The following is a 71,735-nucleotide window of genomic DNA, read 5'->3' as shown; positions in this document are numbered from 1 at the left end:
AGCCTATACAGCTTGGAGTTAGACAACATGCATGAAGAGGATGATGTGGACCAAATACTCATTTGCCTAATAATTCTGCACTCCCTGTAATTGGTTAGCTCCACAGGAATCTGTGCTCGGACGAATTCTATTTATCTTACACATACTGTCAGGTCTGACGGTGCCCCGACCGGCGACCTGTGTGTATGTGTGTGTTTGTTCTCCTCTCTCTCGCTCTGTCTTTCCTCTCCGGCCCCGCTGCGATTGTTACGCGGTCGCGTAGCAACGGGAGATCTCCGACCCGGAAGTGCTGCCACTCTGAGCTGTCCCACCTGCGACTGATTCCAACATCATCCACCGTCGTTGGCAGAGCTATTTAATGGTGTGGCTGGGTGACAGACAGCGCTGGAGTATTGCACCAAGCCTGGTAGTGACTCGAGCTCAGCAAGGGTAAAACAAGTGGTTGGTAGCGGAGGGAGGCTAACCGTGTCTGTTTTGCCTTTTCTCGGGAAGCGGATGAGACGGAGAGACGGAAGGAGAGACGTCACTGATTCACGGGAGTTGTGTGGACACCCGAGGGCAGACGGGGAGAGGAGCACTGAAGGGACTTGCACTGTGGATAACTGTGGATTGGCTTCACTGTAAATAAAGACACTGTTCAACTTTAACGAGAGGTCCGCGTCTGGGTTCACTAACTCACCACCCTTAACACATACTTTCCTTAGGCAGTATCATGAAAAGTAGTTATCATGTAAAGTAGAGTGAAGTACATGAAAAGTGACACTTTTTTTTAAATCTTCTAGTATAAAGCATGGGACAGTTTAAGAAAACTAAAAATTCATTCATATTTTTTTTTACATTTTTATAAAATACCAAAGCTTTCATTTAAATTTACAGAAGCATAAAGTATAATTCCCACTGACATTTATTATGTCAGTGGGGCGATCGTGGCTCAAGAGTTGGCAGTTCAGTTTGTAATCGGAAGGCTCCCGGTTTGAGCCCTGGCTCCGACAGGGCACAGTGGTGCCAGTGTCCGGCAGCCTCGGCTCTGTCAGTGAGCCCCAGGGCAGCTGTGGCTTGCCATCACCAGTGTGTGAATGGGTAGATGACTGAATGTAGTGTAAAGTGCTTTGGGGTCCTTAGGGACTAAGTAAAGCGCTATACAAATACAGGTCATTTACCATTTATTAGAGCTGAATTATAATGTGATGAAAATAAGACAGCAAGTTACTTTTCACCACTTATATATACAAAACATTTCGTTTGTATTGCATACCATTTCCAAAATCAAATCTGCAAATAAAGCACTCAAAAACGATGCTTTTATGTACTCCATGGTACATATTGTCAATGTAGGGCATTAATACTTGGTAAGTTTTTTAACACTAGAGTTATATGACCTGTTTTCATACATAAATGCCAGGCAACGGTCCAAATATGTGTCATTTCAAATTCTTTCTTACATGTAGCACAGTTCACTTAACCATGATGTGATTAAGTGGTTGTGACTTTTGCCTTGTTTTCAGATCAAATAGGTCTGCAGGTGTCAATAAACCACAAAGCAGCTGCAGTTCTTGCATTATGTCAGAACTATGAAAGCTGCATTGGTTAAACAAGGTTGTCAAATTAATATAACAGTAGTAATGACAAATAAATATGTGTCCAGAGGCCTCTGAACTCAGATGTCAGAACCTTTTGAGTTAGCGTTTTTCAGAAAAAACAAAACAAGGAAATACAAGATCTGTCTGGGTTCTTGGCAAGGTGGAGCCATGTTAGTATCACAGGCACAGTTATTGTGCTTGCGATACTTATTTTAGTTAAAAAAAATGTATGGCTTAAGCTGGGCATACACTGTGCAATTTTTTCTGTCACGCGATTCAACTCCTGCTCAAACTGTACGATTGACTCGCAGGGGTTAGAAGTTCGTAGGTCACGATGCAGGGTCTCACACTATACGGCCCGATGCTCTGATGCAACCTGAGTGCTCACACTGTACGTCCATAAAATGAAGGTTATAACAGAAAATCTGTCGCTCGCTCTCCCTCTCTGTCTTTCACTCACACAGACACGCACACCACCATCAATGTTAAGATAAGATAAGATAGAACTTTATTAATCCCTCGGGTGGGTTCCTCTGGGAAATTCGACTTCCAAAAAGCACAGCAACGACCGAAGTTACAGTTACAGAATTGTTATATATATATATATACACACACACACACACACACACACATATATAAATACAGAGACAAATATAAATAAAATATACAAAGGGGATAAATAGAATAAATAGGAATAAAAAATAAAAATACAAGTGAATTGCACATTTCAAGTATTGAGTCTATTGCACTGTTGACTATTTACAAAAAGTATTGCACAAGGTATTGTACAGTGAGGTGAAGAGGCACTACAGCTTAGTTGTTCCCCCCTCCTTTGTCCTCCTGTTTCCCCTCCCTCTCCCCTCCAGAGAGGAGTTAAACAGTTTGATGGCGTGTGGGACAAAGGAGTTTTTAAGTCTGTTAGTTCTTGTCTTGGGGAGAAGCAACCTGTCACTGAACAGACTCTTCTGATTGTTTATGGCCGTGTGCAGAGGATGCCCAGCATTGTTCATAATGTCCAGCAGTTTCTTTAATGTCCTTTTCTCTGCCACTGTCACCATGTTGCTAAATTGCTAACGAAAAACATTGATAAAGCAGCTGTGATTGAGCAACAATGTAAATCCAACTATTTTCACGGTTGTTGTGGTTGTGATAATTTTGTGAGGCCATATCAAAAAGGCTCGGATGAGCTTTCCAAAGTTCTACAAGTTGTGCCTCCATCGCTTGTGTCCAGATCACACACATTCGGAGGCTGGAGCAAGCCGTCGACGAGAGCATTCGCTGCTTGGGAAGCTGGCGATTGAAGAGAGAGGAGGCGAGCGGCCATGTAAGTCCCCCGACGGGTCCCGACGGCGCGAGCGCACCGCGGCGGCGGCCCATCGCGACAGACACTAGGGCAATGCTTCATGGGCTGCCTCTGTCGACCAACACACCGAGCCCCCAACAGTTATGCCTACAATGCCAGCTAAGGTACCGAAATACAACGAGCTAACCCCGCTAGAGCCCTACCTCTCACAAATCTGGCTAGCCGCAAGGCATAGTGGCTGGAGCGACGAAGAGGCTGCTACACACCTAGCGCTAGCATTTGAAGGAGATGCACTGTAGGTACTCCTTGACCTAGCCCTGGCTGAAAGGGCTAGGTCAAGGAGCTTGCGCTCACCTCGTGACCTAACCAGCACTTGCCCCCCCCAAACCACCCTCAAATCAGAGACTGCGATGGGGAGGTCGCGGAAATATGCCAGCTGCAGCCCTCGGTGCCCCGGAGGCGTCCTTGTCGACCGACCAACCGCTGCTACCGGTGCGATGTGTCCGGCCACGTGGCGCGTGACTGCCCAGCACCCGCCCCGAAGACCAGAACTACGCAGCCTCAGGGAAACGGGGTGGGAGCGGTGTAGCGAGGGGACCACCGCTCCAGCTTCCTGCCCCCCTCCAAGGACGATGCACGGTGGTGGGTCAAGTCGGGCACCTCAAGGGACTCTACCTGACCTGCTGTGTTGAGGACCAGCCATGCCAGGCCCTGGTGGACACGGGGTCTACCATTTCCCTAATACGACCTGGTGTGCTCCCTGGAACGTCCGGGCCGCTTGTGAAGGGTTGGTCACCCACCGACACCCAGCTGATGACAGTGACGGGGGAGAGAACTGACATGCGGGGGAAGAAACCGTTGCGGATCCGAGTGAAGGATCTGGAGCTGGTGCACGACTTGTGGCTTGCTGACATTCAAGACCAGTGCATCATCGGCCTTGATCTGCTGACCCGCTGGGGGGGCTGCGTTGACACCGCAAAGCAGGTTATCACTCTTGGCACAGAGACTCTTGCCCTTCAGTGCGGTCAAAAGCAGGGAGCGGAGGGGACCAGAGACAGACAAGACAGGCATCAGGCAGCTGCCGCTCAGCAGATTTCGGGTGTCGGTGGCTCTGGGTCATTTCTACTCACCTCATCCCCAGCCTCTCAGTCTGACAAATCTCCCTCGGCCGAGACCACCGAGGCTGTTGATGACCAGTGGCAGCGCAGCAGCGTAGGTCTCAACGTTGACCAGTGCCAGCGGTTAAGGGGCCTCCTGGACGAGAATGTGGACACCTTTGCCGCCAGTGACAAAGATTGCAGGCAGACGGGGCTGGTCCAGCACACCATCGACACCGGCTCTGCTCAACCCATCCGTCTGCGCCCACACTGGCTGCCCCTCTCAAAATGGCAGGTGGCGGAGGAAAAGATCCGTGAGATGGCTGCGGCTGGGGTGATCGAGCCGTCCAACAGCCCATGGGTGCCACCCGTGGTCCTGGTGGGAAAGAAGGATGGCAGCCCGAGGTTCTGCGTGGATTTTCGCCGTCTCGATGCAGTCACCAAGAAGGACTCGTACCCGCTTCCACGGATCGACGAGGCCCTGGATTACATTACTGGCTCCAGCTGGTTCAGCTCCCTCGACCTACGCAGCGGTTACTGGCAGGTGGAGCTAGCCCCCGAAGCAAGGCCTAAGACTGCATTCACCATTGGACAGGGGCTGTGGCAGTTCAGGGTCATGCCATTTGGGCTCTGCAATATGCCAGCGACGTTTGAGAGGCTGATGGAGAGGGTGCTTGTGAACATCCCTCGTAGCTGCTGTGTTGTGTACCTGGATGACCTGTTGGTGCACTGTCTCACCTGAGCGAGGTCTTCAGTGCCATCCGACGAGCTGGGCTGCGGCTCAACCCTGCGAAGTGCCGGCTGTTGACAAGAGAGACCACGTTCTTGGGCCATGTGATCAGCGCCCAAGGTATCGCCACCGACCCCGCAAAGGCGGCTGCGGTCCGGGACTGGCCGACTCCCTCGAACATCAAAGAACTGCGGAACTTCCTGGGCCTAGCCTCCTACTACCGTCGGTTCATCAAGAGGTTCGCGACGATAGCCAGCCCCCTCCACCGCCTGACTGACAAGGGCCAGCCGTTTGGCTGGGGTGATGTCTGCGCTGCGGCTTTTGAACAGCTGAAGGAGGCCCTCACTAGAGCTCCAGTCCAGGCCGACCTCGACGCCCGGCAACCTTTCATTGTGGACACTGACGCTAGCAATGTAGGAGTCGGGGCGGTCCTTTCCCAGCAGGACGAGGCCGGAGAACAAGTGGTGGCATACTTCAGCCGTGCTCTGGGGAGAGCCGAGAGGAACTACTGCGTGACGCGGCGGGAGCTGCCGAAACTGCCCAGGAGGCACTGGGGGTGGCTACTGCTCAGGCCACAGCCAGCAGCAGCTGAAGCGGGAGCAGGAGGCCGACACAACGTTGGTTCAGGTGGGGCCCTGGCTGGAGACGGAGCAACGCCCAGACTGGACGGGGGCGTCGGGACAGGGGCCCGAAGTGAAGGCCTACTACTCCCAGTACAACAACCTGGAGACCCACGACGGCCTCCTGTACCGGAGATGGCAGGCTCCCGATCAGGGCAGAGATCTCCTGCAGCTGTTGGTGCCTTGGTTGCTGTGGTCGCAGGTGCTCGAGCTTGTCCACGGCTCGGTAGGGGCCTGCCACTATGGTAATGCCAAAACTCTCCGCCGTCTCAGTGGGCGGCTATACTGGCCTGGCTGTCGACGGGATGTGGAACTTCATGTGCACTGCTGTGACACCTGCACGGCACAGAAGATCCCAACTCAACGCTCCACTGCCCCCCTTTCAGCAGTACCTGGTGGGGGCCCAGATGGAGTGAGAGGGAGTGGATGTCCTAGGGCCTTTCCCCGTTACTGAGTCAGGGAACCGGTATGTGTTGGTGGCTATGGACTATTTCACAAAGTGGCCAGAGGCCTACGCGGTGCCGGACCAGAGTGCAACGACGACGGCGGAGAAACTGGTGGAGGAGATGCTCACCTGTTTTGGGGTCCCGGCTGAGCTCCACAGTGACCAGGGGCGTAACTTCGAAGGTCTTTGGGGAGATCTGTCGGCAGCTGGGGGTGGAGAAGACAAGAACCACACCGCTCCACCTGCAAAGCGACAGCTTGGTCGAGCGCTTTAACCGCACGCTGGCCACCCAGCTCGCTATTCTCACCAGCCGCCACCTGCGGGATTGGGACCGACACCTGCCCCTGGTCCTTTGGTCGTATCGGACTGCGGTTCAGGAGTCCAGCCAGTGCACACCTGCCGCTTTGATGTTTGGACAGGAGCTCCGGACACCTGTGGATCTGGTGTTCAGGTCCGGAGATTGACGGTGGGCCAGAGATGGATTACTACAGGAAGCTGAGGGAGCGGCTGCAGGTGGTTCATGACTACACCTGCCAGGCCCAGGCCAGTGCCGGAGTACGACAGAAAATAGCCTACGACACCAAGTGCCGAGGGGGGTTTTTGTGCCTGGCGACAAGGTTTGGGTGTACTGCCCAGTTCGCAAGAGAGGGGTGTCCCCCAAACTCTGCAGTCACTGGCAAGGGCCAGCGGAGGTCGTGGAGCGGCTAACAGAAGTGGTGTACCGTATCCGCATGCCGGGCCCGGGGCGCATGGTGGTGTTGCACCAGGACAGGCCCTCGCAGTACCGACCACTCGCTCCAGCAGACGCCGGGGCAGGGGATGCTGGTGGCACCTCATGTTCTGATCCGAGTGACTTTTCCCTCGCCGGTCGAGATCGGCCGGTGCGCCAGAAGAAGACACCTGGACATTTGCAGGACTTTGTGTGGGGTAATGGGGTTGTCGGGGACGACTGACTCCTTAGGTGGGGGCTATGCAGCGGGTCAGGGCTGTTCGGGGTTTTGTTTTTACAGTTATGTTCTGTTGTTATGCTGCCATGGTTACAGGTGACGCGCTCTCTCTACGACTGTGTGTTTCCTGGTGGGAGAGTGCCTTTTTTTGTTGTTGTTGTTGCGCTAGAGCTGCACCGAGCGGTGGTGTTAGTATGTGTGCTCGTTTGCCGAATGATAATAAACGGCTGTGCTCCCTGGCTAGCTGACGGGAAGCAAGACCAAACAAAACCTCTGTCTCCTCCTTGTCTGAGCTCGCCACAGTATGTTAAAAATACACAACAGCAGCAGTGTAGGTCAAAGTTTACAGTTTAACTGCTGTTTATGTTCAGTGCTGCTATATTGGATTACTAACCAGTCTCAGGGCAGACCATTTCTGACTTCCAACTTATTCAGGGATGCAACATTCTCACATTTGTACATCTTTGTACTCCTCCAGCTGTTAACCCTTTAAAGCTGGTCGGAGCGGACACGTTCCATTTTGCGTAACTATTTTTAAATCCCGGTAGCACTGCAACCACGTAAGCTAGCGCAATAATTTTTTTTGGACTCGAGTCAGACTCGAGTCATTAATTTTATGACTTTAGACTTGACTTGAAAAAATGTTCTAAGACTTGTGACTTGACTTGGACTTTTAGACCAATGACCTGGGACTTGAATTGGACTTGAACCGGTTTACTTGAAAAGACTTGATATTTCACCCCAAATATAAAATTTAACATACATATTATATAGAGATTGAAAATGTGACGTCATTCAGGGGTAAAACCGCAAAGGATTCTGGGAACTCGTGGCAAGAGGTACTAGCGCACGCAGGCTTTCAATTGAAATCAGTCACACAGCGATAAAAAGAAACACAAAAATGTCAAGAAGCTGTTGTATTATTAACTGCAATAGCCGGTCGCATGACAGCCACGGGAAGCCGACGGGTAAAGAGATCGGTTGTTATCGGATTACGTCGTTGAAGAGAAATTGTTCAAGCCATGTTTCCGAAGTAACAAAGACGCGACGGATGGCCTGGATTGCAGCCATTCAAAGACCAAATATAACGTCCCAGAACACTCCAGCTCACATGTTAGTCTGCTCCAAGCATTTACACGAAGGTCAGTGTTTTTTAGTACTTAATACGTCATTTTCATAACATAATTGGTGATATACAGTGGGGCAAAAAAGTATTTAGTCAGCCACCGATTGTGCAAGTTCCCCCACTTAAAATGATGACAGAGGTCAGTAATTTGCACCAGAGGTACACTTCAACTGTGAGAGACAGAATGTGAAAAAAAAATCCATGAATCCACATGGTAGGATTTGTAAAGAATTTATTTGTAAATTAGGGTGGAAAATAAGTATTTGGTCACCTCAAACAAGGAAAATCTCTGGCTCTCACAGACCTGTAACGTCTTCTGTAAGAAGCTTTTCTGTCCCCCACTCGTTACCTGTATGAATGGCACCTGTTTGAACTCATCATCTGTATAAAAGACACCTGTCCACAGCCTCAAACAGTCAGACTCCAAACTCCGCCATGGCCAAGACCAAAGAGCTTTCGAAGGACACCAGGAAAAGTATTGTAGACCTGCACCAGACTGGGAAGAGTGAATCTACAATAGGCAAGCAGCTTGGTGTGAAAAAATCAACTGTGGGAGCAATCATCAGAAAATGGAAGACATACAAGACCACTGATAATCTCCCTCGATCTGGGGCTCCACGCAAGATCTCATCCCGTGGGGTCAAAATGATCATGAGAACGGTGAGCAAAGATCCCAGAACCACACGGGGGGACCTGGTGAATGACCTGCAGAGAGCTGGGACCAAAGTAACAAAGGTCACCATCAGTAACACACTACAACGGCAGGGAATCAAATCCCGCAGTGCCAGACGTGTTCCGCTGCTGAAGCCAGTGCATGTCCAGGCCCGTCTGAAGTTTGCCAGAGAGCACATGGATGATACAGCAGAGGATTGGGAGAATGTCATGTGGTCAGATGAAACCAAAGTAGAACTTTTTGGTATAAACTCAACTCGTCATGTTTGGAGGAAGAAGAATACTGAGTTGCATCCCAAGAACACCATACCTACTGTGAAGCATGGGGGTGGAAACATCATGCTATGGGGCTGTTTTTCTGCCAAGGGGACAGGACGACTGATCCGTGTTAAGGACAGAATGAATGGGGCCATGTATCGTGAGATTTTGAGCCAAAACCTCCTTCCATCAGTCAGAACTTTGAAGATGAAACGAGGCTGGGTCTTCCAACATGACAATGATCCAAAACACACCGCCCGGGCAACAAAGGAGTGGCTCCGTAAGAAGCATTTGAAAGTCCTGGAGTGGCCTAGCCAGTCTCCAGACCTCAACCCCATAGAAAATCTGTGGCGGGAGTTGAAAGTCCGTGTTGCTCGGCGACAGCCCCAAAACATCACTGCTCTCGAGAAGATCTGCATGGAAGAATGGGCCAAAATACCAGCTACTGTGTGTGCAAACCTGGTAAAGACCTATAGTAAACGTTTGACCTCTGTTATTGCCAACAAAGGTTATGTTACAAAGTATTGAGTTGTATTTTTGTTATTGACCAAATACTTATTTTCCACCCTGATTTACGAATAAATCCTTTACAAATCCTACCATGTGGATTCATGGATTTTTTTTTCACATTCTGTCTCTCACAGTTGAAGTGTACCTCTGGTGCAAATTACTGACCTCTGTCATCATTTTAGGTGGGGGAACTTGCACAATCGGTGGCTGACTAAATACTTTTTTGCCCCACTGTAGGTTACAAGCAAGTCTGGCGCTGAACAGAAATTGTCGTGCTATGCTCCTTTATTTATTGTGCATAAATAGTGAATTGTCCTGACACAATATTGCGTTTCGCTTCTGTTATTATGGTACATTGACAAAAACATATACTTTTATTCACAGGATAAAACAGGTTTTTTGTATCACTAATTGCCCAGTACGATTACAGCATACAGTATTATTGTCACTGCTACATTTCTGTAACGCGTACCAGAAATTATTTCCACTACTAATTAATTACCCTTGAGCTCAAAGGTTATATTAATAAACGGTTAACGAATGTGTATTTATGAAGACGATTTGTGAGACTGGTAAACTTATGATACATACGATGGTCTTTCATTCTACACGGTGCATTTCAAGGTCCTGTACCCATCCGGCGGTAAACTGTACCTGGGCTTGTTGCAGTGACCTGAAGTTACTAAACTTCATGAGTGTATGCACTCACTCCAAGAACCGTATAATTATAAATATGCATATAAATATGCTACGATGAGATAGCTGACTTCATCTAACTAGCAAATGTTGTCCAGGCTACGTTGGTGATGCAGTTTTTTTTAATATGTATGATATTTTTGTCATGTGATTTTAAAGCCGGTCCTACAACCGCATCCAAGAATAACATGCAGCTTATCTCAGAACTGTCGGTGAAAATTATTCTTGGAGCTAAGTTTAATTGAGCTGCATTTTAAAGAGGTGCAATTTCACAATTTGTGTATATTTTCTAAGTTCACTATTTTGTCATGTGTTGAGAAAAACACAGATTTAAAAATTACATGGTCTAATATTTACATTTAGCATATAACTGCAACATTCTTTTTTCGTTGTTTTTTTTTAAAGACTCGAAAGGACTTGAAATTCAAAATTTCAGACTTGTGACTTTACTCGGACTTTTACACCAGTGACTTGAGACTCGACTCTGACTTGCCTGACATTACTTGAGACTTGACTTGAGACTTGAGGATAAAGACTTGAGACTTACTTGAGACTTGCAAAACAATGACTTGGTCCCACCTCTGGCGTGAACTATCACGTGACCGCATGACCTGCCCTAAACCGGAAGTGACGTCATTTTGCGGAAATGTAGTTTTTTACCATCGTGGCCTTATGAGCCTATACTTGTGTTTTTAAAAGTTATGTTTGACTTTATGACTTTCTGTGTCGTTTCTGGGATGCTGAGGACTCATATTGCACTGCTGGAAATATTTTATTTTGATGCATATGCTGTTATTTTGCAAATTTGTACTATAATATATTTTTTCGTTTTTCCTGCAGTATATGAAAATTGGTGTATCTCAAAAATAAAACTATGAAGACACTTAAAATAAATTTCCTTTGGTGGGAAACTAGTTTGTGCAACTTTTTTGTATTTACAGTTTTGAGGGATAAGCCTCTTAAATTTCTCTAACTAGAAATATATGTTAAAAAATCAAAAACGATTTTCAATTTTTTTGTAGTTTATTGCACTTTTTTGCAATTTATGTAATTACTATGCACTTAATGCAGACATATTATTAAAATTTGGGCTATAATGGTTGTATTGATGTATAGCAACTTGAAATGCTCCAAAAAATGGCTCCACAGCATGTAAAAATATACTATAAGCTCTGGCGGACTTGGTTCTATGGTAGGTCTTAAAGGGTTAAAGGAGATATTTCAAAGTGAAGAAATACTTAAAGAAAAGGGCGATGGTAGAAAGTTTTACTCATTTAAAACTTGGACAGTTTTGTTGTTCTGACATTAAAGGTATTAGTTTGAAGCCATGGTGTTCTGGCTAGAGTGTAATCTTTAAAAAATGTGAATAAAAATAGACCAGTTTTGTATTTAAAACACTTGCGATGTGCAGAGACAACAATATTTAAAGAAATATTAGAGGGAAAGTACTTATTGACATTGGGAACTCTGTGTAGAACTAATAAGTGTGTTTTGAATGTTGACTAATGTTGCAGTTACTGGCACGTACATTATAATTAAAAGACATTTGAACTATTGCAATAACTCTGAAATGATGCATAGAAAAGAAAAGATGAATAAAAGGGAGACTGAAGGGGTTAAAAAGCAAACGTACATTTGAGAACACAAACTGACTTAAATAATCAGCAATAAATCATAAATATATCAGTCCAGTTTGGGCAAGGTGCTTTTTTAAGATAAGATAAGATAAGATAAGATAACCTTTATTAGTCCCACACGTGGGAAATTTGTTTTGTCACAGCAGGAAGTGGACAGTGCAAAAGTTATGACGCAAAAATTAGAATACAATAAGAATAAATACAGTACACAGCTGTACAGAATAGAATAAAATAATATACTATATACAGTAGAATAAAATAGAATAAAAATATACAATAAGATAAAAATAGAATACGAATGCTATATACAACTGAGTAAAAATACAACGATGCCAGAAAAGATTATTGCACTTAGTGTTATTGCACATGTGTGGATGTGTGTGTTTGTTCAGTTAAAGTCTTTGTTGTGGAGTCTGACAGCAGTGGGGAGGAAAGACCTGCGAAATCTCTCCGTCCCACACCGTGGGTGCCGCAGTCTCCCACTGAAGGAGCTGCTCAGTGCTGTCACAGTCTGCTGCATGGGGTGGGAGACGTTGTCCAACAGGGATGACAGCTTAGCCGCCATTCTCCTGTCACTCACCACCTCCACTGGGTCCAGAGGGCATCCTAGAACAGAGCTGGCCCTTCGGATCACCCTGTTCAGTCTCTTCCTGTCCCCAGCAGAGATGCTGCCGCCCCAGCAGACCACACCATAAAAGATAGCAGAAGCCACCACAGAGTCATAGAAGGTCTTCAGGAGTGGGCCCTCCACCCCAAACGACCTGAGTCTCCGCAGCAGGTACAACCTGCTCTGCCCTTTCCTGTAGAGGGCGTCTGAGTTATGAGTCCAGTCCAGTCTGTTGTTCAGATGAACACCAAGGTACCTGTAGCTGTCCACAGCCTCAATGTCCATACCCTGGATGTTCAGTGGTTGCAGTGGAGAATGCTTGTGCCTGGTCTCTACAGGGAAAGATAAAACAAATTCTCTTGCAGCTACTTCACTTCCCAGAGGGGTCCAAACTTTTAGGAGCAAGGGGGAATTTCTACATACCAGCTTTAATATCGTGTCATAGATTGTTTTTTGTAAATATCTATATTCTCCTCTGCTCTGTTTCACAGGAACATGCTTTCATCCTTCCAGGGGAAACATGGAGAAATTGTCTACAGGGTTGAAGCAAAGATCTCCAGGACTGGTGATGGCCTTTTAAAATACAAGAAAAACAAAAAACAAAATCTAAAAGTGTGTTGTAACTTTTAAAATGAAATGTATACATTTCATTTTAAAATATATTTCAGATAAAATTGAATAATATACCATATAAAAATAGTACAATATAAAAAACAGTTACCTGATACACCTTTCTTCTGCATTTCCATGAGGTATTATGTTAATCTAGTAAACTAAAAGAAGAGTGGCCCCTCCAAGGAAAACATTCAAATGTCTTCTTCCATTAACAGAGGAGTTTGTTCTCAAGGTAAAGTAGCAGCTGCTTGAGTTACCAAATATTGTTACATTTATTAATTTAGTTTGTTTTTGACAGGTGAAATCAGTTTTTGCCTAAATCTGCAACTGTTCTTCCAAGGACACGAGACTCAAATTGGGACTTAAGCAAAAAATATGGTACCAAAAGCCACAGTAAAACCAGTGAGAGTACTCTGTTCAAAATGATCTGGGAGATCATCCATCCAAACTCAGAGCAAATAGCCTCCTGCAAGTTAAAGATTCCTAACGATGCCATTCCCACTATCCATAACTGTAACACAATCTCAGTTCAGTATTACACCAAGGAATGAAAGTGATATTACATTACCTCATAGATGAAACTACCTTTGTTTGTAAATATGTTGCAGAGTTTAGCATGGTGGAGAAGAACAGTGGAGAAGGCTGCAAGCCGGATGAAGGACAGGTATGATGTTCGAGCTAGAGCAGCTCCATTGCTCCCAGGAGAGTGTTTTAGTCTATAAAACAAGAAGAGACAAGGTAAACTGGCAGCACATTGGGAGGAAAAGATCCAAATCATTGCCAGTCACCCAAGCCCTACAAATTCAGTTTACAGAATTTGGCCGGAAGGTAAGGATGGTCCTGTCAGAGTGGTTCATCGCAATCATCTGCGCTTCTGCACTTTTCTACCATCAGATAACTATGCAACAGGAGGTAGCATCCCAGAAACAGACTACAGCCACACATGATATAGCAACAGTCTCGGATCAGTGGTTGCTTTTATGGAGCACGGCACAGCCAGGATCAGTTCACTATCCCCCCTCTCACTAATCGGTCCCTACTGCTCAGGAGGGTCTTAGGAGATCTGCCCATGAGAACTTTGGGAAACCCCAATCTCGATATATTAAACAGAATGCCCGAGGATGGGCTATAAAAAAAAGTTGGGGTGTGTGTTCCAGAGTGTAGCATGATGGAAAAGAATGCAGAGAATCCTCCACTAAACATTGGGGTTGGCATTACTTTTTACTTTTTACTGCATTATAGAGTCCGACAGCTGCTGGAAAGAATGACCTGCGGTAGCGCTACTGCCTACACTGTGAGTGTAAAAGTCTACTGCTGAACGAGCTGCTCAGTACTTGTACAGTCTCATGCAGGGGGTGGGAGGTGTTGTCCAGGATGGGTGTTACACTGTAAAAAAAATATTGTAGAATTTACGGTGAATTACTGGCAGCTGTGGTTGCCAGAATTTCACCGTGAAAAATAAATTGTAAATGTAGAACACAAAACGGTATCCTATTTTGGTAACCTTAAATTTCACAGTAAATAATAATTATTTTTTTACAGTAAATGACTGAATTTAAACATAAATTCATGTGAAAACAACAGACATTCCGTTAACCTGATTACAGTCTTACTTTGTTAAATATAGTGAAACTGTATAAAATAATACAGTATCATACCTAAAAAGTTGAATATTACGGTAAATTACTGGCAGCTGTAGTTGCCAGAATTTCACCGTGGAAAATATAGTGATAATGTAGAATATATAACGGTATACTTTGATGATAAATGTAAACTTCACAATAAAGAATCATAAACCTGTTCATGGTAACTCATGTAAAAACAACAAACACTCCATTAACCTGATTACAGTTTTGCGTTGTAAAATACAGTGAAACTGAATAAAATAAATATTAAAAAGTTGAATATTACGGTAAAATACTGGCAGCTGTGGTTGCCAGAATTTCACCATGGAAAATATAGTGATAATGCAGAATACATAATGGTATACTTGTTGATAAATGTAAAATTCACAGTGAAGTTTGGTTTTTGTACAATTATTACATTGAAATAAAAAAACGAATATAAAGTAAACCAGTTAAAATACATTTTAATAAGCTTGTTTACTGTCTTCTATTGACAAAGCACAGAAGAGCTGTAAAATACAAAACATGCCTTTTTATTCAAAAGTGCATATTTACACAAAATTATTGGCAGCTCTTTCAGCCAGAATGTCATCTAAAAAAATTAAGGTCCAACAAATGAGGTAATAAACATAACAGGGCTAACTGGCATAAAACTTACATTCTTTGACTTTTTGTCATAATTTGCTAGAAACATTAATAAAAACCAGTAGAGACAATGATTAAATTAAACAGTTAACATCCATCCATCCATTCGCTGGAGCCTATCCCAGCTTTCATAGGGCGAGAGGCGGGGTACACCATGGACAAGTCGCCAGTCTGTCACAGGGCTAACACACAGGGACAGACAACCATTCGCACTCACATTTACACCTATGGGCAATTTGGATTAATCAATTAACCTATCCCCACAAACTGCATGTCTTTGGATGGTGGGAGGAAGCCGGAGTACCCGGAGGGAACCCACGCAAACACAGGGAGAACATGCAAACTCCACACAGAAAGACCCCGGCCTGATGGTGGAATTGAACTCAGGACCTTCTTGCTGTGCAGCAACAGTGCTAACTACAGTGTCACTGTGCTGCCCTAGACAGTTAATATTTAATAATCAAATTAATGACTAAAAAGGCACTGATCTAATTAATATCAAACTTAATACAACCAAAAACAAAGAAGTACATAATAAACAGTCAAACAAAATTGAAAACACTTGATACTTGCAGTGGTTGGCAAAGTTTCTTTTTATCCAGACCTGATAGTAGAGGGCTTTCAAAACAGTCTCTGATGGTGTCTGAGGAACTGGAAAGGGTTTTGGATTCAATGTGCTGGAGGACTTGCATGTTGTTCTTCAGATGCTCGGTGTAGATTAGCCTTCATTCCTTGCAGTCTGAAAGCAAATACAAAGCACAATAAAGCAAACTGCCCATTTCAAAAGTAAATATACAATCTTACATCTAATAGAGCTGACACAATTAATCGTATAATGATTTACAATTGTGATGCATTGCAATGCGGAAAAAAACCCATTCTTAATCCATTCAGAAGAAACTAATCGATTATTAAATACAGTCCCAATCAAAAGTTTAAGACCACTTGAAAAATGGCAAAAAAAATCATCTTTTGCATTTAACTTACATTTGACAAATTTAAATTGGGACAGGCTGTTTTACAGCTGATCAAATGTTTAGGACCACATACCTTTAAAAGGCTAAATCTGTGCAAAACTGTGGATTCATTGTCATTTTCTGTCAGCTAGTCAGACTGTCAGGATGTTCTGATGGCAAAAGCAAAACAAACTTTCCTTTTTGAACATGGTCGGCTTGCTGAACTGCATAAGTAGGGTCGCTCACAGTGCGCCATCGCTGCTGAGGTGGGATGCAGTTAAGATGGTCATTTCTTAAATAATCCTGGGGGTTATGGAACAAAAATGTGAAGTGGAAGATCTAAAAAAAAATCCTCAACCCGAATTAAGGCCATTAGTGGTGCCGACTGCACCCCCATAACCATCAAATGGCATCTGAGACTGAAGGGCTTCAAAAACCAATTCTCTGATGAGAAAAAAATATAACCTTTTTTTTTCTCCTGTAAAAAAATGCAGCCTTGATGGTCCTGATGGTTTCCAACCTTACTGGCATGACAAGCAGATCCCACCTGAGATGTTTTCTTCGCCCTACAGACGAGTGGGTGCCACAATGATTGGGGAGATGCTTTTTCCTTCAGTGGAATAATGAAGCTTCAGGAGGTGCAGGGGTGTCAAAAGGCTGCTGGCTATGTCCAGATGTTGCAGAGAGCATCCCTGATGACTGAGGGCCCTCATCTGTGTGGTAACGACTGGGTTTTTCAACAGGACAACGCTACAGTACCCAATGCTCGCATGTTCCCACTCACCTCATGGAAACGCTTGCATGAAGTGATCAACAAGGACAGCGGAACAATTAATTACTGAGTTCAAGTTTGGAACTTTCTGTTTTGGGGGTTTACCCATGTTTTTTGGAGGTGTGGTCCTAAACTTTTGATCAGCTGTAAAACAGCCGGTTTCAGTTTAAGCATTGTTTTTAATAAATTGCAAGCTCAAAAAATGTTTTGCCTCACTCCTATTTCTTCTTGTTGCATGTTGAAGCTCTACTTGGAACCTTGTTAAGATCCAACCATGCAAAATATGATTTTTTGCCATTTTTCAAATGGTCTAAAACTTTTGATCAGGACTGTACAACCTAAAAATAACAGCAATTTGTTTTCTTCAGCCACATACATCACAGTGGCCCAACAAGTGCAGTTTGTGTTCAGACAAGTTTTGAGCGATAAAAAAAAATAGCTTATATGTAACCTCCTTTATTTGTTGATGAAACGAAACAAACTGAAGTGAAGTTATCATGATGCATTGGGAAAAAAATGATATTTTTCAGCGCAAACTGTCTGTAGTTTTCTAATAAAATCTCTGTTACTGAGCCTCACAGGTTCTTCTCTTCACATGCCAGCAGTGGCTTCGCACATGCACGATCTGGATGCAGTCTGGATGCAGTGGGGTAAAAATCATCTGTTCCATCTTCCACTCCACCACGTCATCAATTATGAGAGGCAACAGCCTTAAAAGTTCCAGTTTTGTATTAACTGTGCTGAGAGTTTGTTTGAGGACTGATCTCACACGGCTTTGAAGAGGTATCAGAGTCAGAGTATTTAAACTGTTTAATGCTCCGATTCAGAATGGAGTAGGTGAACCATTCTTTTTTTTTCACAAAAAAATTTAAGAAACAGCATAACATGATATGACAAAATGCCATAAAAATCTTGTGTCCTAATCAAAATGGCAAATCTGGCTGACGGATGTGAAAATATTTTAAACAGTTGAAAACTGACTCAAACTTTACTCCTTCTATATCTGGTGTACCTTCAGTCTTGGGGTGTTCAACAGGAGAGTTGTACATCTCTATGGTGCATTCTGCTCCACACTGATTTAGATCACCACTCTGAAAAACAGATTGCGTCATTAAACAATATCTACAGAAATGTTGTGTACGACTAAAGCAGAAGCCACCAGTGCAAAATGAACCCAAATTATCTACAGCATGCAAAACACGGTTCCTTTAACTACAGTTTTATCTTTTTATTTCCATAACCTAAAGGATTAACAACTTCAAAGGCATCTTGGTATAGCAGTAGTTTGAAACATAATGGATTTTGGTTAAAAAAAAAAGAAAAAAAGTACTACTTTTGAATATCTTACCATCACTAATGTCACACAGTACATCTGATGAAGACTCAGCTGATTCCTCACCTGTTACACATATATACATATATATACATATATATGTATAGGTGACGGTTTAGACACGTGATGCATTTTCTCCCAAACGTGCATGGACTGTAACAATCAGGAAATCAGTTTCCTGTGACTGCTCTTGACCTTGCAAACTATGCCAGTTTATGAACATTATTTCATTATTTTTTTGTATTTCATTTTAATCAATTAATTTTAATTTCAGCAGGTGGTATCACATGCAAACAGATTGAACATGGACTGAACAGTGGTAAATCCATGATTTAAACCTCCCTATACCACAAAATATGTTTTTTTCATTGTAAATAGCTGTGTTATACTTGGTGAGACTCTAGAACTTAAAGAAATATACATATTTTTTTATTAGTAATTGTTTGTATGTACTGTTAACATATACTGTTTTATCAAACAGCCTGAGCTTGTTAATATTAAAAACATTTCACTGTAATTTTCACAATAATTCTAAAAATGTTTTGACATTTTGTTAAAATTAAAAGTACACTATGTTTTAGGTAATTAATATACAGTTGTAAATCGTAAATTCAAATGAAAAAAGCAGGAAAGATTGTCATTCATACAGAGTTATTATGTAAATTGTAGGGTGATTAATTGTAAATAATGTTACAGATTTTTCCTGTTGTTTTCAAAGACAATGTGCCATATTACAGTACATTCATATATTTTCAACATATTAACAGTGTAAAAATAAAAGCAAATCACCGTTTTTCAATTTACAGAAATGTAATGTCCATATTACAATCAATTACTCTTTTTGATTTAATGGTAATTTACCGTTGCCATTTTACAGTTATTAACTGTAATTTTTATGTACATTTCTTACAGTGTAGCTTAGACAACATCCTCTCCTCCCCAACCTGCTCGATGGACTTCAGTGGACAGTCCCGGACAGAGCCGGCCCTCCTGACCAGTTTGTTGAGTTTCCCCGTCCCTCTCTGCCATTCCCCCCACTCCAGCAAACCACAGCATACAAAATAGCAACGACAGTGTCATAAAATGTCACAGGTGGAGCTCTTAGACCCTTAAGAGCTCTGCTGGATGGGGAAGGGAAGGGCTACTAAATCAAACCTGTTAAAAAAACTGGTTCAATCTGTTAGCCCAAACCTGGTCTCCAGACTCTGGACCCCCTCCGCTCAAAGTGCTCCATCCAGTGATGGTCTTCAGTCTGTACGTGTCCTTTCCTCTCCTTATCTCTCTCCTTAGCTCCTTCTGGACTCTCCTCATTTCCTTTCTGTTTCCAGATCTGAAAGCCCTCTTTTTCTGCTCCAGCAGGGTCCTAAAATCTGGAGTCAGCCATGGCTTGTTGTTGGAGTAACACCGCACTCCTGGTTGGTACAGTGTTATCTATGCAGAAGTTGATATAGTCTGTTATGCAGGTGGTTAGTGTGTCGATATCCTCCCCATGTGGGCTGCATAGCACCTCCTAGTCTGTAGTTTGTAAGCAGTTTGAAAATAATCTTGTTTGAATTAGGATTATGGATCTGCTGGGATAAAAAAAAAAAAGACTGGATTGGAGACCCTCTGTGCCCAAGGAAAGGAAATTGGTCAAGATCTGGAGAGGTTTGAGCTCGAGAGAAAAAGCCCAGGAGCTGGTGTAGAGACCCACCCTCTAACAAAGCCAGGCCTGATAATGTGGGTGGAAATGCAGGATTGATAAGTTTTTGGCTGCTCGTTCTTCCAAGTGACCACCTTCTCTTGTTTGTAACCAGGCTAACGATCCTGACTGTGTAGGATTTGGGCCTTGGATTCCAGGCTGGAGTTGTCTTCAGCCAGTAGTCTGACTTGGAGGGGAAACAAGAAATCTTGTATACCCCATTGCAGTGTGAGTGTGGTGGTTACTTACCGGTCAGTATTAGAGCTTACTATCAAATCACTTTTTTTTTTTTTTATTGTCACATCACATGTGCAGGCACACTGGCACAGCACATGCGAGTGAAATTCTTGTGTGCGAGCCCCACAAGCAACAGAGATGTGCAAACACAACAACACAAACGAGCAAAATACAAGAATGGCCAACCTGAAACTAATAAATATATGTACAATATATAATAGTGTATGCATTTCTGGATGTGTATACTAAATATTTTCCTACATGTGTGTGTGTGTGTGTGTGTGTGTGTGTGTGTGTGTGTGTGTGTGTGTGTGTATACACATTTTTACAAATTAAATAGTAAAAAAATAAATAAATAAATAAAAATAAAAATAAAATAATAATAATAATAATAATAAAATATATAAAATATACAGAGTTGAATATGTGCAAAACAAGTGGCATTTATATACAGTGTGGAGTACTACGCTCTGTACTACGCTCTTGTACGGAGTGTACAAACATTTGCAGATAAATGATAGACACAGGAAATGTTTTAGCTTATTAATTAAAAAAAAATGGTATGCAAAAATAACTACAAAAATGCACAACATGAATTAAATTATCAATCAATTATGTCAATTATAGATTCTCAATAGCTTCATACATGGAACTTTGATTTAAAAAATATATTACTAAGCTTATTTGACCCATTGAAGTGTTTGTCTTGACTCAAAATCTTAATATCTTTACAGTACAAGAGAAAATAATAAATCTTTACATGTTTCTCAGGTGTCTTTGGAAATTAGCTTTGCCCAGAGGTGGTATTTCCACCTATTGTTGCTTCCAGATTTGCTGCCATTAAGCCTGGTGAGGCTGCGGGGTCTTCCCCACCTTGGACAGCTGGGGCTCAAAGTTATAGATACAGTGATATCACTTCCCTTGTCCTTGCCTATTGGATTTTATCCTGTACCCAGGATTTGACAGTTCCCCACTTCAGATCGCACTTGACATACAAGCACACAAGTGGTGACCAGTGGCCACAAGCTGCTCCACAAGGGTTCTGAGCTCCAGTTTTCATATCACCTTCAGAGTAATATGCAGGACCTGATGCTCTGCCTCAATTTAAGCAGGGGCCCTCCATTATAAGCCTCCATTTACCATCATTAAAATTAATTACTATAGAAGCTGAACTGGATCTGGTAAACAATTAAGCTAAATATAAACAGCAAGTGAAACCTCAAAAGTCACAGTTGAACAGGTTAGTGAAGGAGACAAGAAAGCTGGTCACCAGTTATTTGTTGTTGGTCATGCTCCCGTCTGGTTTGAGGTCAGTAGCCTTTCAGCAATTGTTACACAAAGTGACTCAAAGCTACATTTAAAAAAAAATTATTATTTTTTCCTTTTATTGAGTGTTTCAGGGCTAAAGTAAAAATTATTTTTACATGTTTGATTATAGAAAGTTCCATCATCTTCTGCCCTCTTTAGGTGGAGCTGGCCTGACAGGACCTGTTTTATTCCTACCGTTTACTTAGTTTGGTTTTATACATTAATTATTTTTCGTATTTTTGGCAAACTTTTATTTTGAAAAGTTCTTGCTTCCTATCTGCAGTTTTTCTGCTTTTTAAACGCCTTGGGCTTTTTCTAAAATGACCAGGAACTCTCTCCCTGATGGAAAAGGACCTCCCTCTTTCTTCTGCTTTTCACTCTTCTTTCTTTATGTATGGTACAAAGGTAGGTGGGAGAAATAAGAGGCATGGGTACTAATGGAGTGAAGCACGCTGTAATCAGGAGACTTTGAATTGGTTGAGGATGCATCTTGTGTGGGCTAATGGGCTATTGTACTCAGTGTTAAGAAAGACAAGCAGTAGAATCCATTTTGATTTGATTTTGCAGGCAATACTGTAAAGCAAAAGGATAGCCAAGTAAATGTATGCAAATATTAGGGCTAGTTTATTTGCTCATGTGTGATGACTCATTAAGGGAAAGGAGACTGTTATTTAGGTTCTTGAAAGCAACCAAACTTTTCTCCAGAATTGGACTTATAAGGAGAATTGACACAGTGAAAGGTCGGTGACTGATTAAAGAATCATTAGGAAGCAGCAATACAATGAAAATACACACACAGTACCCCAGTAAACACCAGTGAGTAAGAACACAGGCACAGAAAGAGAGAGGGCTAAGCAGAGCAAGGAAAAGCAGCTGTCAAACAAAGTAATGATGGTAATGACATTCACAATCAGAAAACAGAAGCCAGTTTTCAATTTCTTTGCTTGCTAGGTGCTGAGCCAGTATAGAATCATGAGGGTGCCCACTCTTTCCTACATGTCTACTAACAGCGTTTCAGCAACAAACAAACAGACAGAACAAAAATGAGAAAAATACGGAAATTGTTTTCTTACAGATATTCTTTTGCTTCAGTGTTTCCGGAGCCCCGCAAGGGACATAGGAGAAAAAAATTTACGCTGAACTTTTGCGAGATGTTGCAAAACTAACTCGGGATCTCGCAAAACTTTTGCGAGATCCCGAGTTTGGGATGCGGCTAAAAGTTTTGCGAGATCTCGCAAAAGTTTTGCGAGATCCCGAGTTTGTTTTGCGAGATCTCGCAAAAGTCCGTCTTAATTTTTTTTTTCTCCCATGTCCCTTGCGGGGCTCCGTAAGTGTTTCAGTCCTTTGGCTTAAGCTTCATTCTCTGATCCAGTCTTTGTTTCTTTTTTGTTGATCCAAGCAGTCATTGGCAGTCACCTGGGCTACAGCATGACTTCATACATTTGGGCTGTGTAGTTTCTTATGAAGTTAGTGTTGATGTTTAGGAATTTAGGCGTGTTTAGGCCTCTCCTCTTCTTTATCATTACACATACAGCTGTTTCTTAGAAAGGTGTTCATCTAAGCCAGGGGTGAGCAACTCCAGGCCACAAGGGCCAATGTCCTGCAGGTTTTAGATTTCACCCTGTGTAAGCACCTGAATCACATGATTAGTTCATTATCAGGCTTCTGGAGAACTTCAAGACTCGAAGAGGTAATTTAGCCATTTAAATCAGCTGTGTTGGACCAAGGAGATATCTAAAACCTGCAGGACACCGGCCCTCGAGGCCTGGAGTTGCCCACCCCTGATCTAAGCTGTTCAATTGAGTTTAGAGCAGCAACCAAACCACACATTTACATGGTTATGCAGTGGGAAAAAATGTAATTAAATTTAAAAAACAAAACACCCCACCCCCCACCCCCACCCCACCCACACGCACACACACAAATGTATAACCTGCTTAGTCTGCGCAGATTCTGATTCCCAATCAGGATGGTCAGCCCCTGCAGTCAATTTTTGTTTTAGGTGTACGTTATGGTGCTGAAATTGTCACGGTTCTGGGTCAGTGTTGACCCAGCATTTTGAGTTTCTTATATTTTGGTCTATTTTTGCATTATGGATTATTTTCTGATGTTCTGGTGCTTTCTTTATTATTATCATTATAGATCTGTTTCAGTTATTCTTGGTGAGGTATCAGTTCTTAGGTTTTGGGTTCTCATGTGTATTGCAGTTTCTGTTCAGTGTCTAGTCTGTCTCTGTGTCGTGTCTGCATCTTTGTTTAGTGGTTTCTTGTTTCCTGTCTTATTGTGAAAGTCTTTGTCTTATGTTAGTGTGTGCAGCTTAGCTCCCCCATCTCGTTAGCCCTGATCTCCCCCAGCTGTGTCTCCCTTCTGTTACCCATTCCCTGATTACCACCCTGTGTATATTAGCCCTGTGTTGTCCTCAACCCAGTGTCATGTCGTACCATCAGATTATGCCTGTGTGTTTTTTGGTCTCAGTGTTCAGTCCTCACTTCATGTTTTGTTTTCTTGCCAGCAATAAAGCTGAGGTTTTTGAGTTGCATTCCGTTTTCCGAGTCCTGCATTTGGATCCTCATCTCTGCCTGCCCGCACACAGAGCCCTGACAGAAATTTCATTTATAACCTTTTGCACATTGTATTAAGCAGCCAAAAACATGCAAATAAACTGTTATATAATAAGCACTTTGATGGATTCTTGTCTTTCTTTGGAGACATTAGATTTACATGTAACCTAGAAGACAGGGAAATTATGAAGCTATTGAGTTATGTTATGATTATTCATTTGTCAGTTATTATATACTGTACAAAACCAGTGTATTGGAGATAGACATCTTTATCTAAACAGGGACTGAAACAAGCCACCTGTGGGTTACCAGTGACAGGTGCTCTAAACCTCTGATCTTTGTCTCACCCAGATTTTTTTCTTCTCCACCCAAACACATAGCAGTCCCGATTTTTCTGCAACTAATAGGTGACACATTTTGGTCAAAATGAGGTTGCAGCTTAAATTCATGTCGTAATAAATGTGGTCAAATCAGATGTCATGATGTTAATTTTTAGGTGGAGCCTCCTGTCATGCCCCATAAATCAGTTTATCTGTGATGAGAAACACATCGCTTTTCACTCATCTCTGAAATGCCTTCGATAAAGGACTTTTATTTGACTTGTGAAACGACTAATGAAGACGGTAGTTATTCTGAAGGAGATACTATAGTGGGCACAGTTAATTTCAAACTGACAACAAATGTCAGCATTAATACCCTCACCGTAAAAGCCAAAGGAGACGCAAAGACAAAATGGACAGAAGACATAGGAGATTATCTAATGACTTTCACTTCAAAAAAGAGATATTTCAAAGTGAAGGATTACTTAATTGGTGTAACACTTAAAGGTAAGAGGTTTTACTCTCACCTTTAAAATCTGGCGAGGTTGTTGTTTTTTGTAGAATTTTATAATAAAAGCAGTTGCCCATGAAGTTAAGCGTATATGGAAATAAAGATTTGTACTGAAACAATAAGAACAACAAAAATGTTTAAATATTAAAATAATGTTAATTATAATAAATAAAGTGAGATATCAAGTAATGAAAACTAATGAAAACTGATTAAACCATGCATCCTTTTTGAGATTTGATCCATTTTGAATTTAAACAAAAATAGTACAGTGTAGTAAAAAAGTACAATTGAATATCATAAAATCCATCAATCACAACAGCAAAAAGTATAAAGGTGTAAAAAGAGAAGTCACTCCATAATTTGGCCCACAACCAAAAAAGTTATGTTTTGTGTTTTCTTGCTCCCAAAGACACATGTGTTAGGACAGCTGGTTATTCTAAATTGGCCATGGATGTGAGGAAGATGAAATGTAAGGAATAAAGTGCAGTATGAATGCATGATTACAATTTGACTTGTACTCAAAACCTCTTTTAGCAGTCAATAAAAGTAGACAAGCACTACATAAATGAAGGTATGTGCCTATCTGTTAGTACTCATGCCTTGCACTTGCAAGCACAAGTACCAACTCTGAAAGAAAATCTAAAAATGAACACAATAAAATTAATTGATTCTGAGCTTGTTAGAATAGAATAGAATAGAATTCAACTTTATTGTCATTGCACATGCACAGGTACAGGGCAACGAAATGCCGTTTGCATCCATCCAGAAGTGCTTTAGTGATATAGATATATTACAATATATATTAGCAATAGTATAGATATGTAAGTATATTACAGAAATGGGTCTATTATGGTATGTTATAATGTACACGGTATGAAGTATGTTGTGAATATTCTATAACTAAGTATGTACAGGCTGTAGTGAGTACAAGCTATGTACAGGATATGAACAGGATACAAATATGAAAAACTATACAGAATATGAAATAAATAACTTTACAGAAATCTGGGATATACAGCTATACAGAAATGGGAACTATGCAAGTTGTAAACAGTTGTAGGATTAAAGATTATTGAATGTACAGAATGATTATTTACACAGAGCTATACAGTAGTGCAGTTAAGATAAGTGAGGGTGTAGATAGTTTCTACAGAGGCTATATAAAGTGCTAGTGGTTGTGAGTGGTGGTTCACTCCATGTTATTATTGTGTTTGAGGGTACAGTTGTCCATTGTGGGGGTGTGTATGTTCAGTCCATGAGTTTAACGTGGGTCAGATGTCAGGAGGCAGAGTTCAGGAGTCTGACAGCTGTGGGGAAGAAGCTGTTCCGGTACCTGGTGGTTTTAGTCCGGAGGCTCCTGTGGCGCCTCCCAGAGGGCAGGAGGGTGAAGAGTCCATGTGATGGGTGACTGGGGTCTTTGATGATTTTCCCAGCCCTTTTCAGACACCGCTTCCTGTAGATATCTTTTATGGCAGGAAGTGGTGCTCCGGCGATGCGCTGGGCAGTTTTCACGACCCTCTGCAACGCCTTCCGGTCCGAGGCAGAGCAGTTCCCGTACCAGACTGTTATACAGTTGGTCAGGATGCTCTCGATGGTGCAACGATAGAAGTTCACCAGGATGTCTGAGGACAGGTGGTTCTTCCTCAGAGTCCTCAAGAAGAAGAGGCGCTGGTGAGCCTTCTTGACCAGCTTGGAGCAGTTGGTCGTCCAGGTGAGATCCTCGGAGATGTGGACTCCCAGGAACTTGAAGCTGCTCACACGCTCCACAGCCGTCCCCTTAATGTGGATGGGTGGATGTGGGTCAGCATTCCTCCTGTAGTCCACGATGAGCTCCTTGGTCTTCTCGGTGTTAAGCAGCAGGTTGTTTCTGTCGCACCACTCAGCCAGACGATCCACCTCCTCCCTGTAGGCGGCCTCATCGTTGTCACTGATGAGACCAATCACCGTGGTGTCATCTGCAAACTTAATGATGGTGTTGGAACCATCAGCAGGTCTGCAGTCGTGGGTGAAGAGGGAGTAGAGGAAAGGGCTCATCACACAGCCTTGTGGTACACCGGTGTTCATTGTGATGGTAGATGAGCAGTGGTTATCCAGCCGGACATGTTGGGGGCGGTTGGTCAGGAAGTCCAGTAACCATTTGCAGATGAGGGAACTGATGCCCAGGTCTGTCAGTTTCCTGATGAGTTGTGAGGGGTGGATTGTATTGAATGCTGAACTGAAGTCTATAAACAGCATTCTGGCGTAGGTGTTGTTGTTGTCCAGGTGTGAAAGGACAGAGTGCAGTGCGATGGAGACTGCATCCTCTGTGCTCCTGTTCTGGCGGTATGCGAATTGGTGGGGGTCCAGGGTGGGGGGGGGGCAGGATTTGAAGTGTGCTAGGACCAGCTGCTCTAAGCACTTAGTGATGATGGGGGTGAGTGCTACTGGGCGGTAGTCACTGAGGCAAGATGGGTTGGAGTTTTTGGGTATCGGGACGATGGAGGTGGATTTGAAGCAGGCCGGTACCACAGCGTGGGCCAAGGACAGATTGAATATGTCTGTGAGCACTCCTGCAAGCTCCCCAGAACACGCTCTGAGAACACGCCCGGGGATGCCATCGGGACCTGCAGCCTTGTGGACATTGATCCTGCTCAGCACCGCTCCTACATCGGTGGGGGAGACAGTCATAGGTTGGTGGTCTGGCGTCATGTCTGCTTTGGTTGTGGTTGTGGGGTTCCCTCGCTCAAAACGAGCATAAAAGTTGTTGAGCTCGTTGAGGAAGGAGACATCAGAGGATGCGGGGGAGGGTTTGGTGGTCCTGTAGTCTGTAATGGTCTGGAGTCCTTGCCACATGCGTCGGGGGTTGGAGTTGGAGAAGTGTTCTTCTACCTTCTTTTTATAATGGTGTTTGGCTTTTTTGATGCCCTTCTTTAGATTAGCCCTGGCTGTGCTGTAGGCGTGTGCATCTCCTGACCTAAAGGCGGTGTTGCGGGCCTTCAGGAGGAGACGAACATCCCGGTTCATCCAAGGCTTCTGGTTGGGGTACATGGTGATCCGTTTCTGGGTGGTGACACTGTCTGTGGTTTCGGAGATGTAATCCAGTACAGATGAGGCGTACTGGTCCAGGTCTGTGTGGGTGAACATATTCCAGTCTGTGTTTTTAAATCTGTCCTGGAGCACTGCGTCTGTCCCCTCTGGCCACACTTTAATTGTCCTGTCCTAATTGTTGATCTCAAGACAGATGAAAAGAGAGTTTGTAGGTTCACAAGATTATGGATGCCATTTTAGGGAGCTGAGGAAACATGCAAGTACCACAAATATGCAATTATTCCTAACACTGCTTTAAATGCACGGACTAGTTTCCAAGAAGCACATTTTGTACCCGCATGTTTGTTGTGATTATTTTTTAATTAATGATAAAACGTGAGGGCAATTTTTAATGGTTGCAATGTTTGTAAATGGTTATAATAAATTCCAAAAGTTCCAGTACTGTCTTCCCATTTTCACTTATATTTAATTAATTATGACTGTTATAATTTCATGTCTTACATGACACATGACATGCTATTCTGTGACAGCAAATGTTTTTCCTCTAAAAATGAGTGTTAAAAAACATTAAAAAAATACACTCTTCCTGCTCTCTGAAACATTAACTAAGGATTAATCATCCATTTATTAATGTCAGACAAGCTATTTATAGATTGTAAATTTATCTGTAGTGTAGTTTGTTGGAAACACTTAAGAGGTCATTCTTGACCTTGGTCAGTTTTGACTCTTAAATACTGTGAAAGCATGAAATATGAACTGTATGTAAGGGTTAACTTGTATTTTGTAGTTACTCGAATAGTGTTGCAGATATAAACAAAACACTACATTCAAAGAATATGTATGTAAATATTAATGATCAGCAGTAAACTGTAAATATAGTTGTATGTCTTTTAAGAAGCTGACATTTTTAAAAGTGTTTAGCTTTATCTTGCAGGGACTTCACTTCCCAAAGGGGTCCACACTTTTGAATTCAGGCTCAAACTCCCAGAGGGGTAAGTGGGAATTTAATATTCATTAACATTTTATCTTCTTTTTTTGGCAAATGTACACTTTCCACACTGGTTTTGTTTTACAGGAGCATGCCTTCATCCTTCAAGGGGGAAAATGGAAAAATTGTGTACATGCTTGAAGCAAAGATATCCAAGAGCTGGTGGTGGCCTTCTAAAGTTAAACGAGAGATCAACTTCATTTCCAAGACATTTCAGCAGTTTTGGGAAGGGATGGTAAACACTGCACTGATAAGTGTTAGAAATGTAACGTGTGCTAAATGAAAAGTGTTTGGTATAAAAGAAATCACATTAAAAATCACAGGCAATAAATCATAAAAATCTTCTCTGTCGATGTGGTTTTTCATAGAGTCCACAATCTGGTACAGTGAGTAAAAACATAGGTGGGCTCTCCCGGGGATGGGTCCAAATGTCTGCTACCATTGAGAGGAATGTTTGCACTCCAGGTAAAATAAAGGTTCAAGTTGCACGGCAAATATTGATAGATTTAAAAATGCAGTTCAATGTTCTGATTTGATTTTGACAGGTGAAACTTTATCTGTTGTTGCCAAAATCTGCAACTCCTCTTCAAAGAACACGAGGCCCAAATTCAAGCTTGAACAAAATACAGTGTACCGCAGCAAGTACCACACTAAGAACTCACTGATAATTCTGTTCAAAGAGGTCGGGGCCACTGTCAGTCCAAACTCAGAGCAAACTGTCTCCTGCCAGTTGAAGATTCCTGATGATGCCATCTCCACTATCCATAACTGTGAAATCATCTCAGTTGAATATTACATAAAGGTATTAAACAATTTCTTGGTGACATCACATCCCCTCAGAAATAAAACTGCATTTTTTGTAAACATGTGTGAATAAATATGCTACATGTGAAATGTGTGTCTGAACTATGTATAAATTAGAACACATAATAATAATTCTTTACAAGTTTCTCAATCTCTGACTGTTTCCCAGGTGTATCTGGACATTAGCTTTGCCGTTGACCCAGAGGTGGTGCTTTCACTGGTCATCGTTCCTTCCAGATTTGCAGCCATTCAGCCTGGTGAGGCTGTGGGGGCTTACCCACCTGGGAAAAGGGCGCAGACATAACGAGCTGGGGAAACCATGGAATAAAACACAAGGAAAAGAAACTAGGCATAGGAACTCACAGATACAGGACGGGGACACAGGGGGTAAAGACACGGGGGGAAATCTAATAAACTAAACTGAACAACCGAGGAACCATGGAATAAATAATGAACAAAATACAAAAACACAAGAAAACTAAGAATGCTGGGTCAAAATGACCCAGGACAATGACATTTATTGAGTGTATGCAGGGTAAATTAAAAGAGTAATCTGACATGTTTAATTATAGAAATGTCCAGTAATAGTTGCAACTTTTTATATATTTTGCATATTTTTATTTTGAAAAGTTGTGACTTCCTACTACAGTTTCCTAAACAAAGCAATTATCAACACCTGCTTACTCTGTATAAAAGATGATGTGCCAGCAGCAGAGAAAGGGGAAGCATCAAAATGGAAAGAACTGACGGATGCTGGGGGAACTGGTGTGGCATGGGCATGGGCATGGGGAAGGCATTCCCCAGTGAGACACAACAGTTAAAAGACTGGTTGCTGTGATGGGTTCCAAAGCATTTGTCTTAAGACCCCTGCACCTGTGCACTTAATGTACAACAATGGACTGCTAGCTTGATTTTATTTTTTGCTGTTTTTAACTGCCTTCGGCTTTTTCTGATATTATAAATAAATCAAATGTTTTTAACTGCTACACTGTGTTTTTGTACTCTTTGGCTACCATCCCTTTCTGTTAGCAGCTTTACTCACTGGACTTATTCGAAGAACTGACACAGTGAAAGGTCGGTGACTGATTAAGGAATCATTAGGAGGCAACAATACAATATAAATACACACACAGTACCCCAGTAAACACCAGTGAAGAAGAACACGCAGCACAGATAGAGAGAGGGCTAAGCAGAGCAAGGAACAAGTTGGCAAGGGAGACCAGAGAGGCAGGTGAAGATAGGACAAGCTGAGAATACTCATGCTGTATTGCTGAGACGGTTTCAAAAATAAAGTACTTCCCCTGAGAGACGATTATGGCTTCTTTCTCTCTCCATTTAGGTGTCAATGTTTTTGAGGAGGTTTATGTATTTATTCTGTTATTAATCTGATTGCAAATACATTTTCCTAATCGCTACTCTGGTCTCTGTACTCCTTGGTTGCCTTTCCTTTATTTAGCTGCTACCGATTAAAAAACGGTGTGTTAAAAAAAAAAAAAAACTTTTATACACCTCTCCCTCTTTTTCACATTACACAGACAGCCGTTTCTCGGAAAGGCAGCGGTGTTCACTTAAGTTGTTCATCTGGGTTCAGAGCAGCGACCAAACCGCACGCACACATGGTAACGCTGCTCACACAAATCACACAAGTGTATAACCTACTTTTCCCTCATTTACGTATTTTTTGACTTGCAAATGTGGATGACCAAACTCTGCAGTGAAGTTTTACTTTAGATGTGCATTATGGTGTTGAAATTGCACTTATATGCTTGCTTACAATTCTTGAATGAGCAGCAATAACGTAAATAAGCTCTTATGTAACGAGCACGTTATTTATTTTTATTGAAGACATATTTACATGTACCCTAAACTACAGGAGGGAGTATTAACAGATTGTTGAGTAGTGTTATGGTTATTTATTTATTTTTTGTCAGCGATCATATACAAACACAGTCTTCTTAGCGAGATGTATGAATCTTTCAGTACGACCGTGACTTCGATTTAACGAGTTCATGTTCAGCACTATTCAGTAGGCTAGTCTATTTGCTAAACTACGTAAATTGCAATAAGTTTTCAAATGTTTCATTATACTGTATATCATACTTAAATCAATGCGTGGAGCATCTCATCTCTTAACTTTTGTTATTATCTGAAATCATAAGTCACGATGTCACTCTTTAGGCGGAGCCTCCCGTCATGCACCTTAAATCGGTCTATCGGTGCTAAGAAACGCATCGTCTTCAACTCAGCTCGGAAATGTCCTCGATGAAGGACTTAAACGTGACCTTTGAAGCTATCAACGAAGACGGTAGTTATTCTGAAGGAGATACTATAGTGGGCAGTGTTAGTTTCAGGCTGACAAAAGAGGTTAAAGTTAAGAGCCTTTCTGTAAAAGCCAAAGGAGACGTCAAGGCAGAATGGACAGAAGGAACAGGATATTTCCAGATTACCCACACTGCAAAAAGGAGATATTTTAAAGTGAAGGAGTACTTAATTGCAAGAAATGGTAAAGGTGAGAGGCTTTAACACACTTGGAAGAATGCAAGGGTTAAATTGTGCAGCCGACATAAAGAAAACACTACATTTAAGGAATATAACCTGGCTTCAATGATCAGCAGTAAATTGTAAGTATATCACTGTAGCTCTGTGACAAAGCCGACATTTGCTGACCGTTTCTTGCAGGCACTGTACTTCCCAAAGGGGTCCACACGTTTAGGTTCGGGCTCAAAATCCCAGAGGGGTAAGTGGGAATTTGAATTATTAATACTGTCATACGATGCTTTGGCAAATGCATACATTTCCCACTGGTTTTGTTTACAGGAGCATGCCTTCATCCTTCAAGGGGGTATATGGAAAAATTGTGTACATGTTTGAAGCAAAGATGTCCAGGAGCTGGTGGTGGCCTTCTAAAGTTAAAAAGAAGATCAACTTCATTTCCAAGACGTTTCAACAGTTTTGGGAAGTGATGGTAAACACTGCACTGATACGTGCTATAAATGTGATATTTGGAAAGTGCTTTGTGAAAAAACTCACATTAAAAATCACACGCATTAAATTGTAAACATGTTTGTCTATGTGGTCTGTCATAGCATCCACAATCTGGTACAGTGAGTAAAAACATAGGTGGGCTCTCCCAGGGACGGGTCCAAATGTCTGCTACCACTGACAGGAATGTTTGCACTCCAGGTACAGTAACTTCACGCTGCGCAGCGAGTGTTGATAGATTTAAAAATGCAGTTTAATGTTCTGATTTGATTTTTACAGGTGAAACTATATCTGTTGTTGCCAAAATCTGCAACTCCTCTTCCAAGAACACGAGGCCCAAATTCAAACTTGAACAAAAAACAGTATTTCGCTGCAATGAGTCTACTAAGAAGTGGGTGATGAATCTGTTCAAAGAGGTCGGGGAAACTATCAGTCCAAACTCAGAGCGAACTGTCTCCTGCCAGTTGAAGATTCCTGATGATGCCATCTCCACTATCCATAACTGTGAAATCATCTCAGTTGAATATTACATAAAGGTATGAAACAATTTCTTGGTGACATCACATCCCCTCAGAAATAAAACTGCTTTGTTTCTAAACATGTGTGAATAAATATGCTACATGGGAAATGTGTGTCTCAACTATGTATTAATTAGAACAGATAATAATAATTCTTTACAAGTTTCTCAATTTCTGACTGTTTCCCAGGTGTATCTGGACATTAGCTTTGCCTTTGACCCAGAGGTGGTGTTTCCACTGGTCATCGTTCCTTCCAGATGTGCAGCCATTCAGCCTGGTGAGGCTGTGGGGCCTCACCCACCTGGGACAACTGTGGTCACAAGTTAAAGCAACTTCGCTTCCCCTGCCTTCCACACTGGATTTGGCTCTGAGCCCAAAGTGTCAGGTCACTACCCCACCCCAGATGCTACTCAGCATGATAATATAACAAGTGGCAATTCTAACTAGTGGTCACACGGTGCTACTGCACAGGGGATTTCAGCTCCAGTTTTTAAAGCACCTTTAATGCAACATCCAGGTCCTACTCTGACTACTTTTCTACAGGGGGAACAACCTCCATTATATACGTCCATTTACCAGCATCAAAATGAAACACTGTGAGTGTAAGTGAATGGGCCAAATATTAATAGCAGGGGACACCTCAAAAGTCACAGTTGGGTATGGGTTAAACAGGGTTCAGAAGGCAGAATCATAAAGCTGCCCCCTTCTTGTTGATGATCAACTGGCAGGACAGAAGAGGCCTTCCAGCTGTTGTCCCACAAAGGAATTAAATGTGTTATACAAAAACTGTGTTTTTAATATTTAATATTTTGGAGGGAAAATAAGACTAACTGGACAAATCATGAATGTGTTCAGTTGCAGAAAGTTTCTATGTCCTATACCCTATTTAGACGTAGCTGGCCATATACTATACCAAGTAATCAGAGCTGTACCCCAAAACTGTGACTTTTAAAGGGCCTGAAAAATGGGACTGGGGGTTAAATCATGTGACTGAGCAGTTTTCACCTCTTGATATCAGTAGGGTAACCAGAGACACAAGAAGTGACAGAACAAACAATAAGAGAAGTAAGTGATTTTCCTTTAGTCAGTCTTCTACTCTCTATACTCCACATAACAATTTGTTTAACAACAGACATGTTTTTAATTATAGATCACATTTTTATATTTGTTATTATAATTTTGCTTGTTTTTTCAGTGTTTTGAAAACTGGAATGTAAATGCATTGTCTGTTGTTTTAAATATATATAAAAAACAATGTCACATATAATTTGTGTTTATGCTTAGAGATTTGAGGTGAAAGGTCTGTTTAGCAGTGTTATCCTTAGGAGTATGCTGCACTTTACTTTGAAAAATATTGAATTGTTTATGTTGTTCTATGTATGGTGGCATATCAAATTCTTGAGGCAAAACACTTAGCATTACTCCTAGCTTATGGTTTTCGTGATGACCAACATGGTCTCTGTTAAACTACTTACTGTTTTATACTGCAATGCCTTCACTGTCAGCTGAAACAGACTCAGAAGCACTTTTCACATCTGATTACTGTCAATGGGAAGCTTTTGTTTTGAAAAATTGCTGATAAAATCTTATAACTGAGAGCTTTCATTATTAAAATTAGATGTTTCTGAGCACTGTGATCATAGCATGACAGCATCTTGATAACATCCAATAAAATAACTTGATGGATGGTTAAAGGAATAAACTGCCACCAGGTGAATGTCTAAACTTGGATGTATGTGTCACAGTGCTATCAAAGGGATAGAGGGTCATTCCTCAACCTGCACAGCAGCTGAAATGTAATGTGTTATCGTAATGTACATGAAACAAAGAAGCTTTATAGAAGGTTTTTGGTTATAATATAATGATTACTTATTAGTCAAAGCTGAAAAAATCAAGAGTAAAGCCTCTAATATATTGTAGAAAATCAGCGGTTGCCTTCTGTGGTAAAACAGTTATTTCCTAAGATGAATTGGAACAAATTGGAATATTAAAACATTATGAAAATGCAAACGGTTAATTGGATTTTTTGATGAATCCAGGGGGACAAACACATTTTGGCTGTGTGTGATGAGAGAAGAGATTGGTTTGCCCTGAGCAATAGTATAGCAAGTTGCCATAGATAAATGCTGGACTTAAGAAGATTGTAGCATAAAGGTGAGATATATTGCTTTTAAGAGCTTTGAACAGTGGTGATGACCATTTTTACCGCACACAACATGTCAGTAACACTCTGCCATTATATGCACAATTTAACCAAGCAGGGGCGTGGGGAGGGAGAGAGCGAGCGAGCATGGAAAAAACATCTCGCCAGCACAAAAGTAGCTACGATAGGTAACAGAGAACTGCACAAGAGTTTAGACTCAGAATAAAAACACTGTAAAGAACGTTTTGACTCATCTACACATGTTAGAGCAGGTCGGTCATTGTGAGTGCTTGCATTTATTTATGTCCTTCCGTTTTTGCTCTGAGCTCATAGTTTTCCACTGCTGCCTCTTTGGGAGATGCACCAATGTGTTTTCTCACACCTCTGTGTGTTTGTACATTTCATCATACAAAAGTGGTAAGTGTGGTCAGAGATTTAGGGGGCAGGTTGTTCTACTTTCCATTGTTTGCCTCACTTTTAACACATTTAGGAAGAGTGTTACCTTTTCCATTAAAGACGATCACTGATTTGTTAAGACATTGTTTTTTCTTTTCTTTTCTCCACTTCCAACGAGAGTTACACTAGGTAATAATGTCAAGAATAATGCTACATACTACTTTTATAACATACGTTACGCCCTACTGTGGGAACTATTTAAGAAAAACCATCAAAAAACCACTGAATGCCCACACGTCAACTTGCCCTACATGCGATGCATGCAAGGAGCAGTTAGGAAACCACAATAACTTACCGCAGCATTTCATCTCCTGTGGGGAAACAAAAAACAAGGTTAGGTCACACTACAGACTGACAGTTGGTTCCCATCTATTGAGCGATACTAACCAGTATAAATACTAAAAACAGCCAGGCAGTCTGAAGCAGCAGTCTGGTGTGAAAATCAGAAAACTGGAATATATTTATAAACACAATCACAAAGCTCACAGGGGGTATTCCTCCTGCTTTACCAAACTTTACCAAAACTGTCCTAAAGATTAAACACAGCGCTCAATACTAAGCACCATATTGACTCAGACCTAACACTGTTATCTTTGCCCTACCTCTTTAGCAATGGACCACTCTAGTCCAGTCACGCCACCAATCTCAACAAAGGATTTCCATCAAATACTGACACCTCAAATTAAGAAATCCTAACTGCTTGCACTCGCCTATGGGTAGCGCTAACTCCTAGATTCCAGCTCTCACACAACTAATTAATTAATAATCTACTTATAATTTTATCTGTTGGAAATCCACCACTAGATGGAGACAAATAGGTGAGAAAAAGCAAATGTTTGTACTGGATGTTTGTAGAGGATGCTGAGTATTTTTTTATTTAGCCTCAGAGCTTTGTGAAAGTGAGTAACTTGTATGTAAATGAGGAAATATATGTACAACAATCAGAGCTTAGAGAAGGATAATATATAGTTTCAAATGTGGGCTGCGTAAAATGATGTGTTTCTTAGTCTGTATATGCATGCAGAAATGAGTTTTGTATGTGACTCACATATTTATTATATGCATGACTAGGGGAATTTAATTCAGCTGTGTTTCACTGAATCGTGTTTCTGATAAAAGAAACCAGAACATCAACAGTATTGTGATGATCATCACCATTTACAAGTGGTAAGCGCTGTGTATGGAAATTAATATTTTAAGCTATTACATAATTTAGTATTCCTTGACGTTCTTTTACTAACCATTTTGTGCTTGCAAAATTTATCAATTTCGATGCTTGTCTCCATTTTCGAACTGAAGATGTGAACTTAAGCAGTAGATCAATGGCTTACAATGGATTGGACTGTGGAGAGGACAAATACATACATTTGAAGGCTGACAGCATCTGGTATATACACAACTTTGGATAAACTGGGCTGTTTAAAAGGCCATTTGTATAAACTGCCCCTTTAAACAGCCCAGAGGAAGAGACATCTGTGTAACTGGTAGAGTCTAAAAACCCAAGCACAATACTACTATTATTATTATTATTATTATTATTATTATTATTATTATTATTATTATTAATAATAATAATAATAATAATAATAATAATAATAATAATAAAGTCAGCAATAAGTAGGATACCTACTGTTTTACCTACATGTTTTCTTAGTTACTGATGTTTAGAGAGGCCACACTTGTTATGGTTCACAGGAGTTGAGGAGTGAGCGATGAAAGTGATGCTACGGTATTTCTCTGCACTGGTTGTTTGCTGCTCTATGAGTTCAGCAGAAGAAGGTGAACCCACAGCTGAGAGTGGTTCCCTAGTGGGTGGGGGGATCATATTTCAGGTTCAATATTATAGTTACGTTCTTCCTAGTCTGAACCTCAGACAAGAACTGGCCAGAAGAATTGAGCTTTTTGAAGTTCTGCTTAGAGAACTAAGACAGAAACACCATCACCTGTATCTCACAACACATCTTAATGATTTGCCTTCTCAGTGTTGCCATAATATTTTCGAGACAGGGAGGAAGCAAAACTGATTAGACTAAACACTAGACGAGAGGCCATCAAAATAAAACGGGAAACATGAGACAGACTAAGACACCGACTTGACACTGAGACCAGGACACATGACTGACAGGGGGTCATAGGAGATGTACGAACATGTGAACATGGGGCACAGTAACAGAAACCTAAAGACTAGAAACTAAGGATATAACACACAGTAGCAGATCAGTAGGGAGCACTAAAACCACGAATAACACTAAATTAAATAATATAAATTAATAAACACACACACACACACACACACACACACACACACACACACACACAAAATAATTTACACTAAAATCTACACTGCAATCTGGAAGAGTTAAATTGTTTCGACTGATTTTTTTTTTTTTTTTTTTAACCGTTCAGACCAAACTGCATGCAGACTTTCTTAGAAACAAGTCTTTTCCCGCATAATCACGGGCGAGCCAAAATCAGTCCACGTCTCAGAATTCAGCGCAATTCGGCACAAAGGACACGATGGTTTCGTTTCAACACCCAAATGGGACGAATCTGAATCATTGCTGACGAAACAAAACAAACTCTCTCTGCTGAATGGGACGGAATATCTCCGAATAATCATACCGATACCCAATGCTTTTGCCCAGTCTGACTCCGACGAGTGATTTTGGTGATGCAAAAGTTTATAAGAGCATCCTTCAATTTTCTTAGCCCGGGGTTGGAGCCTATCGCTGTTGTCACGGGGTGAAATTTGCAATACTCTATACAGTTTTTGATTGATCGCTAGTCCATTACAGATGGACTAGCGATCAATTACCAGTACATCATAAGCATATTTTAATAGGTTTCGGGGTTTTACTGGAATATACTTTAAAAACCTGCCAATTTGCTGTGAATGTGATCTTCTTCTTGTGAACATCGTTTGTGGCCTGGTAGTTTTTCTCACATCACCCTAAACTGCGTAAATATATGACGTTTCTCTTTATATGATATTTAGATGTTGTGATATTGGGTAGAATCATAAATTACGATCTCACTCTTTAGGCGGAGCTTCCTGTCATATCTTGCTTCAGTTTATTAGTTCCTAGAAAAACGCTCTGCATTTCACTCGGCTCTGAAATGTCTCCGATAAAGAACTTAAATGTGACTTTTGAAACAATCAGTGACAACAGCAGTTATTCTGAAGGCGATACTATAGTGGGTACAGTCAGTTTCAGACTGACAAAAGAAGTCAAAGTCAAGAGCGTTTATGTAAAAGCCAAAGGGGACGCTAACGTAGAATGGACAGAAGTAGGTGTACCTGTCGAGAGACTGCAAAGTGCGCGCAGGAGATATTTCAAAGTGAAGGAATACTTGGTTGCAGAAAACGATGAAGGTAGGATGTCAAAGTCAAACAGAGTTTGTTGTACTTAAAGGTGTTTGTAGCTATGAAATTTATCAGGAAATTTGGCAATGTGTTGTATTAAAAAGCAAAATTGCTACAGTTAGATTCCTTACTTTAAAAAAAAAAGTTTTTTTTTTCTTTTTATGAAGTGAAGAGTCTGAGGAAAGATATATCCCAAAATAATAAGAACAAAAATCTAAATAAATAAATGAATAAATAAAGACATGTTATCGAGGTGTGCATGATAGGATTCCAGGTCAAACCACAAAAAAGATTGAACTAATTCAAGTTGGTTAACTTGTCTTTTATTATCTGTTATTGGCAGCTATAGTTAAAAAATATTAACACTTTTATCTGTAATTCCAAACAAAACAAAAGCCAGACAAAAGGAAGTATCAATGGGTTAAATAGTGTAGCAGAGATAAAGAAAACAGTTAACTTTGAGAATATGAGATTGAGATCAAATGTTAATCAAACGACTCTTGCAGGGACTGTTCTTCCAAAAAGAGTGCACATCTTTAAGTTCAGGCTCAAAATCCCAGAGGGGTAAGTGAGAATTTGCAGCATCCAACATTAATACATATCTTGCTTTTGCAAATGAATGCATTCCTAATTAGTTCTGTTATACAGAAGGATGCCTTCGTCCTTTAAGGGAAAACATGGAAATATTGTCTACACCTTTGAAGCCAAGGTATCTAGGAGATGGCGACTGCCTTCGAAAGTGCTAAAAGAGATCAACTTTGTGTCAAAGTCCTGTCCACACACTCCTCAAATGATGGTAAACACTAGAGTGACATGTGTTAAACATCAGATTTTTGGAAAATGTGTTCTAACTATTCAATAAAAAATGTTTCAGATTCAAAAACCTGAATTACCTTTTACACTTTAAAGTTTTTTGTTTATACATCTTGGGGATAGTCATCAGTTCAAACATACCAACAGTGCAAATGTAACATACAAGAGAATTCAGCGTTGATTACCTGGACTAGATCTGAAGTCTAAAAACAACATTGAGGTATTTTCTTCTGCATTTTCTCCACATGAGGCATTTAGTTGATCTGGAAAAATGTTTATTTGGTTTGTTATAGTGTCCACAGTCCAGTTCAGTGCGTAAAAAGATGAGTGGTCTCTGCAAGGGACAGGTCCAGATCTGTGCTACCATTAACAGAGGAGTTTGTTCTCCAGGTAAAGTATCTGCAACGTGCTCTAGCAAATGTTGATAGACTAAAAAAAAAAAAAAAATGCAGCTTATTGTTAATATTTGCTTTTGACAGGTGAAACCTTGTCTGTTGTCGCCAAAATCTGCAACTCCTCTTCCAGGAACACAAGGCTCAAATTCAAACTTCAGCAGGTAACTGTGTACAGTTGCCAGGACAACACTAATAGCAGCAAGGAAACGCTGTTCAAAATGGTCGGAGACACTATCCGTCCAAACTCAGAGCAAACTGCCTCCTGCCAGCTGAAAGTTCCCAGCGATGCCATTCCCACCCTCCATAACTGTGAAATCATCTCAGTTGAATATTACATAAAGGTATGAAACAATACATGATTTGTATTACCTCAGAAATGAACCTGCTTTTTTGCAAACATTTGTGGATAAATAATAAAAAGTAAATATGTGTCTTAACACAACATCTTTATTGCAGATTATAATGCTTTACAAGTTTCTTCATCTCTGACTGTTTCCCAGGTGTATCTGGACGTTAGTTTTGCCCTTGACCCAGAGGTGGTGTTTCCACTGGTCATCCTTCCTTCTAAATTTGCTCCAGCTCAGAGTCGTGAGGCTGTGGGGCCTGAGACAGTTGAGTCTCCAGCTTACAGCGAGTTCACATCCTCTACTTTCACCACTGGATTGGATCCTATACTCACAGGGTCAGGTGTTTATCAATACCCCACCCCAGATCCCACTCAGCATGCAAATATAACAAGTGATTATAACCAGTGGCCACAAGGAGCTGCTTCACAGGGTTCAGTTCCAGCTTTCATAGCACCATCTGTGCAACATCCAGGCCCTACTGCTCTCCATGGAGAAGAACCTCCACTATATTTGTCCATTTACCAGCATCAGAATGAATGAATGACTGTAGAAGCTGAACTGGATTTATTAAGCGAATAAGCCTTAAATAAACTGTAAGCAATTTCTTTAGACACTTGGATAATTGTTCAGACATTTTTTCGTACTGAGAATGTTACCTTGAAATGAACTGAATATACTTTTTGGGATTCCTAACCTGGATAATTGAGCATGTGTCAAGACATTTTGTAAATCCTACATATGAATATATTCCTGGTCCCAGACTGTCTCAAGATGTACCATAATGTTTCTGACTTTTTGTGGGTAACATGTATCGGAAAATGTGACATAGAGCTGGGCTTTTAGGAGTTATGGTGAACAACTCCAGTCCAATTGACATCCTCCACTGATGTTGCTTTTTTTATTTTTTGTTTTTTCAAAGGCCAAAACATGCATTGCCTACTTTTTGTGCTAGTATTGTGTTTGCGTCCCCCATTGAAGATAAAAATAAATATAAGCTTATTAAAGTTTGATAAAACTGAATATTTTAACATTTAATTTAGATCTTTATTCATTCATGTTGATTCATTGGTTCATATGTGCAACAAACTTTTTTGTTCTTTTTACCAAAACATGTTTTATACCCAAGCTTAAAGATCATTAAGTAGGAAATAATTTTGAATCATAAGCCTGACATTTATCAGCTGAAAACAGGACAAAAAATGTTTTGCTCCAGCTGTTTTTATGTGCAGGGAGTAGGGAATTTTATCCCGATAGCATCCTATGTGGTGAATCTTTACAGAGAAAAACACCACATAACCATTCAGCCCCACAAACATTCCTCAAAGACTTGTTGTCTTGCTAAAACAGATTTACACCCCTTTAAACCTAATTAGTATTCCATGGAGTCGTAGCACCTTGGTTGCAGGCAATAACTCATGTGTGCCACAGTGGCAAACATTGCATGTTTATCAGTAAAGGTGGTATCGGTTGCAATGGTTTTCTAGTGGAAGGAGAAACTGTACTGTTAGCATTTGTAAAAAGGTCTGCCAGTCATGGGTGGAGAATAGGGACAGCACTTGTAAGAGTGATCTTGAATAGTTTAAACTCCTCTGGACAGTTGTGAAGCATTTCATTGCAAACAAAGAAATCTAAATGATACTTAAACATTTCATTCCTCCTTAAGAGGATTAAAAAGTGTCACATGGTCACTATTTATTGTATTTATTGCTCATCTATTGATATTGTGAATGCTTAGCTCCTCCCACCTGCTGCTGTTGCTCAGACAACACAAGCACATGACCATAGGATAGGCTACTTTCGCCTGCCACCAAAATGGGAAAAGTGCTACTGAACGTCTGTTTTTTCCTCTTCATCATTTTCAAAGGTAACATGTGTCGCTGTTTACCTCAGTAATATAGCTGTTATTTTTAAAAAACAGTTTTAATTTTAGCTGTTCGAACTGTTGTAAACATTTCTTAAGTAGCTGAAAGGCATTTTGCAAGTGCTGCCCCCGCGACCCGGCCTTGGATAAAGCGGATGAAGATGGATGGATGGATGGATGGATGGATGGATGGATGAAGCTGATAAAAGAGATAATAAATTTAATCTGTCTATACAAACAAAAACTGTGGGTGAGAAGTTTAAGGTCATGCCCAAAATTTCTTGTTTTCACTGAAAGCTCGTACATATATTGATAAAAAACGCTGACAGGGTTTGAACCATTGATTTTTACGTTAAAATGTTTTAGTTTTGTCAAACTATCATATGTTCGCAGCATTCATGCTCTTCCAGACCTTTTTTTATTGTAGCTGTAACTTTGTTGAAGTAATGTGGATACATTTCATTCCTTTCTATGCGCCCTGGGACTGGCTTTGTTCTGTTATGTGTGGGTTCAGACAAAGATCATAGCTTACAGCAGCACCCGCAGGTTGCCGGATTTCATTCCCTTGTAGATGTCAGCATTTTTGGGATCACTGCTTTTGTTAATGGTACCTAATGAATTGTGAGTTGGTTTAACAGAGAAACAGGTCTGCAGGTGTCATTTTCTCAAAAACCACCAGAATTTTGTCCTATTTGTAAAGCAAAGCAGGTGCAGTTATGACTCCTGTATTACATCAGAACTATGAAAAAACAGCAGTGTTTAAAATGAAGGGCATATTTATAGACTATAACTGATTGACACCTCTAAAGGCTTTTATTTAAACAGCTAGATTTTTTTATATGTAATAAAGTGTGAACTTCACTGCTTGGTCAGTTAGTCTTGGTTTCAAATGCATTACACATAGGTTCAGTCAGTGGTTTCAAAGCACAGCATTGCAGAGCTAAACAGATGAAGCTCCATTGCAGGATTTATCAACCTAAAACAATAACGACAACAAAAAAATAAACATGTGTTTGTTTATTTAGTTGTTTTACTGTTGAATGAAGTGCTCTTGTGTGGTTACAAACTGCATGTTGAGCCATGTTTGCCTGGATTTGCATGTGTTTGTCCACTTAAGTAGTAATGTTAATGTGGTTGACACACAGAAAATGAGTACAGCAGAGAGCAGTTGTAGGTTACCTAGATAAGGTTGTGGTTCTCTACAGGTAAGCATGTGGGCTTGGTACTGACTGCTAACCAGTTATATTACCTTGTTTTAAATAATAAAATATACAGCTTTTTGCATATCAGACATACCAAATGCATCTTTTAACACACATTTATTACATATAATTTATGGGTACTTTAATTATTTATTCTTTTATGTTTTATTTGTATGTTGTCATCCACAGAGCTGTCTGCCTTAAAGATTCAAAACAAGCTGCTGGGTAAATGTCTGCAGGTTACAGAAGGAACCGAAGGAGGTAGAGTGTCACTGGGCGAATGCAGCCCATGCTCACCTATACAGGAATGGCGTTGGCACCAAGAGAGCCAGGCTGTCAGCAACTACCACACTGGAGAATGTCTGACTGCACCAAGAGAGCAATATGAAGGTGTGCATCTGCAGCCCTGTGTCTTCAGAACTGCAAGTGGCAAGGATGGTGATAGAAGAGAGCCAGGAAGCCAGGTATGGACATGCTCCAGAGAAGGCCACCTCACTGTGGTAGGGAAGGGGCTCCACCTTACTGCTACAAAACAATCCACTTTGGTCTTCCTTTCAAGAGGACATAAGAAGGTAATAATATTAAGGATGGAGAAAAGAAATTTTCCACGTATGATAATAGCATCTTAATTACATTATTTTAAATGTATTTAGAATTAGAATTCAACTTTATTGTCATTGCACATGCACAGGTACAGGGCAACGAAATGCAGTTTGCATCCATCCAGAAGTGCTTAGTGATATAGATATATTACAATATATATTAGCAATAATATAGATATGTAAGTATATTACAGAAATGGGTCTATTATGGTATGTTATAATGTACACGGTATGAAGTATGTTGTGAATATTCTATAACTATAAGTATGTACAGGCTGTAGTGAGTACAAGCTATGTACAGGATATGAACAGGATATAAATATGAAAAACTATACAGAATATGAAATAAATAACTTTACAGGAATCTGAGATATACAGCTATACAGAAATGGGAACTATGCAAGTTGTAAACAGTTGTAGGGTTAAAAATTATCGTATGTACAGAATGATTATTACAGAGCTATACAGTAGTGCAGTTAAGGTAAGTGAGGGTGTGGATAATTTCTACAGAGGCTATATAAAGTGCTAGTGGTTGTGAGTGGTGGTTCACTCCATGTTATTATTGTGTTTGAGGGTACAGTTGTCCATTGTGTGTGTGTGTGTGTATGTTCAGTCCATGAGTTAACGTGGGTCAGATGTCAGGAGGCAGAGTTCAGGAGTCTGACAGCTGTGGGGAAGAAGCTGTTCCAGTACCTAGTGGTCTTAGTCCGGAGGCTCCTGTAGCGCCTCCCAGAGGGCAGGAGGGTGAAGAGTCCATGTGATGGGTGACTGGGGTCTTTGATGATTTTCCCAGCCCTTTTCAGACACCGCTTCCTGTAGATGTCTTTTATGGCAGGAAGTGGTGCTCCGGCGATGCGCTGGGCAGTTTTCACGACCCTCTGCAACGCCTTCCGGTCCGAGGCAGAGCAGTTCCCGTACCAGACTGTTATACAGTTGGTCAGGATGCTCTCGATGGTGCAGCGATAGAAGTTCACCAGGATGTCTGAGGACAGGTGGTTCTTCCTCAGAGTCCTCAAGAAGAAGAGGCGCTGGTGAGCCTTCTTGACCAGCTTGGAGCAGTTGGTCGTCCAGGTGAGATCCTCGGAGATGTGGACTCCCAGGAACTTGAAGCTGCTCACACGCTCCACAGCCGTCCCCTTAATGTGGATGGGTGGATGTGGGTCAGCATTCCTCCTGTAGTCCACGATGAGCTCCTTGGTCTTCTCGGTGTTAAGCAGCAGGTTGTTTGTGTCGCACCACTCAGCCAGACGATCCACCTCCTCCCTGTAGGCGGCCTCATCGTTGTCACTGATGAGGCCAATCACCGTGGTGTCATCTGCAAACTTAATGATGGTGTTGGAACCATTTAAAAGCTAGAGAATATTGTTGAATGTTTTCACAAAGCTGAAAGATAAAAACGTTTGCCTCTGGTTCTTTAGAAGCAGGGGAGCAGGTGGAGAACACTTGACAGCCAGACGCTATGCAATGGCAAAACCAGCCAACATAAAAATATCAATCCTCACCTACATCTGGGGGAATCGTTGGAACCAGAGATTCTTTCCAGTCATATATCTGATGTATACAGACAGGATGAAACAGGTAAGAATATCTCAGCCATAATTTACCCAGTGTTGTGTATGTGCATGTAAACACATAACCATTTTAGAAGTCTTTGATTGAACCACTCCTATTCGGGCCTGTTTTAGACAATGACTTGCAATAAGATAAATTTATGCAAGACATAGTTTAGGCTTACAATCGGGGTTAAAGTAGTATTCTGGCACCTTTAGTTAAAGTTGTTCTTCTAGTGATGGCATTGAGATATTTGCTCAGTCATTAGAAAAACATGACATCCCATAACTGCTTACACCTTTGACACATCTTTTTTTCCCTCATCCGTGGGGTGTATTCATAGTGCAGACAAAGGAGTGTGCATAAATGGAGTAACAACAGCAAGTGGCAGTAGTAACTTGAAATAAAGCTCAAGAGATACCATCAAATACACAAACTGTTTTTGTGAAGCTTGTCTCACAAAATGTGTCTGCAAGAAAATGTGCAGTTGTTAAATTTTCAAAGGAGAGAAAAAAGTTGTAAATTTACAGTGTAGAACTGGAAAAAGATTTAAGAAAGAGAGCAGAGAAAGATGAGAAATTATTTTCAAAGGTCTATTCATCTCACTGTTGAAATGCTAAATACTCAAAGAGCACTGAATACTGGAGCATGAGCATACATCAGCTGGTCACAGTTTGTACACAAATAAATGTCATACTATTAGAGTACCCAAACTACCCATGTCACACTTAACCCTTGGCTATAACAGTTATTTGTTTTTAATCCAAATGAAGTATAATATACACTTATGTCACATAATAATAATGATTCTATATTTTTTTTTATATAGATTTGACTCCTTCTTATTTTAGCACCAGATCCCCTGCAGATCCAATGATTTTTCTCCATGTGGACAGTGGTAAGAGCTGCAAATAAAAATAATAAAATAATACTAATAGAAGAGTGAATGTCCAGTTTTATTTATGTAAATATTTGATTTATTGTTGATGTTTGTACACTATAGAAAGCAATATTTACTTTTCCAACACTAGATGGAGACAAATATAAGAGAGACAGCAAAGGTTGTAGTGGATGTAGAGAAGTTTTTTTTTCAAACTGTGTTTCGACAAAAACCGATGATATGTATTTGCAGCAGTTACTAGTTAGCAGAGGAGTAAATATGAATTGCATAAAACAAATGATGCTTTTTTTGGTTTGTATTCACATACACATGTTTATAGAGATTTCCTAGAAAATGGCAATGGTGGTGTTAAGTTTATTATCTCTGTTCCTGGGGAGTGTGACTCTTTTCTTCAGTATTTACGCTGATAGGTGAGTGGCTAAAACACATAAAACATGCATTATTTATATAGATTCACTATTGGAATAAAACAAGTACTTCTTTACTTTTTAAATACTTAGTAATTTAAAGGTACACTCAGCATTTTATAGACTATACTATACTGTACTTATATAAATATACTTAAAATAGTTTGAAATGATCATTATTATTGTTATTAAGTATTGGTAGTAGTAGTAGTACACTGTGAGAAAGAACAGGAAATGTCTGCTATACTTATTAAAGGATTTGCAAACATGCGTGCAGTATAAAAGGCAAAGAGTCTGTATTATTTTAAGGAGTTTCCATCCATTCGCTTCTGTTTATCCTTTTCAGGGTTGCGGAAGCCTATCCCAGCTGTCATAGGGTGAGAGGCAGGGGTACACCCTGAACAGGTTGCCAGTCTGTCGCAGGGCTAACACACAGAGACAGACAACCATTCGCTTTCTTGTAATTTCTTTTAGTAGTATTCAGGAATAATTCACCAAGCTTCTTGAAGGACATTCAAGGCTCTTCTTTGGATGCTAGGTACCTTTTTTCCTTCCTTTAAGATGATCCCACAGGTCCAGGCTCTGGGGAGGAGTCTTTTGGTGTTTGGGTCATTGTCATGTTGAAAAGTTAAGCTGTTGTTCATTAGATGCTTTACAGCTGTTGTTGGATGGTGAATCAAAATCTGATGGCAGTTTTTTGGATTCATAAATCCATCAATGCTTTCACAATTCCAGACATCATTGGCTGAAATGCAGCACAAAACCATTACAGAGCCTCCACCATGTTTTCCAGATGGCTGTAGGCACTTGCTATTGTACCTCCCTCTTTACCTCCTCCGTACATGATTTCTCTGTTTCCATTCTTAAGGAAGGGTCACCACTGAGATCATTTCTGATACAATATTGACGAACAATTTTATGCCTGTCAAACTGTGATATCTTTTTTTTTTTTTTTTTTTCCTACATTCAAATCAGAGATGGGAACAAATTATGTGCTGGTAGTAACAAAGTGCCTAAAGATACAAAAACAAATGGTCAGATACAATGACTGGATTAAAAATGAGCAAAAAGACAGCCAATGTCCGAGGAAAAACTTTGAAGACCTTCAGAAAGCCTGGAGAAATATTGCTCATAACAATATAAAAAATTACAAAACTCTCTGTCTCATTAGAGACAAGGTATAAGAAAAAAGGGGTGGTTCAATACTTTTGCAAGTTTAAATTGTTACACTAAATACAATCACATCCAAAAGAAATCTGAAACAGGAATCTGTGTAGTCCTGTGAAAGAACACACTTGATAGGATAGGTAGCCTTTGTCAGTGCGCCCCAGGGTGGCTGTGGCTACAATGTAGCTTGCCATCACCAGTGTGTGAATGTGTGTGTGAATGGGTGGATGACTGGATATGTAAAGTGCTTTGGGGTCCTTAGGGACTAGTAAAGCGCTATATAAATACAGGCCATTTACCATTTACCATGTTTTAGCAAATTCATCCCAGTGTCAGATTTTGCAATGCTTGGAGAAACTGAAAGAAAAAAAGTGTTACATCACATAATTTACAGAATATTAATTATTTTCAGAGAATAATCTTTTAATTAAAGCTTCTTCTCTGTAAAAAAAAAAAAAAAGTTTTGCAGCACAGCAGCAAGTTGCAGCTGATCAAACCACAAGACTGCTGGAACAATTTTCTTTGGACACGTGAAATCAGTACAACATGTCATACTGATAGGCATGGCTGGGTGATGATTTGTATTTGTTTTACAGCCTTTTTACCCCGTCAGACCTGGACACCTTGCAGTCGTTGAGTGAGCTTGGCTGAAACTGGGTCATGCAGCAGGATAATGATCAGAAGCACAGCAGCAAGTCTAAAAACAAAAAACAAAAAACAGAAAATGATGGTGGCTAAGACAAAGTCCAGACCTCATTCCAAATGAAATGCTGTGGTGGGACCTTAGGAGAACTTTGCACAAATGAATACCAGCAAACCTCAGAACTGAACTGAAGCAATGTTGCAAAAACGAATGGGCCAAAATTCCTTCACAATGAGTGAGAGAATGAAAGTCATACAGAAAACAAATACTTCACATTGTTGCTGCCAAAAGTTGTTCTATGAGCTACTGGAATGGGGTGTGTGTAGTTTTTGAGCAGACAGGTACAGTGGGGCAAAAAAGTATTTAGTCAGCCACCGATTGTGCAAGTTCCCCCACTTAAAATGATGACAGAGGTCAGTAATTTGCACCAGAGGTACACTTCAACTGTGAGAGACAGAATGTGAAAAAAAAAATCCATGAATTCACATGGTAGGATTTGTAAAGAATTTATTCGTAAATCAGGGTGGAAAATAAGTATTTGGTCACCTCAAACAAGGAAAATCTCTGGCTCTCACAGACCTGTAATGTCTTCTGTAAGAAGCTTTTCTGTCCCCCACTCGTTACCTGTATGAATGGCACCAGTTTGAACTCATCATCTGTATAAAAGACACCTGTCCACAGCCTCAAACAGTCCGACTCCAAACTCCGCCATGGCCAAGACCAAAGAGCTTTCGAAGGACACCAGGAAAAGTATTGTAGACCTGCACCAGACTGGGAAGAGTGAATCTACAATAGGCAAGCAGCTTGGTGTGAAAAAATCAACTGTGGGAGCAATCATCAGAAAATGGAAGACATACAAGACCACTGATAATCTCCCTCGATCTGGGGCTCCACGCAAGATCTCATCCCATGGGGTCAAAATGATCATGAGAACGGTGAGCAAAGATCCCAGAACCACACGGGGGGACCTGGTGAATGACCTGCAGAGAGCTGGGACCAAAGTAACAAAGGTCACCATCAGTAACACACTACAACGGCAGGGAATCAAATCCCGCAGTGCCAGACGTGTTCCGCTGCTGAAGCCAGTGCATGTCCAGGCCCGTCTGAAGTTTGCCAGAGAGCACATGGATGATACAGCAGAGGATTGGGAGAATGTCATGTGGTCAGATGAAACCAAAGTAGAACTTTTTGGTATAAACTCAACTCGTCGTGTTTGGAGGAAGAAGAATACCGAGTTGCATCCCAAGAACACCATACCTACTGTGAAGCATGGGGGTGGAAACATCATGCTATGGGGCTGTTTTTCTGCCAAGGGGACAGGACGACTGATCCGTGTTAAGGACAGAATGAATGGGGCCATGTATCGTGAGATTTTGAGCCAAAACCTCCTTCCATCAGTGAGAACTTTGAAGATGAAACGAGGCTGGGTCTTCCAACATGACAATGATCCAAAACACACCGCCCGGGCAACAAAGGAGTGGCTCCGTAAGAAGCATTTGAAAGTCCTGGAGTGGCCTAGCCAGTCTCCAGACCTCAACCCCATAGAAAATCTGTGGCGGGAGTTGAAAGTCCGTGTTGCTCGGCGACAGCCCCAAAACATCACTGCTCTCGAGAAGATCTGCATGGAGGAATGGGCCAAAATACCAGCTACTGTGTGTGCAAACCTGGTAAAGACCTATAGTAAATGTTTGACCTCTGTTATTGCCAACAAAGGTTATGTTACAAAGTATTGAGTTGTATTTTTGTTATTGACCAAATACTTATTTTCCACCCTGATTTACGAATAAATTCTTTACAAATCCTACCATGTGGATTCATGGATTTTTTTTTCACATTCTGTCTCTCACAGTTGAAGTGTACCTCTGGTGCAAATTACTAACCTCTGTCATCATTTTAGGTGGGGGAACTTGCACAATCGGTGGCTGACTAAATACTTTTTTGCCCCACTGTATATAACTATATCTATATAGAGATATGTTCAATGGAGTTTATTGTTATGAGAAAAAAAACCCAAGAAAGTAGAATCGTTAACATTTTATGATGCTTTCACAATAGAAAAAAAGATTCTCGTGATTTCTTGTATAAATACTTGAGGGAATGCTTGTTAGATGGCAGTGGCTTAAGCCTTCAATTGGATAAATACTTGGGAAAGTAATATGTGGTTTTTTCTAGGTTCTAAGCTTTACGACGATTAGACGTCCCTGCCCAGTGGTGGCTAGTGTTGCTTACTTCCATTAACATAGATATCCATTTACCTAATGCTTATAGGTATTTCACTAGTGTAATTTACCATTTAACTTTGTCTTTTTTAGTTGTATTCCAAAATTTCTAAATTGCTGCTCTTATTTACATTTTAAACAGCATCACAAACTTTTGGAACTGATTCAAAAATACTGCATGGTTATGGCTGACATAAAATATTGTACAATTATGGCTAATTACTGAAAACCACCTATAGAGGGGGTTTGTCTTGTTGCATGCAAACATTGCAGCCAATTTATGGTGCATTTGGTGCAAAGTAAGAATACCGTTGCTCAGTGTAACCATTTGTGTTTTGCAGTGTATACGACAATAAACTTCTTGAATCTTGAAGTTTATAATGACAATAAAAGTTACAGAAAACATGGTATTTTCTTGTGGCACAGAAACTTCCCAGCAGGAGGAGTCGTTCTACAAGACAAAACCAAAGGCTATGTAAAAGTGTTTGTGCAAAGAGACCTGGCTGTTGTTGATCCCTCCTTTTTGATAGATCTGTGTGTAGACCAGACAGTGTCAGGGGAAAAGAATTTGACAAGAGAACAAAGAAACTGAACAATATATAAAACTTCTGTTTTGCAAAAATGCACTCACAAGTTTTCTATGTGCTTTAAATGTACAAATATATCCTTTTTCTTCCATCAGAGAAAGTAAGTCTTGCAGCTCTCCTGCCGTGGTTGTGTTTATCCTAATGACAGAGCACAAAGTTTACTGAACAAAATACAGCAATCCATCCCCTGTTCCAAACCACATCCACATGCCAGATTAAAAATTGGAGGTTATATATATATTTTTTTTTTCTCTTTTGGTGAAATGTGTCAACAATTTTGCTTCTACAGCTTACAGCTTTTCATGCTTGTATTGGATTGGCCTTAAACCCAACCCAGGGAGGTATTATGAAGCAACTTCAACAAACCCAAGATATTTTTTATCTTTGAAAGATAACAGCCACAGTGCCACTAATCTATGCCAAAAGTGAAGCCAACTCCTTTTAAATATTGATATTGTAGTGGCATAGAAACCGTCTTCTCAGTTGTTGGGTTTTTTGTTTTTGTTTTTTGCTACAGTATATTTTAACAAATCATTTCATCATAAGTAAAGAAAAAACTCTATTATAACTCTTAGAATTTGTTTATGCTGGCATGACTTCTATGTATTGCTACACCAGAAAGACTCAAACAATTCTTTTCGTATCTGAGTCCCACCCTAAAACAGGTCACAGGTAAATCTGTCCAGGTTTTTGTAATATGATTGCATTTATCTAAAAAGGGATTGCCGCTAGGTAATCAATCACTGGCAACAGTAAAACCACAAATTTCTTGCATTAAAAATAATTCAAAAACAAAATATGTGGACTTGAAATAAAAGCATGTGAGAGGATGAAGTAATGATTTCAGATTCACAATTTATTTCAGGTCATTTACAGACATAGTGTAGAAATGATTGTAATAACATTGTCTGGCTACACTGACCTATAGATACACCCTTAATTTAGCATGGCTCATGTGCACACCTTCAAACATCTTTTAGTGAAAGTGTTGACACCGAGTGATTGTCATTTTAAATCCAGTCTGCCCGAGTACTGAGAGAAAACAATGGAAAATGTATCACCGCCTGTGTGCGAAACTGTGTGCAAAGTCTTTATAGGTGGTGGCTGGTGGTGACATGCATGAAAAAGAGGTGTGTGAGAGAGTTAGTCAGCACTTTCAGTACCTGGAGGATTACCAGTTTTCACAGGTTTTATTATATAATTCATTTTTTTACTTGGTTGTTTTGAAGCAATGGAGCTCTTCAAACTTCTGCAATGTAACATATTTGTATTTGTTAGTGCTGGTTGAAAAAACAGAGCACCATCAAAACGGTTGCAATATTTAACACAATACAGGATTGATGGTACCTGGCTTTGGATAAACGATAGATGATTGGTGGAACATAAAACCATTTGCTTTTCATCCCATATTGATTATATCACATCAGACAGTAAAAAAATGATGACACAACAATTCATGACACCACTGCACATTTAAAAAAAAAAAGCAGATTATATAAATACTAATGAGCCATTAGACCAGGGGTGGGGAACTCCAGGGCTGGTCAACACACCTGAATCAAATGCTTAGTTCATTACCAGGCCTCTGGAGAACTCCAAAACATGTCGAGGAGGTAATTTGGTAATTTGAATCAGCTGTGTTGGACAGTGTTTCCATACTGTCCACACCAGTTCACCAGTTCATTTCACAGCTGTCTATGATTAGAAAATAGGAGACGATTAGAAGGAAGGAACAGAAACAGCTATAAAGAAATGTTCACATGTGGCTTCTTCTTTGAATGACAGACCTTTAACCTGAATTTGTGGTTGGCAAACTGTGTGATTTCTGCAAATGATCCTAAACCCATGTAGTGATTATCGTGACAACACCATGCCTGTTTTTGATGCAATACAATCTGAGGGACGGAGGATCATGTATTGATTTAGATTTCTCATATTCTTGGTAACTTTTGATATATTTACAGTAGATAATGAATTAAAACTTGTCAGAATTTTTCCATGGTGGAACATTATGTTTTTTAGATGCCATTATTGAACCTCCGCCTAAGATGTTCATGACCTAGTCTTGCTAACCTGTTGCCAATTATCCTAGTTAGTTGCAAAATCTCTCTCCAGATATTTCTATTTAGTACCATTTACTTATCGAGTCTTTTTTCTTACCCCCATCCCAACCTTTCTGAGACAGGCTGTTCCCATTAAGTTACAAAGGAGCTAATATTTTCTAATTGAATAGTAAAATGTCTCATTTAATATAAATGTAAACATTTTAAACATAAATTTGCTTTCTGTGTTTTATTGTGACTAATTCATGGTTGTATGATATTTGTGAATCATTGCATTTTATTTCTATTTGCATTTTACACATCATCCCAACATTTTTTGCAGATTTAAAACTGGATATTCCAAATACATAGACACACTACACACACACACATTGTTCACTTTGATACTAATTGTGATTTACAGGCAAAACACAAGGCTTCAAATATTTTAAGATTACACACTGAAATACTGCTGAGTTTTAAATGTGCTTTGTGCTGCATTTTAGGTATCTGGGTTATTGCATTTTCCATAGCCTTTAAATATTCTGTTGTTGATGATCATGTGGAGAAATAAATCACTGAATCACAGGTTAGCCTTGGCCAAAGTATTGAAGTACTATAACCTCTGGAGCTTTAGGGTATATAGCATTTATCACACATGGCCTGCACATGGTACCAACATGTTCCATACTACGCATAGCAAAACAGACCATAAGTGTCTGTTCATGTGTGAAAACATTTTTATTGCTCAAACATAGAGTGCAAGTTCTTTGAACTTACCCGGGGAATTCATATAGTGTTCTTACTTTGTTTACTTCTTCTTTGCTTTAATCCATACTGACAGACATTATGATATTAGGTTAAAACATCTGTGCATTTGTCAATGTCTCTGATATCTGTATTTCATCTTTCCTGTGAAAAAATGTTGTCTAGCTGGTAAGTCTAGCCAGCTGCAAATGCTTTGATAAAACTCCAGCATGAGCAAATAGTGTGGCTTAAAGGATATAATGGGGATTCAATAGGTACATTCGGTACCAAACCATGTAATAATGAATGAATATACTTGGTATGTGAAATGTTATATTGAAAGTATTATATTGTTTTAGCATGAAAACATTCTGTTTTGGGTAGAAGGGTTCCTTCTTTAACTCGAGCTTTCACTGGCGGTAGATGTAATACTAAAAGCTTATGTGTCTCACCTCTATGATTACTCCAAAACTTCTTGTAAGGTAGAGGACCTGCTAGAACAAGCAGCATTTTTATGGCCAGTAAAAGCAGGTTGTTTTTTTTTCATGGACAAATAAATGTGATCTTTTGCTTGGATTCATTTGGTGACGCTGAAGATGTATAAAAGTTTTTATACTTGATTTGTATCCACTGCTAAGAATTGTGGCAACTAGAAAACCTCACGAGCACCTCTTCAAATCTAAGGGACGGTAACATTTAATGTTTAAATGTTTTCATTTTTAAGTTTCAGAGCTATGATGTCCAGCTATCATTTTAAGAAGAAAGAGCAGCATTGAGAGCGCACTCAGTGTTCTGATAATAAAATTGCAATGTTTATTTTACCAGTGTTTCCTAGATCACTAGATTAATGATTTTCTGCTGGATTAATCTCATCTTTTTGCCACAGTTATAGACTTTTGTATATACACTACCAGTCAAAGGTTTTAGAACACCCCAATTTTTCCAGTCTTTTTTTAATTGAAAATTCTGCAGATTAATGTCTCTAATGAAAGCATGATACAAATAAGCAATTGGAGTTAAAAAAAAAAAGAAATTGCTGAATCAATTTATAGACCAAAATGTATTCTAAACTTTTGACAGATCAAAGTAGCCACCTTTGGCAGAAATAACAGCTGAACACACCCGTGGCTTTCGTTCTACAATAGAAATCAAATATTCTTCAGAAAGTTCTTCCGACATGTGTTGCAGAAGTTCCCATAAACGTGTGGCACTTGTAGGTTGCTTTGCTTTCACTCTTCTGTCCATTTCATCCTAAACCAGCTCGATGGGGTTTAAGTCTGGAGACTGTGCTAGACACTCCATCTTTTCAAACTTACCATCTTGTTCTCTTTTCCTGAGGTAATTCTGGCTTAGCTTGGACTTTGGGTCATTATCTTGCTTTAGGATGAACCTCTGACCAAGTAGGTGCATACCAGAGGGTATTGCATGGCAATGCAGAATGCCGCAGTAGCCATTTTGGTTCAGGGTGCCTCTGACTCTGTACAAGACAATGACCCTGAATCCAGCAAAACAGCCCCAAACCATCACACTCGTCCTGTCAAACCTGCAACTTAAAGTCTTCTCCTCACAGTTGAACCTGAGACTTGTTTACTATGACCACTATTAAACTGTGCTTGAAAGTGTTGCCCTGTGAGCCACCTATCACGCAAGCTGTTAACTCTCAGAAACTTGTCCTCTGATTCAGTTGTGGCTTTGTATTATCAGTTGTGGCTTCCTGTCAGAGTTTGGACCAGTTTCTGAGTGCCTTTGATGGTGAAGGAAATTGTACTGACACCTTGAATTTGGCAGTTTCTCTTTAGGAAAGACCTACATTTTTAAGTGTTATGATGGTGTGTCTCTCTTCCATTGTTACTTGCCTCTTTCCTGCAATACAATACTGTTCACCTGATGCTCACAAGGGTATGGTACCACAGTCTGTTCCAACACTGCTTTTGTGCAGACAAGAGGGGGTTGTAAGTAATCCAGAAAAGTTGGAACACCTGTAGGAATTAGTAGCGCCAGCTTTCAAGGTTCGATCAACCATTGCTGCAGAACAGCTTTAAATTGTTAACCCATTTTGTGTTCCCTGTAAAAGGTCTTTTGTATAGTTTGGACATGTACAGAATTTTTCACTTTTAACGTTACTTTTTTTTAAACCTCTGGCAGTTCACCACTTCCCTTTGTACCATTTCAAGCTATTCACTGGACTTAAACAAGTTGAATTGTAATAAATAACTGGAAAAAATTGGGGCATGTAGTGTACATTTTATCAAAGTCTCTGGTGTAGATCGCCCTCCTAGGGATTAGTTTGTGTTGAAGAAGAGTCATGTGATGCATGAAAGGCACCTTATGAGCGCAAAGAGTGTCTGAAACGGAAAAAGCAACATAAGAAAGCTGATAACGGCTGTTGTCATAATAGTTATTTCCAACTGTGAAGCCAGCTAATGCAGAACCCCCCCCCCCCCCAAAAAAAAACAGGCCGACTCAATAAAATTCAGATGTTAACATCTGTCATTAAGACAGAAAAAAGAAAAAGGTATAAACCTATCCATTTGAAAATATAGGCTGTTTTCAGGAAGGAAAAACTCCCTTTTAACAGGAAGAAACCTCTGGCAGAACCAGGCTCAGGAAGGGGCGGGCCATCTGCCACGACTCGTTGGGGTGAGAGAAGGAAAACAGGAGAAAGACATGCTGTGGAAGGGAGTCAGAGATTAATAACAAGTATGATTCAATGCAGAGAGGTCTGTTAAGACATAGTGAGTGAGAAAGGTGACTGAAAAAGAAAATTCAATGCATCACGGGCATCCCCCAGCAGCCTACACCTATTGCAGCATAACTAAAGGAGGATTCAGGGTCACCTGATCCAGCCCTAACTAAAGAGCAAAGTGCTCTAATGGGGTTATGTGGTACTATAAGGTCATTAAGATAAGATGGGGCATGATTATTTAAGACGTTGTACAGTGTTATTACAAAAGTATGAGCACCCTTGATAATTTTCATGATTTTCCTTCATAAATCATCGGTTGTTTGGATCAGCAATTTCATTTAAATATACCATATAGCAGATGAACACAATGATATTTGAGAAGTGTAACGATTTGACAGGTTTGATGGTTTCATGGATAGCCTGCTTTAAGTCACACCATAGATTTTCAATAATATTCAGGTCTGGGGACTGAGACGGCCATTCCAGAATGTTGTACTTGTTCCTCTGCATGAATGCCTTAGTAGATTTTGAGCAGTGTTTAGGGTCATTGTCTTATTGAAATATCCAGCCATGGCGCAACTTCAACTTTGTCACTGATTCTTGAACATTGTTCTCAAGAATCTGCTGATATCAACTGGAATCCATGCGACCCTCAACTTTAACAAGATTCCCAGTACCTGCACTGGGCACACAGCCCCACAGCATGATGGAACCGCCACCACATTTTACTGTGGGCAGCAAGTGTTTCTCTTGGAAAGCTGTGTTCTGTTTCCACCACGTGTATGGCCTCGTGTTATGCCCAAATAACTCTAGTTTCATCAGTCCACAGCACCTTATTCCAAAATGAAGCTTGTGCAAATGTGCTTTAGCATACCTCAAGCGACTCTGTGGCATGTGTGCAGAAAAGGCTTCTTCTGCATTACTCTCCCGTACAGAATCTCCTTGTGCAAAGTGCGCTGAATAGTTTAACGATGCACAGTGACACCATCTGCAGGAAGATGATGTTGCAGGTCTTTGGAGCTGGTGTGTGGGTTGACTATGACTGTTCTCATCATCATTTGCCTCTGCTTATCTAAGATTTAGGCCTTAGAACCGTCCCTGTGGTCTTCCATTTCCTCACTATGTTGCTCACAGTGGAAACTGACAGTTGAAATCTCTGAGATAGCTTTTTGTATACTTCCCCTAAACTATGATGTTGAACAATCTTTGTTTTCAGGTCATTTGAGAGTTGTTTTAAGGCTCCCATGTAGCCACTCTCGAGAGAAGATGCAAAGAGGAGAAAAACTTGCAATTGGCCACCCTAAATACCCTTTCTCATGACTGGATTTACCTGTGTATGTAGGTCAAGGGTCAATGAGCTTACCAAACAAATTTTATGTTTCAATAATCAGTGCTAAAGGTATTCAAAACAATAAAACAGCAAGGCTGCCCAAATTTATGCACCTGTCTAATTTAGTTTAAGTAAATTTTGCACACTTTCTGTAAATCCTATAAACTTAATTTCACTTCTCAAATATCATTGTGTTTGTCTGCTATATGATATCTTTAAATGCAATTGCTGATCCAAACAACCAATGATTTATGAAGGAAAAACATGTAAATTATCAGGGGTGCCCAAACTTTTGCATATCACTGTATGTGAGGAGCAGGATTTTGAATTCAATTCTGGATTTAACAGGGAACCAATGGAGGGAAGCCAGTATCGGAGAAATATTCTCTCTCTTTCTAGTCACTGTCAGTACTCTTGCTGCATTTTGAATTAACTGAAGGCTTTTCATGGAGTTTTTAGGACATCCTGATAATAATGAATTACAGTTGTCCAACCTAGAAGTAATAAATGCATAAACCAGTTTTTCAGCATCACACTGAGACAGGATATTTCTAATTCTAGAGATATTGCATAAATAGAAGACAGCAGTCCTACATATTTGTTTAATATGTGCATTGAAGGACATGTCTTGGTCAAAAATGGCTTCAAGATTCCTCACAGTGTTACTGGAGGACAAGGTAATGCCATCCAGAGTAAGAATCTGGTTAGATACCATATTTCTAAGATTTTCAGGGCCAAGTACAATAACCTCAGTTTTATCTGAATTAAGAAGCAGAAAATCAGAGTTCATCTGGGTCTTTATGTCTTTACGACATTCCTGCAGTTTAACTAATTGGTGTGTGTTATCTGTCTTCATCGTAAGATAAAGTTGAGTGTAAACTGCATAGCAGTGAAAATGTATGCTATGCCTTCTAATGATGCTGCCTAAGGGAAGCATGTATAATGTAAACAGAACTGGTCCTAGCACTGAACCCTGTGGAACTCCATAATTAACCTTAGTGAGTGAAGAGAGAAAATACAATCCTAAAGGCAGAAAAAGCACAAACAAGCACAAATTCTGCTGGTTGAGCAGCGACTGAGTTTGATTCCCTAACCCGGGCCTTAAATATTTTAATGTATATGGGTTGTGTGTCTGAGGTGGGGTTCATTTTGAACTGTTTTTATTTTATCAAGTATTGTTTAACTTTTGTAGTTTTTGTTAAGGAACGGTTGTTAGGTAAATTGTGAAAGGATTTTGTTAATATTAAGTTTAACGTATAATTTATCCTTTTTTTGTGTATAAACCTGCTGATTTCGTCCCTTTTGCTTCCAGGCTGAGAGCTGAAGGTGGTGGAGGGTTTCCCAGCTGACTGTTATTATGTGCTGTGTGTGTGGTTGGTGCCAGATTCTCTTCGCAGTTGAGTGCATGCTCACAAGTGTCTGGGGTGATCTATTTATCTTTTTTATTTGTTGAAATCGTCTCCCCGTCAAGTTGACCATCCTCAGTTCTGAACACCAACCCCCATTCCCGTTATGGTTGAATGTGTAGAGTTTTTAAAAAAGTTTTCTTTGAGTAACGAAGTATAACTTTTAATTGTGAAATCACATCTCCTGCCTCATATTAGTGGAACAAACCTGTGTACCTTACTGGTGTTAGTACTTATTTCTTTGGGTGAAATTCCAAAGGTGGCGTTGTTGGTAGCCCTATAGTGAAAACAGTGAGTATGAAGGGCAAAGTACTGAATTACTCTTTTATACATTGCTCCCACAATTGTTCATTATTGTAAGATATATATTTAGTTTGTCAGAAGGGGATAGGCGCAAGCTAGTCTGTCTGAGAAGTGAACCTTTATGTGTCACTTTAGCTTATTTTTATGACAATGTTTTGTACTTTTTATCTCATGTAATCAGAGTACAGTCACGTTCAGAAATGAGAAGCACTTCTGACAAACAGGAAAAAGGAATATCAGGAGAGTAACATGAACCACACTTACGTTATGCAAAAACAAAAAGGAGAACTTTACTGCAATCATTCAAAAGCATTTCCCCTCAACCTACATACAAAATTTAAAGAGTCACTGTCCAGTCTGGCACCTAGTAAAGGACAAAAAGGATATAAAAAACACACCCATCAATAGACACCGATGAACGTAGGCAATATGTTTCTATGAAATAAGACTTTTTTTCACACTAGTTTCAAGCATGGAAATGGAATTTAATATCTTTAAATAACATTTATTTAGAAAATTTGGTCAAAAATGAAACACGTGTGGATATAAGAAAGAAGCAGATTTAGTTACTTCAAGATTGTCTTTGTAAAGGGTAGAAAGATTATAGCCCTATAACCCTCGCTACAATCTCTCTACCCAAGATAACAGAGGCAGCAGTTTGCACAGGTATGATAATGTCACTGAGTGGCGCCTACATTAAGTGAAATGTACTACTTTCATTATATAGACAAGATAGACAAATGTTTGAACATGCTTATGTTTGATTGTTTTAATATCCCACTGAAATGGGCTGAGAAAAGCACAGAACAGGATTTTTAAAAATATTTTAATCTAACTAAGTATATACAGAATATAAAGTATGTAAAACTCCATAAAAAGATTATCTAAAATTAAATTGGTGTAAAGCATACAATACTGTTAAGTCTGGTGTTGTAGATACTAAAATCTGAAAGTTCATGTCATAAAAGAATTAATGTAATTCTTTGCTTCTGAATTCATATTTAAATTCACACAGTCAGTCTCTAAACTATGACACATAAACATGCAACTGTACAGAAGGTAACCTGACATCTATCTGGGGAGAAGTCCCAACAGAAACAATTGTTTGAGAACAATAGCTGTGTCAGGAAGTAAGTGAGGGTGGGATACTATGTATTTAGTGCATGTTTTTTTTAAGTGACATCTCTCTAACGGACTAACACTCATTTCTTTCTTTCACAGCCTCTCTGGAGTTGTCTTTGGAAGTCACATTGGTGAGTCGGACAGTCTCCTGCTCTGTGCTCTCTTTCCTGTCACGTACTTCCCCTTCCATGTGGAAACCAACCATCAGCTGGTATATCATTACACCAATGAAGGTACCGAGGAATGGAGCAAAAACAGGGACCAGGAACCAGCCTTGTCTAACCCTGGACAGAGACAGAATAAGAGTTAGTAAGTGTTAGTAGGGATCACTGTAAAGGCAATGTGAAGGAAAAGTAGTTCAAATCTGTCCACTGACGTGAAAACCTCACTCCCCCAACCAGCTATAGCGGTGAAAAGACGTGGTCCGAGGTCTCTGGCAGGATTCACTGCATAGCCAGAATTAAAGCCCATAGACAATCCAATGACCAGAACCACAAATCCCACAGTGAAGGCCTCCAGCCCTTGGGGGATAGGGTTGTTGTGAGGATCCACAATGGCCAGAATGCAAACTATCAGTGCTGCTGTGCCAATAATCTGTGTGGTAAAAATGAAATGTAAGAGGGAATCCCATCTATATTCTGTTCTTAAAATTTGTGTATAAAACCAGTTTGCATTTCAAAAGACTACCTGATCAAAGAAACCGTTGACAAGGGTGAGATGGTTTCCAGGATAAGTAGCAAAGATGCCAGCTGTGGCGTCAGGTCCAGTCACATTAAAACTTGCAGGATGGTCCCACAGGGCATCTAATGGGATCCAAATAATAAGATTTTTTTTTTTTTAATTATTGCTGTTGTTGCTGCTTAAATAATAAGATATGATAATTATATACACTCAACAAAAATATAAACGCAACACCTTTGTTACTGCTCCCATTCCCCATGGGATGGACGTAGAGACCTAAAATTCATTCCAGATACACAATATAACCATCCCTCCCAAACAGTGGTCACAAATCAGTCCAAATGTGTGGTAGTGGGCACATCTGCCATATTGAGATAATCCATCCCACCTCACAGGTGTGCCACATCAGGATGCTGATCTGACATCATGAGTAGTGCACAGGTGTACCTCAGACTGCCCACAACAAAAGGCCACCCTGGAATGTGCAGTTTTTTGCGCTATTGGGGGTCTGGGGACCCAGAACCGGTCAGTATCTGGTGTGACCACCATTTGCCTCATGCAGTGCAACACATCGTCGCATGGAGTCTATCAGATTGTCAATTGTGGCCTGTGGAATGTTGGTCCACTCCACTTCAATGGCTGTGCGAGGTTGTTGGATATTCGTGGGAACTGGTACACGCTGTCGTATACGCCGGTCAAGCACATCCCGAACATGCTCAATGGGTGACATGTCCGGTGAGTATGCTGGCCATGCAAGAACTGGGACATTCTCAGCTGCCATCTGCCCTGAACAATGTGAACCATGATTCATCCGTGAAGCGCACACCTCTCCAACGTGCCAGACGCCATCGAATGTGAGCATTAGCCCACACATGTCTGTTACGGCGACGAGCTGGAGTCAGGTCAAGACCCCGATGAGGACGACGGGCATGCAGTTGAGCGTCCCTGAGACGGTTTCTGACAGTTTTATTCCATGTTTTCCCCAGAAATTGTTTGGTTGTGCAAACCAATTGTTCCAGCAGCTGTCTGGGTGGCTGGTCTCAGACGATCTTGGAGGTGAACCTGCTGGATGTGGAGGTCCTGGGCTGGTGTGGTTACACGAGGTCTGCGGTTGTGAGGCCGGTTGGATGTGCTCCCATATTCTCTGAAACGCCTGTGGAGACGGCTTATGGTTGAGAAATGAACATTCAATGCACGGGCGACAGATCTGGTTGACATTCCTGCTGTCAGCATGCCAGTTGCACGCTCCCTCATTGCTTGTGGCATCTGTGGCATTTTGCTGTGAGACAAAACTGCACATTCCAGGGTGGCCTTTTGTTGTGGGCAGTCTGAGGTACACCTGTGCACTACTCATGATGTCAGATCAGCATCCTGATGTGGCACACCTGTGAGGTGGGATGGATTATCTCAATATGGCAGATGTGCCCACTACCACACATTTGGACTGATTTGTGACCACTGTTTGGGAGGGATGGTTATATTGTGTATCTGGAATGAATTTTAGGTCTCTACGTCCATCCCATGGGGAATGGGAGCAGTAACAAAGGTGTTGCGTTTATATTTTTGTTGAGTGTATATATATATTGTATATTTATCTAATAATTATATAATAAGATAATTCTGACTCATCACTAGAAGTCTTCACTTACCATAGTACATGCCAAAAATAATAGCAGCACCAAAGAAAGCACCAATTGTCTGAAAGAGGAAGTACATGGGAAACTTTCTCCAGCGCTCTCTTCCAAGCAGACACAAGGCAAAAGTTACTGCTGGGTTGAGATGGCCGCCTGCAAATGCAGATGTTGACATTATGTCAGTGTGTGCAGTCCATAATCACACAAAATCACACCCTTGCCTAAAGTAAAACAAAAAAAGCTCTAAATACATGTTACATAACATAAACATCAATAAATCAGTTTGCTTACCTGATATTTGGCCACAGACCAAGATGCCTAACGTAGCAGCAAAGCCGAAGGCAAAGTTGACAGTAAGGAACATACCATGGGAACCACCACTCAACACCAACTGGGCCACAGAACCGCAGCCAAACATCTGGAGAGAGAGCAGAGAAATCAAGTTCAATTGGGTCCCAATAAATGAATACACTAGTTTTTGGTTGTTTCTCTTGTAGAACAGTTAATATAATGAAAAATTCAATGTGTGTTTTTGTTTAAATGGGTCTATTTAAATTTGACTAAATGTTTTCTGTCCGTTTGTTGCATTGACTTTTGTTTGAAATGAAGAAAACCTTTCCAATTGCTCTGAGAAATGCATTCTGCATATCAAGACTTTACAAAGTTTTGTGTACGACATCAACCATACTCAGCATCTCACAATATAAGTATTGTACATTAGAGGCCCTGTTAGTCAGTCAAGGTGAGATTAAAGAATGTGATCATTATTTGTGAGACCTGTAAAACAAAAACCCACTGAATGAGACCTGCTCTGAATGAAATCCATTGTTTTAACAAGGGCAGGCAGGAGAAGACTACACTACATGTACAGAAAGGTCAGTATGTTGACCTTGATCGGAGGGGAACTGTCATTATTCCCAAGTGATTTATCCAAGAAGGGGGAAAAACAAGTCCTAATCCACTTGGAAAGAGGATAAAGATGGTTTGGGAACGTTTTTCTTTATCAACAGCACCAGGGTGAGGTGTTCCGGGCACGTCCCACCGGGAGGAGGCCCTGGGGCAGACCAAGGACGCACTGGAGAGATTATATCCCTCAGATGGCCAGGGAACGCCTTGATGTTCCCCTGGATAAGCTGGACGAGGTGGCTGGGGAGAGGGAGGTCTTGCCCCTCCGCTTAGGCTGGTGCCCCTTGCGACCTGGCCCCAGATAAGTGGAAGAAGATGGATGGATGGCTGGATGGAACAGCACCAAACAGGATATGTCAAACTGTGTGTTCAGAGTACCTCGTGATTATATTTGTGCATATATCCATGAGTGTTCTTTGGATGTGCTTGTAAGTGTAGTATGTAAGCGTCCATGCTTAGGCTTCTGTGCTCTAAGCCCCATGAAGAGGATTCTTTTCACTGAGATCAGATGACGTTGAGGTTAGTCTGAGGGAACCGCCTTTAGAGGGACTGGCGCCTGAGGAGTGCTCATTATCACTGTGCTCAGTGTAAACTCTCCTCCTACGATGAGACCAGCCGTTGCTGGAAAAATAGGATATAGCTGAGTCTTATGCTAGAATTGTGCTTAGCTGTTTTATTTTTAGGAGTGTGAACAAAGTCTTTTTGATACTTCTTAATGTCATAGGCACTGGATTACAAATGATCAGCCATTAGCTTGTGAGTGTCCATTTCCTGATTTAGATCGCATTCCACCAGAAAGGTCTCATTTAAATCTGATACTAAATTTGGACACAGGGAGGGCTACTTCCAGCTTGCAGAAGCACTTCTAGAAGTGCTCATATTCAGTGATTCTGTGCTCTTTTCACAAATTACAGTTACTTCATATGTTTCTGTCATAATGTAGCTTAACTGCAACCCAGCAACAAACATTCAAGTTGCCGATTCAGCATTTCATACATCTATAGTGCCAAATGTTAGCACAGTCAGGGAGCTTATAAAAGAACTGCAGAGCAGTCAGCCAACTGAAACAGACACTTAGGATTTGTCTGGGAGTGAGAGGCCTGAAACCGGTCTCTGTGGGATCTTTTTAAAATCAGGATGAAGAGCCTTAGAGGAATTCCAACAGCTACTCTCCAGATGAAAGCAGACTGCTTTTGAAGTGGAAAATGGATTCCACCTTCACATGGGTTTAGCACACCAGTGGCAACCAAAGACACAATCTGCTGCTGATGCTGCTGCTGCTAAATGGCTTCCAAGGTCAAAGCCAGTTTAGACTCAGTGATGAGGCATTTAAGCACGCTATACTAACAGAAAAGTTACTCAGTCAGTTCATGACATATTTTAAATGCCTTTGACTAGAACTAATTTTTTCCATATGCAATGGTCAATTTGTGAGCAAATCTACCATGAATTTCAGACAATATTAAAACACGCACGGCTGCACACACCCAGTGAACATGAGTTCATCTGGAGGCATTGAAAATCACAAACAAAAATTAAGAAGAAAGAGGAATTTTTACGCAAGATATTATTGCATAAGAAAAATGTGGCACCTATTATTCTGTCACTGAACGTGTCCTGATGAATAACTTCACCACACCTTTGTGTACTATCAGTAGTCACACCAAGAGTTACACCATTACAGGTCAAATATTTCTAATTTCCCATAATGATTTAACATAGATCAATCCAAAGTGCTCAAAACAAATGTAGATCATCAGTAGATCATCAGTCGGTGGTTGCTGGAGTACTTTTCTATGCTGTGGTGTGCTGGGGGAGCAGCACAGCAAAGAGGGACTCATCCAGGCTGGAGAAACTGATCAGGAGGGCTAGCTCTGTGGTCGGCATGAAGCTGGACACTCTGGTGACAGTGGCAGAGAAAAGGACATTAAAGAAACTGATGGACATTATGGACAATGCTGGGCATCCTCTGCACACGGCCATAAACAATCAGAAGAGTCTGTTCAGTGACAGGTTGCTTCTCCCAAAGACAAGAACTAACAGACTTAAAAACTCCTTTGTCCCACACGCCATCAGACTGTTTAACTCCTCTCTGGAGGGGAGAGGGAGGGGAAACAGGAGGACAAAGGAGGGGGGAACAACTAAGCTGCAGTGCCTCTGCACCTCACTGTACAATACCTTGTGCAATACTTTTTGTAAATAGTCAACAGTGCAATAGACTCAATACTTGAAATGTGCAATTCACTTGTATTTTTATTTTTTATTCCTATTTATTCTATTTATCCCCTTTGTATATTTTATTTATATTTGTCTCTGTATTTATATATGTGTGTGTGTGTGTGTGTGTGTGTGTGTGTGTGTGTGTATATATATATATATAACAGTTCTGTAACTGTAACTTCGGTCGTTGCTGTGCTTTTTTTGGAAGTCGAATTTCCCAGAGGAACCCACCCGAGGGATTAATAAAGTTCTATCTTATCTTATCTTATCTTATCTTATCTTCTTATATGTACATACACGGGATATTTTAATCAGGGGTAGCCTGCTTCTGTGAGTTTATTATCAGGTTATTATCAGGTTTACAGATCACATTGTGCTGCAAGATTAATCATGTTTAGTCATTAAAAGAATACGCTGCCTGCTAGAATTTAAATTATTAACTGTAAAATCCATTTTATTCTTGGCGTCATTTCAAAATAAACAACTTTTAATGGTATACTCTGGAGTCTATATTTCTACAGTATATCTATATATTTCAGTTAGCAAGCAAAAGTTGTCCACCTCACAGTTATTGTTTTGATGCCTATTTTAACCTTTATGTTTGAGACAATGCAAGATAAAATTCTATTTCATCTTTTGTCGGCCTCTGTCTTTAATACTGATACTGAAAACAAAAACAACAATAACAAATGTGCTGTTCCTCATACTGAATTATCATCATTACTTTGCATGTATTAACTTCCATGTTCATGTGCACATATATAACTCCTTTTTATGTGAAGAAAGGGTGAGGTTGCGCCTCTGGGATCCTACACACAAACACACACACACATATATATGTATATAACAGGTGAGCAGGGGTTATTCATAATAGATAGCATTATTTAAAGGATGAATATTGTTTTAATGTTGTGTTGAGATTATACATGAATTCCATGCATACACGCACAGACACAGGTGCACACATTCTTACGCTTCCACACACAAACATGCACTTACCACAAGGATGAGAGTGCCAAGACACTCTGCCAGGGCTTGACGAAGCAGCAGGTTGCGGATCTGGAAGAAGCGGGACAGTTTATCCAGATAATGCTTTTGCCAGCCCATGTCTTCTTGTCACAGGTTGAAGAGACTGTGAGAAATGACACAAACACACACACACACACACAGTTGGTAGAATTTCCTGAGTGCCTGTGAAGCTGAGAGGACTGAGTTCCTCTTTTATAGCCAATGGTCTCGGATGGCCATTCTGAGCTTGGACCCACCCCTCTATACCCCGCCTCTGTGCTAGCTTGGTTTTGTCACTGACCTGTTCACTCCCTCACCACCTGTCACGCACAAACACCCATACACACACACACACTCTGTACACCTTTTTTTCTTCCTCAGGACATTTTTGCATTGTAAGGTAAATACTTTAATATTACCTTTACCCTCCTTTACAACCAAAAATAGTCTAACCAAATAAAATGAAGTTATATATTTAAACTTAAATGTATGTTTAAGTTTACTGATGATGCTTGTTCTCTGTCCCTCAGAATTGGGATTAGAAGTACTCACTGTATGAAAAATAAGATATAATTATGTATTTACTAATACGCAGGTATCCTGGGTTTTTTGTTTGATTAAAAAAAGCAAATGTTGGAAAGAATTCCTATTTCCACTCATTGGGAAACAACAAGTGGAAGCAAATCCAAACTTACCTGGTTGCCACAAGAGCCATATAGCATATGGAATGCTATATATATATATATACACATCTTGACAAATGAATCTCCATTATTTTCAAAGCAGTATATTCTGAACCCTAGAGTTCCAGAGTTATCGGAGCACACACACAAATACACACACATGTGTAATTCATGCTGTTTGCCACCAGTACTGGATCATTCCCAGCTAATCACACACATCTTCTCTTCTACTCTTTCTGTCACCTTATTTTGTCTGTGCTTTTCTTATGTTCCTCTTCTGAAATTTCATCACCATACATTATGTCTCCTTTGTCTGGTTAGAAATGTGAGAACATGTGCTCTGTAAGGCCTCAGCTATGCTGGTATCAATAGGAATCTGGATCCCATTCTAAAATACTCCTGTTTTTGTCTGTGTGTGTTGTTGATGTTGCCAGTTTTTGCATGATAGTGGAGTCCATCAGCTGGAATTTACCCAAGGACTGCTAAACAAATGTGCACACGTTTATAGACACATAAAACTGCTTATTTAAAATGTCAACTTATGAAAAAAATTCCACTTTCAGGCATACAGAAAACTTTTTCTCCATAATTTATGGAGATGTTATTGTGTAAAAGGCAATCTGAGTCATTGCCAGCCAGATATGTCAACTCGAACATGGTTAAGTCACGTGCAACATTTTACAAGGAACCTTTTTTTGAATAGGAGTAGGCGTCCCCTGAGGAGATTACTGAGGAGAATGCTTCCTAAACCAACTTTGGGGAAAGCAGGATTCTTTTTTTTTTTTTTTTTTTCTAAATGACATCAGAAACAGCAGTATGCGACATTACGTGATGGCAGAGCTTCAGTTCATCCTTTGTCATTTTTTTTTTTTTTTTTTTTTTTTAATAAATAGGACAGGGGGAATGAATGAGAGAAAGAGGGGGAGAGAAAGAAAGAAAACCAAAGGGGAGAAGAGACGGTGAGAAGGGGGGGGAAGAGAGAGAAAAAAAAAAGAACTCCTGGGTCACCTGTATGGAGAAAAAAAAAACAAACAAACAAAAAAAACAAACAGAGGAGACAGCAAACAACAAAGAGCAACATAATAATAGAGAAAACAAAGCACCATCACAATAAACTAGCTAGTCATAGATATCAATATTTACTAAATAATAAACGATATTGTGCAGCACGCAAGATAGACAGCGCACAGTGTGCTTTGAGGCAGCAGCCAAGAAAGCTTTAGTCCGCGTCTGTGAATACCCATGTGTGCATACCTGTGTGGATCAGCATGCTTGCATTCCAAAGGTTTCTCCATGTAATGATCTGCTAGGGAGTGTGGGGGGGCCACAGCCCCGTCCTCCAGGGTGTGAAGCGGGTATGGAGGAGATCAAAACTCCAGACATCCAGAGGCCCCCAGAACACAAGAGACCATGGAAGACCAACAGAGGGGCAGCCGCGCCACTGTTCCAGTAAGAGCTGAGGAGAGTCCCAGATGAGGGCTCGCCCAGCAGCCGCGGAGCAGAAGTCAGGGGGAGTTGCAGTGACGCGCCCGTGAGCTCCGCCGGCCCCCAGCTGTGCCTGAGTGACCGAGCCCCAGGCCGAGAGGCCGGGGGCACCCCACCTCCAAAGGGGCCCGAGCGAGCCCCAGGCCCCAGGCCCCGACAAGCGGCCGCCAAGGAGTGAGCCGGTGTGTACCCGGACGCCCACCCCCAGACACAAAGAACCACCAACACACCGACACCTGAGGGAGTCCACCACCGGCAGGGGAAGTGGTGGTGGGTGGAGATAGGCCTCCAAACCTTGGAGGGCCTGAGGTGTCCCCAGAGAGGTGGCGTCTGATACCCAACCTGACATATAGACACAGACATACAGGCACACACAGACACAAACATCCATTCCCACCCTCATGCTCTCATATGCACTCACTCCACACTCAACCAACGTGGAGACAGACATAAAGAGACGCTGTACACACAATCACACTCCCCAAGCGTACTCTACAAACCAGGTCTAGGTACCCTTGCCCCTGGAGGGGGGAATTGCACCCAGACCCAGGTGGTGTTACCCTTTTCCCTGCGGTGGGGAGAGGCAGACCACCCCGACTCCGCAGCAGCAGGGAGGCCCCACACCCCAGACCGCAGTCGGACGGCCAACTCCTCCTACTAGCCCTCCCGCTCCAGCAGGCCGCAGAGAATGGGGGTGGGAGAAGACTCCAAACCTCCCTCCACCCGCTCATTGTAGTGTTGATGCATATGTGTTCTAAGGTGCAATTAAAACCCAGGAGGGCATGGAGCTACCTGCCAAGGAGCAGCAGGTAAGCGCATAGTCCCTCCTGCTAGCCCTCAATGACTAAGTGTATTTAAAATTGAGAGGTGGGCAACGACGTCAGGGGTGAGGTATACACCCTGATGGTAATTTGGACTCCGTGATTGTGCCCACCCCCAAGATCCTATATGTATGTGTAATGAGAGTGTGAATAATGTGAATGTCTAAGTTGTGGGATAAAATTGAGGCAGAGGCAGCCAGAAGGGGACGGGGGGGGGGGGTAGCCTCCTCTGCACCCTGGTGACATACCCCCACTCCAAGGCCCTGCATGTGTGGGTGGTTGTGGAGGAGCGGGAAGAGGGAGGCAGCTGGAGATGGGGAGGGAAGGAAGGGAGGGGCAGGTAACCCCTCCCTGGGGCCAGCTCCCCTGCTGACCCCAGTAGGCACTCCCACCCTCCGCGACCCGCCAGGGAAGGGGGGCCCAGGCCCATCAGACCGGGGCCCAGTGCAGTAGCGCCCTCCGGCTCCACAGAGCCCTGGACAGTCCACCCAACCCCACCACAGAGAAAACTGCACCCACCATCCACACATCTTCCAGACTACATAAGACGGTAAACGCCCAGGCTGAGATCTTCCTCCACCTCTCCTGTATCTCCCCCTCCTGCAGAGAGTTCCTGAAGAGAAGAAAGCTCCTGCAAGATGTGACCATCCCCCCCACCAGTTGAAGAGCCCCCCAGGCGGCTCGACGCACCGGCGGCACCCTGCTCCAGGGCCGGGCCCCCATGCACCCACCCGCCCACAACCCCGGCAACACACCAACCAGGACCCAAGCCCCCGAGGCCCGGCCCGGGTCCCAGCCCAGAGACGGAGCGCCCCCAGAACCTCACGCCCATCCCGGACCCACCCAGGGGCAGCCAGGTTGCCAGGTCAGTAACCCACGTCCGTCAGCACAG

General features: G+C 41.1%; 4 protein-coding genes across 7 annotated transcripts; 3 read left to right on the top strand and 1 right to left on the bottom strand.

Moving 5' to 3' along the window:
• Positions 1–24,508: 24,508 nt before the first annotated feature.
• LOC309718605 (arrestin domain-containing protein 3-like) lies at positions 24,509–30,512 on the top strand. 2 transcript variants are annotated; one of them, XM_082554032.1, is made up of 6 exons: positions 24,509–24,788; positions 28,754–28,811; positions 28,895–29,042; positions 29,176–29,272; positions 29,353–29,609; positions 29,781–30,512. In XM_082554032.1, exons 1-6 carry the CDS (start codon positions 24,533–24,535, stop codon positions 29,913–29,915), a joined length of 951 nt encoding a protein of 316 aa, XP_082410158.1. In that variant the 5' UTR covers positions 24,509–24,532; the 3' UTR covers positions 29,916–30,512. The 2 variants fall into 2 exon arrangements, with proteins under 2 accessions (XP_082410158.1, XP_082410157.1); XM_082554031.1 differs by having other exon boundaries at positions 28,895–29,072.
• Positions 30,513–31,170: 658 nt separating this feature from the next.
• On the top strand, positions 31,171–35,382 carry LOC309718607 (arrestin domain-containing protein 3-like). 3 transcript variants are annotated; one of them, XM_082554035.1, is made up of 7 exons: positions 31,171–31,230; positions 31,790–32,114; positions 32,291–32,348; positions 32,429–32,576; positions 32,698–32,794; positions 32,873–33,129; positions 33,301–35,382. In XM_082554035.1, the coding sequence occupies exons 2-7, from the start codon at positions 31,865–31,867 to the stop codon at positions 33,436–33,438; spliced, it is 948 nt and encodes a 315-aa protein (XP_082410161.1). In that variant the 5' UTR covers positions 31,171–31,230; positions 31,790–31,864; the 3' UTR covers positions 33,439–35,382. The 3 variants fall into 3 exon arrangements, 2 of the variants coding, with proteins under 2 accessions (XP_082410161.1, XP_082410162.1); XR_014280029.1 differs by lacking the exon at positions 31,171–31,230 and having other exon boundaries at positions 31,636–32,114; positions 33,301–33,707; positions 34,130–35,382; XM_082554036.1 differs by lacking the exon at positions 31,171–31,230 and having other exon boundaries at positions 31,636–31,916.
• Positions 35,383–39,557: 4,175 nt separating this feature from the next.
• On the top strand, positions 39,558–44,058 carry LOC309719552 (arrestin domain-containing protein 3-like; the record flags this gene model as incomplete). Its single annotated transcript, XM_082555708.1, has 6 exons — positions 39,558–39,638; positions 39,723–39,870; positions 40,181–40,277; positions 40,367–40,623; positions 40,783–40,964; positions 43,932–44,058. The coding sequence occupies exons 2-6, from the start codon at positions 39,727–39,729 to the stop codon at positions 44,056–44,058; spliced, it is 807 nt and encodes a 268-aa protein (XP_082411834.1). The 5' UTR covers positions 39,558–39,638; positions 39,723–39,726.
• A 16,490-nt stretch (positions 44,059–60,548) lies between these two features.
• Positions 60,549–68,026, bottom strand: LOC309719233 (aquaporin-3-like). The gene is made up of 6 exons (XM_082555206.1): positions 67,846–68,026; positions 64,012–64,138; positions 63,736–63,873; positions 62,093–62,208; positions 61,782–61,999; positions 60,549–61,689 (listed from the first exon to the last, which is right to left on the bottom strand). The coding sequence occupies exons 1-6, from the start codon at positions 67,951–67,953 to the stop codon at positions 61,479–61,481; spliced, it is 918 nt and encodes a 305-aa protein (XP_082411332.1). The 5' UTR covers positions 67,954–68,026; the 3' UTR covers positions 60,549–61,478.
• Between the last annotated feature and the right edge of the window lie 3,709 nt (positions 68,027–71,735).

Source organism: Aulonocara stuartgranti (genome assembly GCF_965226115.1).
Source record: "Aulonocara stuartgranti genome assembly, chromosome: 12".
NCBI classification, from domain to species: Eukaryota; Metazoa; Chordata; class Actinopteri; order Cichliformes; family Cichlidae; genus Aulonocara; species Aulonocara stuartgranti.
Note: the sequence above shows the minus strand (reverse complement) of the source record. Positions and strands in the feature narration are given on the sequence as shown.

Coding starts and splice junctions, on each gene's coding strand:
- LOC309718605 (XM_082554031.1), top strand. CDS start 24,533: ATGCCTTCGATAAAGGACTTTTATTTGACTTGTGAAACGACTAATGAA. Junction 29,073..29,175: donor CACTGATAAGTGTTAGAAAT/GTAACGTGTGCT, acceptor GGTTTTTCATAG/AGTCCACAATCTGGTACAGT. Junction 29,273..29,352: donor GAGGAATGTTTGCACTCCAG/GTAAAATAAAGG, acceptor TGATTTTGACAG/GTGAAACTTTATCTGTTGTT.
- LOC309718607 (XM_082554035.1), top strand. CDS start 31,865: ATGTCCTCGATGAAGGACTTAAACGTGACCTTTGAAGCTATCAACGAA. Junction 32,115..32,290: donor GTACTTAATTGCAAGAAATG/GTAAAGGTGAGA, acceptor CGTTTCTTGCAG/GCACTGTACTTCCCAAAGGG. Junction 32,795..32,872: donor CAGGAATGTTTGCACTCCAG/GTACAGTAACTT, acceptor TGATTTTTACAG/GTGAAACTATATCTGTTGTT.
- LOC309719233 (XM_082555206.1), bottom strand. CDS start 67,953: ATGGGCTGGCAAAAGCATTATCTGGATAAACTGTCCCGCTTCTTCCAG. Junction 64,139..67,845: donor TTGGCACTCTCATCCTTGTG/GTAAGTGCATGT, acceptor CTCTCTCTCCAG/ATGTTTGGCTGCGGTTCTGT. Junction 61,690..61,781: donor TGGGGGAGTGAGGTTTTCAC/GTCAGTGGACAG, acceptor GTCTCTGTCCAG/GGTTAGACAAGGCTGGTTCC.